Raw genomic sequence first — 72,089 nt, 5'->3', positions numbered from 1 at the left:
AGTTGGTAAATTGGCTCCACACGTGGTGGAGGGTTGGTTTTGTGACTGAAAGCTTTTGCCCAGCGGATGTACCACAGGGATCTGTGCAGGAGCCATTGCTGTTCATTATGGACATTAATCACTCGGATGTGAAAGCAGACGGTAACATTAGTAGGTTTGCCGATAACATGAAAGGTGAGGGTGTTGTCCACAGTGAGGGGGATGGACTCAGGCTGCAGTCTGATATCGATCAGATGATAAACTGAGCAGAGTAATGGCAGACAGAGTTTACTTCTGGTCACTGTGAGGTAATGCACTGTGGGAAGTCTAATAAATGAATGATATACATCATGAATGTTAGGTCCTCCTGGAGTACTGAGGAATACAGGGACATTGGTGGGCAACTCCCTGGATGTCTGAAGGTGTCAGCACAGGTAGACAGGGTGGGGAATACACCTGAACTGGGAACAGGAGGGGGACCCACATCCTGGTGGGGAATGTTGCTGGAGCTGCTCGAGAGGATTTAAACTTGTCTGGCAGGGCCGTGTGACCCCCAAAGAGTCATAAGGCCAGAAAGAAAGTTGAGGCTGGTAAATAGGTTCAACAGAGCAATATAAATAGACAAGGCAGGCAAGAACATAGCAGACAATTATGGAAAAGTGGTGGATTAAACTGCAGTTATTTCAATGCAAAAGGCCAAACAGATAAGTTAGATGAACCCAGAGCATGGATGGGAACATGGGATTGGGATCCCATAGATATTACAGAAACACAGCTGAGGGAGCAACAGGACCAGCAGCTCAATGTTCCAGAGACAGATGCTACAGGAAGGAGAGAACAGGAGGCAAAACAGGAGGAGAGCTGGTGGGTTTGATTGGGTGAAACATCCCAGCAGTAACTAGAGGGAGGATTCATGTAGGATCACCCAGTTAAATGATATTAGTGGAACTGAGGAATAAAAATTGGTCATTAGTTTTCTACGGTCAGACTACAGCGATAGGCAAAGGGAGATGAAGGAGCAAATATGTCAGGAGATTTCAGACATCTCTTAGAATAATAGGGTTGTAATGATAGGGGATCTTAACCGTTCCAAACCTGGACTGGGATTGTTACTAAGTTAAGCATTTGGTTAGAAGGAATTTGTTAAGTGTGTTCCGAAAACTCCCAGTCATTATCTAAGTGGCCCAACTGGAGAATGGGGCCAAACCTGACCTCCCCAAGGTAGGGAACGGGACTGAGGTGTTAGTGGGGGAGCACTTTGGAAAGTTACCACAATTGTATTAGTTTGAAAATAGCGATGGAAAAGGACAGGCCTGGTCCACAAGTTAAAGTTATTCAATGTAGCAAGATAGTATTCGACATGAATTTTTAAAGTAGATCAGGGGAGAGTATTTGCAGATAAAGGGAAATCTGGCAAGTAGGAATATTTTAAAATCGAGATAAAAGGAGCGTTCAGCGCCAGTGTGTTCTTGTTAGTGTGCAGCTCAATGCTGACTGAATTAGGAAACACTGGCTGAGTTTCGAGGCTGTGGTCAAGAAAAAGGGGGTCGCATGTCAGATATAACTGGCTGCCTCAAGGGAATCCCATCAGGAGCATTGGGGCTGTAGAAATACACTTAGGATAGAAATCAGGAATGTAAAAAGGGGACACGAGATAGCGTTGGCAGAGAAAGTTAAGGAGAATCCAAAGAGACTTTACAAGTGTATTAAGAGCAAAAGAAGAGCTCGGGACAAACCCGGTCTCCTTAATAATCAATGAAGGCAACAATGTGTGAAACTACAAGATCCAAAACAAATATTTCACTTTGGAACTTACTGTGGATAAAGACTGGGGCGCTCAAGGAACTAAACAGTGTTTGGCCTGACCACTATTGGAATAATGTGTGCAATTCTGGTCTCAATGCCATTGGAAGGATGTTGTGGAACATGAAAGGGTTCAGAAGAAATGACCAAAGATGTTGCCAGGGTTGGAGGGTTTGTGCTTCAGGGAAAGGCCTGAATAGGCTGGGGCTGTTTTCACTTGAACATGGGAGGCTGAGGAGTAAACCGATAAAAGGTGTTTAAAATCATGATGGGCATCGACAGGGTCAATAGACAAGGTCATTTCCCCAGACGAGGGAAACTTTTCAAAGGAACCTCAAGAATAACTGGCTCCCGCAGAGTGGATGGAATAAGCTGCCAGAGCAAATAGTGGAGGCTGATAGAAATACATTTAAAAGGCATGTGGATGGGTGTATGAATAGCAAGGGTTCAGAGGGATATTGGCAAAATTGTGGCAAATGTGACGAGAAACGTCATGCAGGAGTTGGTCCGAAGGACCTGTTTCCGTGCTGTACATCTCTCTGACTCAACGTCTTGAAATGAGTCCACATTATAGAAAAGGAGGTGCTGGAGGTTTTAAAACACAAAGGTAGATAAATCCCCAGGACCTGATCAAATGGATCTCAGGACATTGTGGGAAGCTGGTGAAGAAATTGTAGGGCCCCTAGCAGAGATATTTGTAACTTAGAGAGCTAGGTGTGATAGGCTGTTAGACTGGAGGGTGGCATTGTGGACAGTGAAGAAGGTTTTCTGGGATTACAAAGGGATCCTGATGAAAGGTGTGAATGGCTGAAAAACTGTCGATGGAGTTCAATCTGAATAAATGCGAAGTCATGCATTTTGTACAACAAACCCGGGTAGGGCTTATACAATTAATGGCAAGACCTTCAGTAGTGTTGTAGAACAGAGGGACCTCAGGGTTCAGCTACATAATTCTTTGAAGTTTGTAACATGGAGAGACAGGATAGTTTAAAAAAAGGTTCTTGCCTCACTTGCTTTCATTGCTCAGTCCTTTGGATATAGGAGTTGGGAAATCGCATTGAGATTATACAGGCCATTGGTGAGTCCTCTTCTGGAATACTGTGTCCAGTTCTGGTCGCCCAGTTATAGGAAGGATATTATTAAGTTGGAAAGGGTTGGGAGGAGATTTACTGGGATGTGGCTGGGTACGAAAGGCTTCAGTATAAAGAAAGGCTGAATAGGTTGGTATTTTTCACTGAAACCTGAATGTTGACAGATGACCTCATAGAAGTTTATAAAATCATGAGGGGGATAGATAGAGTTAATGGGAGTTGTATTTTCCCATGGACAGGGGAGTTTCAAGACAAGGCACTACATTTTTAAGTTTAGAGGAGAGACATTTAAAAAAAAAGACTTGAGAGGCACATTGTTACACAGAGGGTGGGTTGTGTGTGAAATGAACTTCCCAAGAACCTGGGGACAATTACAATGTTTAACAGACATTTAGATTAGTACAGGAATAGGAACAGTTGGAAGGGATATGATCCAGAAACAGGCAGGTGAGATGAGATCTGTTTTAGAGTATGGTTAGCGTTAACTGAACAGTGCGGAGTGCGGTATGCCTCCAACTATGATTATAATGTTGTGTCATTATTTAAGAAAGGCTGCAAGAGAAAGCCAGGGAACTACAGACTGATGAGCGAGACATCAGGGTGGGTCAGTTGTTGGAGGTCATTCTGAGAGGTAGGCCTTACATGCATTTGGAAAGATAAGGCCTGATTACGGACAGCCAGCATGGCTTTGTGCATGGGAAAACATGTCCCACAAACTTGACTGGAGTTTGCTCAAGATGTGACCAAAATGATAGACGAAGGGGCCAAGGAATGAAAGATGGAGTTTAATTCAGTTGTTGGATTTAGTTCAGACAAACCAAGGAGGACTAACACGGGTAATGGTTGGGCCCTGAACAGTGTTGTAGAAAAGAGAGAGACCAAGGGGTGCAGTTACATTGTTCCTTTGACTGGCATCACAGGGCGACAGGGTGTTGAAAGCGGCAATTGGCACACTTGTGAGAGCATTGGTGAGAGCATTGAGTACATGAGTTGGAGATATTGGTAACTCTGTCGTAAATATTTTTCCTGGGCAGAGGAGGCCACGGGGTGACCTTATACAAGTTTATGAAACCATGTATGGTCTAAGTAAGGTGAATTGCCAAGGGTAGGTGAGTCCAAAGATAGAGGCATAAACGTGACGTGAGACAGCAAGGATTTAAAGAGGGAGCGGAGGGGCAACATTATCCACAGAGGATGGTGCATAGACGGAATGGACTGCCAGAAGAAATGGTAAAAACAAGTACAATTACAACATGGAAAAGACACTCGGGCAGGTACATGGAGAGGAGAAGGTTTGAAGGGATATGAGCCAAACACAGGCAATTCCGACTCATTCCATTCAGGAAACCTCGGCCGAAGAGTCATGCAGCACAGAAACAGACCCGATGTCTCCAGTTATTGGAGGAGGAGACTATCGAGACAAGGCATGTTGTAGAGACTGAAGCAAGTTACAGCGATACAGATGGTCATCTGGACTGGAGGTTTCAAATATGTGAAATAATTGGTGAGAGGGGAGAAGATGACAGAGATAGGAACTGTTATAGGAGTTAGAATGATTGAAGACACTGGTCCTCAATACAAGCCATAGATACAATGTTGGAGAGGGAATAGGGAACAGAAAGATCCCAGGCTGCATTACCACCCTCTCGTGGGAGGCCTGCTTTCCCCTCAGTTGTTCTGATGCTCCCTAAGAAAGCACAAGCCTGGACTGATAACTGGGAACTCCCGATGCTGTCTCATTGCAACAAAACTTGCAGCAGGCGTGCTGATTATTACTTTCTGCTCTGTGCACTGGAATGATCTTACCTGGCAGCAGGATTTATTGAAGACTCCAGACCTCCCTGACTTTGTCTTTCTGGCTGACCAACCATCATCCCAACCAGCAGTTGGCAAGTCTATTGAGTCTGGAACTTCATGATTACCTGTAGAGGACACAGAAATAGGCAGAATGGGCAATTAGACGAATGCTTTGAGGGTTACACATATAGAATGGCACTGAGCCCACAGAGATCTGGAAAATCCTGACCTGTGTTGCCTCATCTCTCTGGAGTGGAGAATTCTGTTGGCTCATGGTCTGGAGTAGCTTCAAGAGTGAGAGACGCTGACAGAGGCAGCAATTAGACCCACACAGTGAGGGATACCACATGGAAAGTTACTGAGTCACATCATCAGAATGCCGGGTCAAACAATTGTGCTGGAAGAAAGAGTTTTAATTCATGTTGCACTGGGATATACAAACTGTGAGCAGGCGAAGTGATGGCCTAGAGGCATTATTGTGTGACAATTTATCCAGAAACTCAGCAAGTGTTCTCTGGACATAGGTTCAAATCCCACCATTGCAAATGATTGAATGTGAAGTAAATGCTTCAAAAACAATGTAATTAAAAACGTGTAAATGAGTATTAAACAATTGCTGATGTTAAGAAAAATCCATCGGGTACATTCCTGTCTTTAGTGAAGTAATCTAAGGTGGGACTGGGATATCCCAGGTATTACAGAAACAACAGCTGAGGGAGGGACAGGACAGGCAGCTCAATGTTCCAGGGGACAGATGCTGCAGGAAGGACAGAAGGGGAGCTGAGAGAGGAGGAGAGCTGCTGGTTCTGATTGGGTGAAACATCACAGCAGGACTGAGAGAGGATATTCCTGCAGGATCGCCCAGTGAAGCTGTGTTCGTGGAATTAATCAATAACAATGGGTCTGCCCTTTCCTCGGATTGTTCTACAGACCCCGAGAGCCCCGCCCTCCTGCACCTTGACCTTCTCAAGATGGCGGCCCTAAGGCCCGCGCTCCTTCTTCCCTCAAACAAATGGCGGCCGTGACCCTGGGCCGCTTCCCTGATCAGAGACCGCCGCCTCCTCACCCGGGCCTGGAGGGCCGTTTTAGAGTTATTTTTAACCTGTATCCAGGAATTGTGAAATCTCTTCGCTCCTTTTTCCTAGCGACGCTCCCACACACCGGCTCTGAGCGCGACTCTCTGAAGCCGATCGCAGCCGCTGCCGGAGAAAGCAGCTCCATGTCGCTCTCTCGGTGTCCTGATCAATGTGACACTGCGCATGCTCCACATAGAATCCAAACCGCGCGTGCGTCTGAGAGTATCGGTGAGTTTATAGAGAATATTCATATCTGCACAGGATCATGGGTGAAATTTTAGTCATTAACAGTTGCTCTGTCGAGTTACAGTCATTGAGATCATTACTATGCAAATAGATTGTTCGGTCCAACTTAACCATACTAGCCAGGTATGTAAATTACCAATCGTTCTGGGAGTTTGAAAATAAGTTTCTTACTCGCATTGTGTAAACCGACCTGTGAATTATTCACGCCGACCTGTGAATTATTCTCAGCTCGTCCCCCTAAACTTTTGCAAAATCACCCATGTGTTTATCCAAGGATTGTTTAAATCTCCCTAATGTACGTTATCAGATTTACATCTCAACTATTTTGTAAAAATCTCACATTGATTCATGAGAAAGGTTGAATGCTCCACTATGTAGTGAGAATGATCAATCCTGCAAAATAGTTTGCTTTCTGACCAATCCTGAAGCGTTCACTCCCGAGAATGCTTTGGCCGCGCTCCTCACTCACTCTGGTTAGACGACCGGCTGCTGCTCGGTCCTCCTGTTCCGCCCCTTCCTCCCAATTGCGGAGTTGATTCAGGCGCGACTCAGTAGGCTAAGGGACAGGGGAGGTTAGAGTCGATGCCTTGTGATGTGGTGAAAATATCCTGAATCTTGGATTGAGAGGGCTGAGTTCATTTCACAGCTTGTGCAGGTGTGTATAATAACAACTTGATTAAGAAAAAACAAGGGAAGGCAGGAACAGTGTATAAACAATAGAACATGCAAACAATGTGGTGGGGCTCTCAATGCTCTGGTGATTTCAGTCTTTACCATGTGTTTCAGGGCCCCAGTGCATCTCAGTACAGACTGTGCCACTCCTCCTTCTGTACAACCAGATACCACGATTGTGGGGCAAAGTGATGTGGTGGGGTACAGATTCTGGATTAGAGGTACTGGAAGAGCACCGCAGTTCAGGCAGCATCCGAGGAGCAGTAAAATCGACGTTTCGGGCAAAAGCCCTTCATCAGATATAAAGGCAGAGAGCCTGAAGCATGGAGAGATAAGCTAGAGGAATATTGAACACAATATTCCAAGTGTGACTGCACCAGTTTTTTGTAGAGTTGCAGTATGGTATATCAACTTCGGAACTCAATCCCTCCACGAATGAAACCTAACACACCGTTTGCCTTCTTAACAGCACTATCAACCTGGGTGGCAACTTTCAGGGATCTATGCACATGGACTCAAAGATCCCTCTGCACACCACACTACCAAGAATCTTTCCATTGACCCAGTATTCAGCCTTCCTGTTATTCTTCTCAAAGTGCATCACCTCACATTTAGTTGCATTGAACTCTATTTGCCACCTCTCAGCCCAATTCTGCAGTTTATCCAAGTCCCCTTGCAACCTGTAACATTCTTCCACACTGTCCACGACTACACTGACTTTAGTGTCATCTGCAAATTTCCTAATCCATTCACCTATACCTGCAGTGGTTCCAAAATAGATCCTGGTGACACGTGACTAGTAACTGGAATCCAGGCTGAATATTTTACATCAACCACCACTCGCTGCCTTCTTTCAGAAAGCAAGTTTCTAATCGAAACTGCTAAATCACCCTCAATTCTATGGCTCTGCATTTTTTCCAACAGCCTACCATGTGGAACCTTGTCAAAGGCTTTACTTTTGTCCATGTATACCATGTCAAATGCCCTACCCTCATCTACATGCTTGGTGACCTTCTCAAAAAACTCAATGAGGTTTGTGAGACATGACCTGCCCTTGACAAAGCCAAGTTGACTATCTGAAATCAAATTGATGTTTGCCAGATGATTATAAATCTTATCTCTTATAATCCTTTCCTAAACATTTCCTACAAAAGAAGTAAGGCTCTCTACTGCCCTTCTTGAACAAGGGCACAACATTTGCAATCTTCCAGTGCTCTGGTACCAAATCTGCAGACAATGGCAACTCAAATATCCAAGCCAAAGGCTATGCTACTTTCTCCCTAGCTTCCCAGAGAATCCTCGGATAATTCCCATCCAGCCCAGGGGACTTGTGTATGTTCACTCCTTCCAGCATTGATAACACGTGTTCGTAACTAACCTTGATAATTTCTAGTCTAATATCTCATACTTCATTCTCCTCCTCCACAATATTCTCCTTTTCCTGAGTGAAAACTGATGAGAAATGTTCATTTAGCATCTCTCCAATCTCCACAGGGTCAACACTCATCTTCCCATTCTGTCTGTGATTGGCCCTATTCCTACCCTAATCATCTTTTTATTCCTCACATACCTGTACAAAGCTTTAGGGTTGTCTTTTATTCTATTTGTTAAAGACTGCTCGTGTCCTCTCTTTGCTCTTTTTAACTCTCTCTTTAAATCCTTCCTAGCTGATCTGTAATTCTCCATCGCCTCATCTGAACCATCTTGCCTCATCAACACCTAAGCCTCCTTCTTCTTCGTAACAAGAGATGCAGTTTCCGCAGTAAACCAAGGTTCCTTTACCTTATCACTTCCGCCTGCCTGACAGGGACATACCTATCAAGGACACGCAATACCTTAAACCAGCTCCACATTTCCATTGTCTGCATACCCGACATTTTGCTACCCCATTCTGTGCATCTAATTCTTGCCTTATAGCATTATAATTGCCCTTGCCCCATCAATAACTCTTGACCTGTGGCATGTACTTATTCCTTTCCCTTGCTAAACTAAACTTAACTGAATTATGGTCACACTCCAAAGTGCTCACCTACAACTAAATCAAACACCTAGTCTGGTTCATTACCAAGGACCACATCCAATGTGGCTGCCCCTCTTGTCGGCCCTTCAACATACTGTGTCAGGAAACCCTCCTGTACACATTGGATAAAACTGATGCATCCAACGTATTAGTTATAGCATTTCCAGTCAATTTTGGGGAAGTTAAAGTCCCCCATAATGACCACTCTGTTACTTTCACTCCTATCCAGAATAATTTTGCTAATCCTCTCTTCCACCTCCCTGGAACTCTGTGGAGGCCTATAAAAAAACTCCAAGGAGTGTGACCTCTCCTCTTCTGTTTCTAACCTCAGCGCACTCTACCTCAGGCGACTAGTCCTCATCAAAAGTTCTCTCAGCCACCGTTATACTCTCCTCGACTAATGTGACATGCATGGACCCATTGCAGAGCTTCAAACTCCATGAGGCAGCCATACTATGTGACAGAGAGACTCAGTCTGGAACCTCCTCTGTCCTTAAGACCTTATGCACTGCCTGTGCTCCTCCATTTCCCCTTTGCACATTCCCTTTCCAACCCACCCCACCTGCATCACTCCACGAATGGTGCTGTCAAGGGCAGAAGTCTGTGGAATACCCTCCCGAACCTTCTCTATCCTCCTTTAAGATGTATTTTAAAATCATTCTCTTTAATCAATGTTTTGATCATCCAGGAAGCACCTTAGGAGATTTGCCATTGTAAAAGATTCCATACAATGCAAGTAGTTGTTGTTATTGCTGTACAGTAGGAGAAACAGGAATGATGCATTCAAAATTCCAACAAGAAAGTCACTGACAGGTGTAGTATGCAGGCCACCAAATAATAACATCACATTGGGATGGGCAATAAACAAAGAAATAACTATTGCCTGTAAAAATGGTCTGGCTATTATCATGGGTGATGTTAATCTACATGGAGGTTGATCAAACCAGCTCAGTCAGGGTAGCCTTGAGTTTATTAAGTGTATCCATGAATGTTTTCTTGAACAGTATGAAATGGAACTGACAAGGGAGCAATCTATCCAGCGTCAGGCCCTGTGCAATGAAACAGGAATAATTAATGACCTCAGAGTTAGGGATCCTCTTGAAAGAAGTGATCACTGTATGGTTGAATTTAGAATACATATGGAGAGTGTGAAGATAAAATCTAATACCTGGGTCCTGTGCTTCAACACAGGAAACTACAATAGAATGAGGGAGAACCTGGATAAAGTAGACTGGAAACAAAGATTTTATGGTGGGACAGTTGATGAGCAGTGGAAGATTTTCAGAGGCACTTTACAAAGTGCTCAACAATGATATATTTCAGTGAAAAGGAAGGACTGTAAGAAAAGGCATACTCTGTGATGGGTATCTACGGAAAGCAATCAAATTGAAAGAGAAGGCATGCAAAGTGGCCAATAACAGCCTGAAACTAGAACTGGGAAAACTATAAAGGTCAACAGAAAGCCACAGAAGAGTTATAAAGAAAAGTAAGATAGAACATGAGAAAAAAATCTAGCACAGACTATAAAGACAGAAAACAAAATTTTATATTGAATGAGAAAAGAGTGGCTAAAGTAAATGTTGGTCCTTTGGAAAATGAGAAGGAACATTTAATTATGGGATATCACAGTGGAGGAAACTGATAGCTTGCCAATAATTAGCAAAGAGACAAAGATAGGTGAGGATTTGGAAACCATCATTATTACAGAACAGCTAGTGTTGGACTGTTGGAGTTAATTGACCTAATGACAGAAAAGTCTTCTGAGCCTGATGGAATGCATTCCAGGGTACTAAAGGAGATGCCAGGAGAAATAGAAAATGCACTGGCAGTAATTTTCCAAAATTCACTGGACTCTGTGGCAGTCCCAGCAGATTGGAAAGCAGCAAAAGTGATGCCACGTTTTTAAAAAGGAGGTGGACAAAAGGTGGGGAATTATACACAAGTTAGCTTATTCTCTGTAGTGGGAAAGATGCTTGGGTCTATTGTCAAGGAAGAAATAGCAGGGAATCTTAATAGAAATTGTCCCATTGGACAACAGAGCATGGGTTCATGTAGGGCAGGTCATGCTTCACAAATCTTTTGGAATTCTATGAAGACATTTCGAGCAAGGTGGACAACAAGGACCCAGTGGATGTGGTGTACCCGGATTTCCACAAGGCCTTCAACAAGGTGCTGTGCAAGAGGCTGTTGCATAATATAAAGGTGCATGGCATTAGGAGTAGAGTATTAGCATGGATAGAAGATTGGTTGACTAACAGGAAGCAAAGTGTGGGGATAAATGAGTACTATTCCGGCTGGCAATCAGTGACTGACAGTGTGCCTCAGGGATCAGTGTTGGGACTGCGATTATTTAGAATTGATACATATGATTTGGAGTTGGCGACCACATGTAGGGTGTCAAAGTTTGCATATGACACTAAGATGAGTCGCAGAACAAAGTGTGCGGAGAACTGTGAAACTTTGCAGAGGAACATTAATACATTGAGTGAGTGGGCAATGGTCTGGCATTTGGAATATAATGTTCATAAATGTAAAGTCCTACTGTTTGGTTGGAGTAACATTAAAAAACAGATTATTACTTGAATTTTAAAAAGTTGCATCATTTGCTATGCAGGGGCACCTGAGTAACCTTCTGCATGAAGGTTGGTCACCAGGTACAACAATCAACTCAGAAAGCAAATGGAATTTTGGCCTTCATTGCTGAAGGGATTGTGTTTAAAAGCAGAGGTTATGTTCCAGCTGTATTGGGTGCTGGTGAGGCCACACCAGGAGTACTGCATGCAGTTTTTGTCTCCTTACTTGCTCAAGGATGTACTGGCACTAGAGGGGGTGCAGAGGAGGTTAACTAGGTTGATTCCGGAGTTGAGGGGGTTGGCTTAACAGAGACTGAGTAGATTGGGATTATATTGATTGGAATTCAGAAGAATGGGAAACATATAAAATAATAAATGGAATGGATAAAACAGAAGTAGAGAGAATGTTTCCACTGGCAGGTGAAGCTAGGACAAGAGGGCATCACCATAAGACGAGAGGCAGCAAATTTAGGACTGAATTGAGAAGAACTTCTTGACCTCTGTGGAATTCATTGCCAAGGAAATTGTTGATGCTAGTTCAGTAAACGTTTTTAAAGCTAAGGTAGCTTTTTTTAAAAAAAGAATTAATTAATTAATTAAGGGATATGGTGAGAACGTTGGTAAATGGTTCTGCGTCCACAAAATGATCAGCCATGATCTTAATGAATGGCAGAGCAAGCTCAAAGGGCAGGACGGCCTTCTCCTGTTCCTAGTTCTTTTGTTGTTACATTTTGCATTCCTCCCACACTCTTGACTTTCAGGTGCTGGTGTTAGATTAGGATGGACAAAATTAAAATTCACAGAACACCAGGTTATAGTCCAACAGGTTTATTTGGAAGGACTAGCTTTGCAGCTTCTTCATCAAGTGGTTGTGTGATTTTTAACTTTGTGTCTCACCCTTGTAACTGATAAACAGCAACAAAAGCCATGAAGCAGTGCGCATGCTCCAGGCAACAATGGGCCCCTGGTAGTTGACGTCAGTGGAAGACCAATGGAAAGGCAGGGGCAGAGCTGGAGGACCTGGCGGGGCATTTGGTCCTCCGACCAATCAGAGTAAATGAAGGACGGGACTAGACTATACCTCGTGATCATCCTTGCAGTGGGCGCGGATGTGCGGATGGAGAGCTGTTGGTAAGAAAAGAAATAAACAGCAGGAGGTTGGACGGAAATGGTGTTGGTATGGGCTGAGAGGTTTTACAAACATGTGGTGCATATCGGAAAATACAAATTTGAAACTAACAGTCCTGTTTTTGCAGTAAACTGGAAAATAACCTCATTGTGTGATCGCTGCCATCTTTATTCGGGGCAAAGATTCACTGGACACGTGCGCGGCTGCCAGCTTTGTTGGGGGCAAAGTTCAGAGGTATGTATGTGCAGCCCTCCCTGGTAGAGAGTCATAGGGCAGGATTTACCCAGAGCACATTCAAACCCATAGAAATTGATGTTGTTTTTTCTTGGATTTGTTTCTTCATCCATTTAAATGATTTGGATGTGAATAGAGCCGGTACTGTTCGTAAGTTTGCAGATGACACCAAAATTGGAGGTATTGTGGACAGTGATAAAAGTTGTCTCAGAATACAATGGGATATTGATCAGATGGGCCAATGGGCTGCGGAGTGGCAGATAGGGTTTAATTTAGATAAATGTGAGGTGCTGCATTTTAGAAAAGCAAATCAGAGCAGGACTCACACTGAATTGTAAGGTCTTGGAGAGTCTTGCTGAACAAAGAGACCTTGGAATGCAGGTTCATAGTTCCTTGAAAGTAGAGTCACAGGTAGATAAGATAGTGAAGAAATTGTTTGGGATTCTTCCCTTCGTTGGTCAGAGCATTGAGTAAAGGAGCTGTACAGGACATTGGTTAGGCCACTTTTGGAATATTGTGTGGAATTCTGGTCTCCCTCTTATCAGAAAGAGGCTCTGAAACATGGAAGGTTTGAGAATTGATTTTTTAAGGATGTTGCCAGGGTTGGAGGATTTGAGTTGCAGGGAGAGGCATAATAGGCTGGTGCCATTTTCCCTGGAGTGTCATAGGCTGAGGTGTGATGTTGAAGAGGTTTAAAAAATCGTGAGGTGCATGGATAGCGTAAATAGACAAGGTGTTTACCCTGGGGTGGTGGAGCCCAGAACTAGAGGATATAGGTTTAGGGTGACAGAGGAAAATTCAAAAGGAGCCTAAACGGCAACCAAAATTGTAACATTTAAAAGGCATTTGAATAGGAAGGGTTCAGAGGGATGTTGGTGAAGTGCTGGCAAATGGGAATAGTTTAGGTTAGAATATCTGGTTTGCATAGATGGGTTGGACTGAAGAGTCTGTTTTTGTGCTAGACATCTCTGACTGTGGGATCATAAAAGTGAACATTGCTCTGATTCACCTCTGGGCTCCTTGATGTCCACTTGTTCGTTATCTAGCTTCCTCAGTCTCACGTGAGAGTATTTTTGCTCTGTTTAATATTTTACTACTACGTTCACAGACCTTTTTGTAAATGGATTGTCCACTGCTGCCCGACTCCTGACCGTATGCTGCTCCATTATCAGGTTATTTTTTCCACAATATCTTTGACAGTCAAGAATTCTTGTTTTCCAATAGTGAGTGGATTTTTCTTCCATTTCTGACAGTCAAATTGTGCACCATTTTCAATCCATATAATTCATATTGCACTCCCTGGAACATCATGTGTATTTCACCTTCCACAGATACCAGTGATCATTGCCAAAGCCCTGTTGCCTGTGGAGAGGGTGATGTTTGACTTCCTTGTACAACTGCAGTTTGAATGGTGAAGGCACTCCCACAACGTGGTTGGGTAAGAGACATTACAGATTATTCACTCAGCGATAGTGAAAAGTAGAAGATATCTGTACAACTCAACATGTTTTTAATTTCACAAAAATATTGAGAACTTTTGACATAAGGCCACAGCTGGAGAATATTATGTCCAGTGACCAAAACCATTGCCAAATAAGCATTTTTTGAGGAATGCCTTAAAGGAAGAAAGCAGATCTTAGAGGGTGGGAGTTCCAGACCACATTGCCTTGGAATCTATAGAAAGAGTCACACAGCTGAACTCAAAAATAAACACATCATTGGGAGTCTAAACTAAGTTATTGAGATATGAAAGGGTGTGTGCTGCAGGAAGATAGGAATGATTACAGCCAGGAATTAAGTCAAGGGTGTGAAAGTAAATTGTTGTTGCTTATAAATGGGAGCCTTTTGATGGATCAGCAAGTTCTGGTACAAGTGAGTACTTGGGCGGTAGAGTTTTCCCTATTCTGGAGATTAGAGGGAGGGTGATTGTGGGATGCTGGCCAGGAGTGGGTTTAGATAATCAAATCTAGAGTTAACAAAATAAGTGAATGAGAGTTTCAGTAAATGAGCTGAGACTGTGGTGAGGTCAGGTGATATCACCGAAGTCGAAATAGTGGTCTTGGAGTGGGACTCGGCTATCACCCTCGCCTCACCTCTGGAATTCAGCTGTTTGTCAGTTTGTGAATCAAGTCTGTAACAAGATCAGGAATTGAGTGGCCCTGGCAGAACCCAAACTGGGTGTCACAGAAGGTTATTGCTGAGCAGCTGCATGACAGCACTGTTGATGACACCTTCCATCACTTCACTGCTGAGTGAATGTCGACTGATGGAGGGAAATTGGCTGGGTTGGCTCTGTCCTGCTTTTTTTGTGTTGAACATTCTTGAGAAATTTTCCACAATGTCAGTAGGTGCCAGTGCTGGACTTGTCTTGGTGGGTAGCAATTTCAGGAGCACAGCCATCAGTATTATTGCCACAATTTTGGTAGGGCTGACAGTCTTTACACTACTTCTCCATTTCTTGATCTGATTTGAAATAAGTTTTCAACCAAGTTGATTCACGTCTCTGATGTCAGGGACCAATGTAGAAGGCTCATCCACTTGGCACTGCTGGCTGAAGATTGCTGCAAATGCTGTTGTCTTGTCTGTTGCATGGATGTGTGAGACCCCTCCATCTGTAAGGGTGGGGATATCTGTGATGCTGCCTCCAGTGAGTTGTTTAATTATCCATCACCATTCCTGACTAGGTGTGGCAGAACTGCAGAGCTCAGAGCTGATCCATTGGTTGTTGGATCACATAGTTCTATTTGGTGTTGCTTGCACTGTTTGGCATGCAGGTTGGGTAGCTTCACCAGGTTGGCACCACATTTTTAGGTATGCCTGGTATTGCTCCTGGCACGCCCTGCGGAAATCTCCATTGAACTAGGGTTGATCCCCTGGCTTGATGTTAATGGTTGAGTGGGGAATATACCAGGCCATTAGATTTCAGATTGGGCTGGAGTACAGTTCTGCTGCTGTTTTGGCCCACAGTGAGACAGAAGGGTCAAGAGGGCTGATTGTGTTGTATTTTCCAGTGCATTGGTAGATGTAATGTGATCCATCCAGTTTCATTCCTTTGTTGAGACTGTGCAGTGATTAATACAATGAGTGATTTGATGGTCCACTGTCAGGAATGCAACTTTTAAAAAAAGGTTTTGTGATTTACACATGAAAAAAGTGAAACTATCATGGTATTCGAACAGATGAAAGACTCAACAGACAATCAAGGTATTTTTCAATGGAGAATTTCAGTTACATCACACTAAATTTTTGCTATAAATTCTGTGCCTTAGAATTGTGCCCTCCACAATCACCAGATGAAGGAGCGGTGCTCCGAAAGCTAGTGTGCTTCCAATTAAACCTGTTGGACTATAACCTGGTGTTGTGTGATTATTAACTGAGAATATTACAGCACTATTAATAGGGCTGCATATAAACAGGCTCAGTCCAGTTAATCAATACATTCGGAAGGATTTCCTCCAAGTTTGATGACGCAATATTCGTCAAAACCGTCAACTTCAACCTGCAATGTTGTTATTAACAAAAACTTCAGGCTGACACAAAGCTCCCCACCCCACTGCAATGTGGTAACTGGGCCCGGCCCAGGAATTGGAACTGGGACATTTGTGGACTGATCTCAAAGGAGTCGAGCAAACACAATTCTGACAGATGAGTCCTCAAAGATGAATAGCAAGTTTGAGACAAGGCCGGTGGTATGCCGCCTTGCACTTAGCATAATTGCATTTCTTATTTACAGTCGTGTTTTGCAAAGTGTAAAGAACTATGTGTTTGTTTTCCATGGTTGGAGAGTTTTATCCGAGTTGATCACAGTTGCTGCCTCTCGCTACCCAAGTCAAATCATAGGATCTATAACAAAACAATAAACTGCAGGTGCTGGAGATCTGAATCCCAGAAACAAAGTGCCGGAGAAACTCAGCAGTTCTGAGGGCATCGGTGAAGAGAAAAATAATGTTACATTTCAATTTCAGTGACTCTTCGTCTGAATGGACAAATGGTCATGAGACTTGGAGCTTCCAATGTTTTATTCCCCTCAGAGATGCTGCTGGACCTGCAGTTCTCCAGCACTGTGCTTTCTATAGTGAACTTTATTTACAAAACCGATCAGAAAAATACTAATCTCCAAAAGTGAAAGGTTCATTGCAAACATGAGCATAGTTTCCACACTTGAGTTACACAAGCACGTCTCGGTTTAAAAACAAGATTTAACTCTCAATAATATTCCATCTCGAAATTAGCCAAGTTACACCAGTAATAAAGCTCATCCACCCAATGAGGCACTTCAGCACAATATCCTGCAGTGTTTCACACAGCCACCTTCACCAAAGAATGATTATATGTCACAAAATTGAAGGCCAAGAGCATGTCTCTTTAAAGGAGCTCAAGACAAACTCAATTTTTGGAAGGGTTTTTACTAAACCTTATTGAACATTTAAATCTCAGAGCATAATCTTTGCTTTTTTAAACAAAGTGTGGGAAACATCCCACATCTTGCTCAAGGTTCAGTTCGGTCTGATACATAGAGCCAAAGGTCAAGCAAACATCACACTTTCCATTCACTTCTACAAAGGCCTGACATCACATTTCTTCAGAATTTAATAAATTTTATAAATTGTTTGTAAAATCATTTGTCACGTTAAAGAACTGGACAATAAATGTCATTGTATGCAATAAGAGTGAAGCCTGTGATAGCAGATTTAGCTTTGGAGGGTAGTGTATGTGCTTTCTAAATTCTGGGAGCACTTTGGGAGACTGCTCCCAGATGGTGATAGTGAGCATATCTGGAATGCACTGTTTAGATTTTGGAATCCTTGGGAGAGAATCTGTGGTTTCACTAATACTTGACTTGCGTTGTTGGTGTACAGTAAGCAATTCATAAAGTTACTTATGTATTGTTGTTGACTACCTGAATGGTATTCAAATCTGCCAGGTTGCCTTCAATAGTGTGAATGCATCTACTGTAAATGTTTGGAGTATTCCAGAATTGCCCAGTGCTTGGCAAATTCAGGGGGGACAAAATAATCACATTGAGTAATTTGAAATTAAGAATCCAAGAGGATGTAACCACTGAAGTATTCAATTCAAATAGTTAAATGGAGTGCTCACATTTAAAATACCTGTTATCCATAGGAATGGATGGACTGACAGAATTGGGATCAAATTCCTGGCTGGGGAGTGTGAAATGTGCTTTGATAAAGTCACCTGCATTTACCAACAATAATTTGGCAAGCTCGGAAATTTAAAAAACAATTCGAGCTTCATTGCTGCTCCAGTCGGGTCACAAGCTCTGTGAAAAAATAACAATGTTCAGGTTTATTGCATACACTCTGAAACACGTGTTCCTTCTGCAGATCCTGCAAGTTTCCCCAATGAGCATAGTCCATCCAAATGATGTTGCTAACTTTGACCAACTCATTTCTTTCTGAGCCTCTATAACCTGAAGACTGACCAGAAGCAATTACTCCACATATGTGGGAACATTACCGACGAGGATTTTTTTCTTTCAGAATTGACTTCCATATATTCAAAGTCCAGAAAAAATAAAAAGCTTGTTACCTTTTATAGAGGAATGATTCAGTGGGAATAAAACGCTAACCTTTTCTTGCTTAATAATCAAGCTACCTAAATTTTAAAAATGAACACTTCTTAATAGTTCGCAAGATCCTAATGAAATATTTTGTGCGAAACAAATCACATGATACATAGTTATTCAGCTAACAAAACAAGTTTGTTTAGTGAAGAACCCAGAGGAAAAGGTCATGAAATAATGTGAGTTTGATATACCTCAATCATCATTTCAAGTGCATTCTCTGCATAAATTCTCCTTTTCCTCCTTGAAGTTTTCAACCTCTTGAATAATTGAGAGAATGAAGTCGCAGTTGTACAACACAAAATCAGACCCTTCAGTCCAACTTGCCCATGCTGACCAGATATCCAAAATTAATCTAGTCCCATTTGCCAGCATTTGTTCCATATCCATCTTAAACCCTTTCTACTGATTCAGTTTATTTTACTTTATCAGCACTTGAAATACTGACATTTTTTTTTCTCCCAACATTGGTTAAAGAAATTATAAGTATATTCATCCAAGTTAATTTTGTAACCTTTCACAAAGAAAAAAGTGAAAACAACATATATCTCAGTGCAAAACAAAATTCTGCAGCTGTGCGATATCTGGGAACACTGTAAAGGTGAGGCACTGATACTGCACAAGTTTGTCAGCACAGTTTCAATTACTGACAATAATTTAGTCATGACTTAGCCTTCCCATAGTTAAGGTAAATGTGAGATATCTGAATTTCATGAATTGGTTCCTATTGCACTTTGATCAACAAAAATTATTCTTGGTTTAAACTTCTCAAAAGAGAAAGTGACGACCAAAGAAGCTGGACATCAGAGTCGAAAAGTGTCATGCTGGAAAAGCACAGCAAGTCAGGCAGCATGCGAGAAGCAGGAGAGTTGATGTTTCAGGCATAAGCCCTTCATCAGGAATCACAGGCTTCAGAAAAATAACTGGCATAGACTTATGCCAATACATATGTAGAAGGGTCAGATTAGAGACTAATTTCAGATTTGGTACCATTCAGTGCAACATTTCAGTATGATATTTACATATGTACCTAAAAGAGAAGTTGTCTAAAATTACAAGCTCTAGGATGATTATAGGATTAAACCTGGAAATAAAGCTGGTGAACAAGAATGGCAAAGTGAAGTTCCATCAGTATCGCCTTGGGCAGTGTCAAGTAAAAATTTGATAGCAGAGTTGCCACTTTGGTGTAACCTGCAGTCTGGCCAAATTGCAGCAAAAATCTGTTCAATTTTATCTGCAAACTATTGAATGCAAAATCCTCCTTGCACAATAATGAGGCAGCATTTTGGGATGTCATTTTTAAAATATATTATTTTCAAAGTTACTCACAATTAAGAGTGATCACTTGGTGCTATCTGCATAACACAGTACAAAAAGGAATTAATAGAAAAAACATTATAACCCAAATTCAGAGTCACTAATTCATTGATATTGCATGGGTCCAGCATTTATAAGAAATCAATTTTTAAATATAAATACAGATACACTTACGAAGTATATTGGAGTACAGTCAAGTTTCTTACTGAACAGTGACAGGATTGGACAGAGTCCACATGGATTTAAGAGAGGGGAATTAGCAAATCTACTGAAAGAATCTACAGAGTCTAATATTAAAGTAAGAAATTGCAGGATATTTAGAAAAGCTTACCATTAAACATGGTAGACTGGCATTTGTGAAAGAGAAACTATATTTGACAAATTTGTGACAGTTCATTGAGGAGATAACAAGCAGGGTGATAAAGGGCAATCCAATGATATTCTGTATTTGGATTTTAAAAATGCAAATGATAAGGTGCTACATAAAAGTTAATTGCACAATTTAGGAGCTCATGGTATCGGCGAAATGTATTAGCATGGACTGAGGATTGGTTAACCACACTGGCTGTTGCTGAGTCCTCACTTGGTGTACTGTATACAGTGTTAGCTCCCATATTTAATAAAGGATAAACTAACATCGGAGACCATTCAAAAAAGATTCACTTAGCTGCTTTGAGGACAAAAGGGTTGACCTATCAAGAATAGATACGCAGGGGTGATCTAATGGAAACAAGATTCTGAGGAGCTTGACAGGGTAGATGTTGACTGGATCTTCTAGCACCAGTGAAGTCTCAAACCAGGGGACATTACATAAGGGAACATTCATTTTAGAAAATGTAAAGAATTTGTTTCTCTCAGTGAATGGCTAGAATTTTCTCACCCAAACAATTGTGAAAGTTAAATGTGGGAGGGGAATAGTTGGGTTACTCTTTGGAGGGTTGTTCTGGATTGTTGGATTGAAGGGCCTGTTTCCACATAGTAGGGAATCTGTGATTCTGTCTCAAATTATTTTAAAAGAGGGCAGATAGATTTTTGAAATATTGAGCAGTTGAGGGCTATGCGGATCAAGCATAAAAGAGGTGTTGAGGTCTGGATTGGCCAAGCCATGATCTGATAGAATGGGGGAAGAAGCTGAAGGCAATGAATGCTCTACTCCTGCTCCAATTCCTTGAGGCTCCGTTTCGTGTTTTTTTGTTGTCTCCAAAGAAGAGTGTGAGACAATGTGCTAAAGATCTCAGATGTTGTGAAAATGGGGTGTTTATGTACTGATTCAGATGGCATTGATTCATAAATCACAGCTATACAGTCATGAGTGGGAAGGCAATTCCCTCCATGAATAAAGAAAATCTACTGCAGAGCTCACACAAAGGGAACCTTCCCCTCAGTAAACTCTCCCATCACATTACCCAACATATCAGCAAAAGCAGGCCGCACTGCGCATGCTCCATCTAACACAGTGACCCGCGGGTGATTGATGTCAGCACCGGACCAATGAAAGGACGGTGGCGGAGCTAGAGAACCGAGCGGGATGTTGGTCTTCCAGCCAATCAAAGTGAATGAAGGGCGGAGCTAAACTAAACCATGTGATCACCCTCGCGCGCGGCGCAGAGTCGCTGTAATGAATGGTTGGGAAGTTATGGAGAGAAAGGATACGGTAAGGAAAGAAATAAACAGGGAAACGGGAGAAAAACGGTGTTGCTATGAGCGGAGAGGTTTTACAAACAAATTGTGGACGTCGGAAAGCATAAATTTGAACGTCCCAGTCGCGTGTTTGCAGTAAATTAGGAATGGCCTCAGCGCGGCTGCGGGCCTGAGTGAGCGCCGCCATCTTTATTCGGGACAACGATTCACTGGACACGTGCGGAGCCGCCATCTTTGTAGGGGGCAAGGTGCAGCAAGGCGCATGTGCAGCCTTTCTCTCGTATAGAGTCACTGGGATCAGAGCAGCCAATACTGCTCTGATTCACCTCTGGGCTCCCTCATGACCACTTTGTCAATATCTAGTTTCCTCAGTCTCGAACCATGGGTGTATTTTTGGTCCGTTTACTACTGTATTATTACTTTTATAGACCCTTTGTAAATGAGTTTTTCACTGCGGCCCAGCCCCTGACCATGTGCTGCTCTATTATCAGGTTACTTTTTTCTTGAATATTTTTGACAGTCAAGAATTCTTTTTTCCAACAAGCAAGTGTATTTTCCTTTCATTTCTGACGATCAAATTCTGCACCATTTTCATTCCCTGTAATCCATTTTGCACTCCCTGAAACATCAACTGTGTTTCTCCTTCCACAGATACCAGTGATTAATGCCAAAGCCCTGTTGCTTGTGAAGAGGGTGATGTTTGACTTTCTTGTACAGCTGCAGTTTGTGTGGTGGAGGTGCTCCTACAATGTGGTTGGGTAAGTGGCATTATAGATTATTCATTCAGCAACGGTGATAATTTGAAAATAATGTCCAAATCAACAACAGTTTGTATTTTTATTATCATGCTTATAATTTCTCAAAAATACTATTGAGAGTTTTAGACATAAGGCCAGAGATGGAGATATTAGGTCAGGTGACCAAAAGCATTGCCAAAAAGCAGGTTTTGAGGGATGTCTTAAAGGTGGAAAGCAGACCTGTGAGGTTTCGGCTGCGAATTTCAGACCAAGCTGCTGCAGCAACTGTCGAAACAGCCACACAGGTGAAGTAATGAATTAACAAATGGTTGGGAGTCTCGAAGAAAATGGGTTGTCGAGGTCTCTGTGTGTGGTGCAGGGAGCCAGGGATTATCACAGCCAGGAATTAAATCAAGTGAGAGAATTTTAAATTGAGGGATATTGGCCAGGTGCTGGCAGGTGAGACTAGATTGGGTTGGGTTATCTGGTCAGCATGGACGGGTTGGACCGAAGGATCTGTTTCCTTGCTGTACATCTCTATGGCTGTATGTTGATTATAATTAGGAGCCTTTTGATGAAACAACAAGCAGAGATTTAGACTTTCTTGAGATTACAGGGAGGATGAATGTGGCAAGCTGGCCCTGAGTGTGTTTGGAAAATGAAGTCTGGAGATAACACAAGGTGGATGAAAGTGTATGAGCTGAGACAAGGGTGGAATCAGCGAGAAATAGTGGTCTTGGAGTGGGACTGAGTTATCGCACTCACCTCACCTCGCCTCTGGGATTCAGTTAGTTGCCAGATTGTGAATCAGGGCGGTAACACAATCAGGAGCTGACTGGCCCTGGTGGAGCCTAAAATGAGGGTCGCTGATCTGACTGTTGCTGAGCATCTGCTGCTTGGTAGCCCTGTTGATGAATACTTCCATCACTTTACTGCTAATCGAGTGTGGACTGATAGATGGAAATTGCCTGGGTTGGATTGCCCTGTGTTTTTGTGTTGAACATCCCTGGGCAATGTTCCACATTGTCGGTCGATGCCAGTGATGGAGCGGTACTTGGCTTGGTGGGTGGCAAGTTCTGGAGCACAAGATATCAGTATTATTGCCAGAATATTGGCAGGGCCCATAGCCTTTGCACGACTTAACCATTTCTTGATGTTATTCAAACTCAACCGAACTGGTTTAAAACTCACATCTGTGATGTTGGAAACCACTGGAGAAGGATGAGATGGATCATCCCACTTTGCACTTCTGGCTGCAGATTGCTGCAAATGCTGTCATCTTTTCTCGTGCATGGGTGTGTGAGGCCCCTTCATCAGTAAGGGTGGGGATATCTGTGATGCTTCCTGCAGTGAGTTGTTTAATTGTCCATCACCGTTCACAACTGGGTGTGGCAGAACTGAAGAGCTCCGATCTGCTCCATTGGATGTAGGATCACTTAGCTCTGTTGCTTGCTGCTGATGTTGTTTGATAGGCAGATAGTCCTCTTTGGTCGTTTCACCCAGTTAGCACTTCATTTTTACGTCTGCCTGGTGCTGCTCATGGCATGCCCTCCTTTACTGTCCATTGTGATGGGTGAGTGCGGGATGTACAAACCCATGAGATTACAGATTGTGCTGGAGAACAGTTCTGCTGCTGCTGATGTCCCACAGTGCCTCAGAGATACCCAGTTTGAGATCCTACATCTCTTCAAAGTCTGTCCCATTTAGAACGGTGATAGTGTCACTCAACACGATGGAGGTTTTTCTCAACTTTAAGGCAAGACTTTGTCTCCAAAAGGAATGTGTGATGGTTGGTCTTACTGATACTGTCATGGACAGATGGATCTGCAGCTGGTCAATTCATAACAATGAGATCAAGTATGTTTTTCCCTCTTGTTGGTTCCCTCACCACCCGCTGCAGACTCAGTTGAGCAGCTATACCCTTTAGGACCTGGCCAGCTCAGTCAGTAACTCTATTGTAGAGCTAGTCTCGATTGTGGACATTGAAATCCTGTACCCAGAGTGCATTTGACACCATTTTATTGCCTCGGTGCTTCCTCCAAATGTTATTCAACATGAAGGAGAAGTAATTCATCAGCCAAGGGAGGACGGGACGTGGTAATCAGCAGTAGCCATCAGACTTCCTGGTCTCCGGAGCCAATGCTGTGTACTCCCAGGGCAAATCCTCCCTGTCTGTACACCACTGTGCCACCACCTCTGCCTGGTCTGTCCTGCTGGTGGGACAGGACATATCCAGAGATTTCAGGAGAAGGTGAAGACTGCAGATGCTGGAGATCAGAGTCAAGAGTCTGGGACTGGAAAAACACAGCAGGTCAGGCTGATGAAGAGCTTAGTCTCGAAACATCGATTCTCCTTCTCCTCGGATGCTCCCTGACTGTTGTGCTTTTCCAGCACCACACTCTCGATATCTAGGGATGGTGATGGTGGTGTCTGGTCATTGTTTGTAAGGGATGAGTCCGTGGGTATGACTATGTCAGGCTGTTCCTTGACTAGGTGTGAGACAGCTCTGCACATTTTGGCACCAAAAACCATATGTTAGTGAGGAGGACGTTGCACCATCGAGAGAGCTGATTCTGTGGTTGTAATTTCTGGTGCCTTGTTCGTTGCCAACTGGTCCATCCAGTTTCATTCCTGTGTTGAGACTTTGCAGTGATCAGTACAGTGAGTAGCTGGCTGGGCCGCTGTCAGGTTGGCAGGATTTTTTTTGCCATTGACAGTGGTTTCATGGAGATCAGCAGATTCCAAATACGTTTTTTTTCTTGAATTCAGATTCTGGGTAAAAGCTAAATACATCAGGTTTGTTCATTCATTTTAAATATCACTAACCCTGGTTTTGTTTCTTTATAAAACACTGTCCATCATCCTGTCTCCTCCATCCTCCCCTCCAACAACGAGTGAGGAGCACATGGAGTTTCTCTGTCACTAAGACTGAGATGATCCGATCTGCTGTTTCTCTCCCTCCCACTAGCCAACTGAGCCAAACTGCCTCACGTGGTGTTTTTGTCCTAAACCTACATCTTTCTCCAGTGTCTTATCAAGCCTTATCAGAGCTCACCTTGACCCTTTACTCTAATCTCGCGAAACTCACTTTCCAACTCTCTTTCCTCCACTGCCGCCTCATCACTCCCCCTCGCCAATTCATGGACATTGTTCCTTGTTCTGTCTGTTGGTCTCTTTTTGGTTATGTCCTTCTCTCCCATTCTGTGAAAAACTACTATTTGACCTCACGGTTGTTGGAAAATCTTGCTCCATCTCCACTCTCCTTTTCCTTTCTGAATTCCTTGCATTTGGTGTCCCTCAATGATCTATCCTTGGTCTCTCCTGTATCTCACGTACATAGTGCCAGGAGGTGATATCATCCAAACACACTGTTAGGTTTGACATGTACACTGACGATGCCCAGCTCTCCCTCCCCATCATCCATCTCCATTACTCCACTGTTACTCAGTATTCAAACTGCTTAGCACATTCCCACTACTCGATTAGCTGCAATTTCAGCTAATGAAACATTGTCACGGTTAAACCCATTGCCTTATCTTTACCTTTCTGCTGAGCCCCTCCCTCCCACTGGGAACTCTCTGAAGAAGAACGACACTCTTCACAATATTGCTGTTATATCTGACCCCAAGGTGACCTTCTGATCAGACATCCACAAAATCACAACACCAGGAAATCCAATCTCTTAAACGTTGCTTTTCTCCACCTCACCCCAGCTCCATTGCTACTGAAACCCCTTACCCGCGTCTGTGTTCCCTTATACTTGAATCCAAAACAGAACCCTTAATTCCGTGACTCAGAATCTGGTTTTAGACTCCCTTCTCAGTATTTACCCTCAGACACATCCTCTCAGTATTTATCCTGTCAAACCCCTTAAGAATCCCATCTGTCTCAATGAGATCACCTCTCTTTCTCCAAAATCCAGTGAGTAGAGTTCCAAACTTTTCAGCCTTTATCTAAAAGGTAATCCCTCCAAACCAGGGATCATCTCATTGAATCTTCCCTGAAATGCCTCCAATAAAGTGACACATTTCCTTCTCTAAAGGGACCAAAACTGCTCTCATTACTGCAGATATGGTGGTCTCACCAGCACTTCCACACGTTAGTCTCAGGTATATACTCCAAACTCTAATAATGAAAAACTTTGAAACAAAACATTCGATTCCCCTTCCTGATTCCCTGTTGTAACTGTGTGGTAGCTTTCTGTGTTTCCTGAACAATTACCCCTGGTCCCTTTGTGATGCAGCTTTCTACAGTTTCCACCATTTAAATAGTAGTTTGTTCTTTTATTTTCTCCTCCAAAATGAGCAATTTCCCATTTTTCCCAAGTTACACCCCATCTGGCAACTTGTTGCCCCCTTCTCCTGTGCATCTCTCTTTTCATAATCCTCTTAGACCTTTACAGAGATATCACCCCCCCTCCCATTCTTCCAAGCATTTACTGGGAGCACTGGGCAGTGGGAAGCAGGCAGAGTTGCTATCTTTTTAGGGATACACTTTGGAGTGATTGAGAGGATCTTCCTACCCATTGGTCAGGATGGAGACAACTTGCCCATCGTTAGGCATTAGCCTTTCACACCCATGTCTTATTGATGAGGCAGAGCGGCAGCGCGGAATGAAAGAAAAGAAAGGAATTCTTGTTCCCCATATCTCACTGACGCTTGGATCATTTTCTCCAATGTGTCAAAGAACTGCTGTGTTCAGTCACATGAGATCTCAAGTTAGAATCTCCTAGAAACCCACAGATTTCCCTCTGTTTTGACTGCTGATGTCGTCAAGGGTAATATGTACAGTAATCCTGGGCCACAAGGAGGGGATGGTGTGAGTTTCTAACTTGAACTGACAGTGATAGATTTTATAAACTTGTATTACAGGATATTACAGGTGGACATTCAGATGGTAATCTCAGTAAATATTCTGCTAAACTCTAATTGAATTACTCAGTATATCAGGATCTGGATATTCGCATTGTGTGTGTGAGTATTGTGTTCCAGACCAATCCCATTTGCTGCCTAAAAATTCTCCTTTGAATCATCGCATTCTCTCAAAAGGTCTCCCCAAACCTTCAATGTGTCATGTAATCCTTTTATGATGACCTGATGAGTGTAAGGTGTATTATTCGAATGTGTAATTTTTGTATAAGGATTTCTCAGAGAGGGAGCAGAATATTCTTAAAGGGGAGAATAGCCATTTTGAGGGGAGGCTGTTGTTTATTGGTATCAATGACATAGGAATAGAAGAGTTCACATTATTGGATCATTGGAATCTCTTGTGGGGTAGAATTGCCCTCCATCAGAAGGATGGATTGTACTGGCACTGGAAGGGAACAGTTGCTAGTGCTATTCAGGAGGCATTAAACCAGTGAAGGAATGTGGGTAAACCCAGAGAGCGAGTGAGGCAAAAGCTCAGTCTGACGCTGGTACAGTTCAGATGTCAAACAGTCAAGGCAGACAAGGGCAAGGCACAGAATGAGCAGTTACACTGCATTTATTTCAATGCAGGAGGCCCGATAGGTCGGGCAGAGGAGCTCAGGGTATGGTTTTGAACATGGCACTGGGATATTATAGCAATTACAGAGGCATGACTTAATGATGGATAGGACCAGCAGCTTAATTTTCCAGTGTATAGATACTATAGCAAAGATAGAAAGGGGGCAACAGAACAGGGGGAGTGGTATTTTTGATTAGGGCTAACATTACAGCTGGGCTTCAAGAGGGTATTCCTGGGAGTACATCCAGGCAGGTTATACAGGTGGAACTGAGAAATAAGAAAGGGATGATCTCCTTATTGGGATGGTAATGTTGACCCCCTTCCCCAATAGTCAGCAGGGAGTTGAAAAGCAAATTTACTGAGAGATCACTTATCTGTAAGAACAGTATGGTTATGTACAAGACTTGACCTTCTTTGTTATTCATTCACAGGATGAGGGTGTCACTGGCTGGGCTCAAAGGGCAGTAAAGAGTCAACTACATTGCTGTGGGTCTGGAGTCACATGTAGGCCAGACCAGGTAAGGATGGCAGATTTCTTCCCTGAAGGATATTCGCGAATCTGATGAGGATTCTTTTCGCAATAATCAACAATGGATTCATGGTCTTCAATAGATTCTTAATTCCACATTTTTATTGAATTTACATTCCACTGTCTGCCATGACGGGACCCAAACCCTGGGCCCCAGAACGTTATCTGGGTGTCTGGATTATCCATCTAGTGATAATCTCACTAGGCCATTTGGCAGGGTGAGTGACTGAGGTATCCGTGGGGCAGCACATCAGCACCAAAGATCCCATGGTCTCTGTGGAAGATAGAAAGGGTTGGGGAGGGAGCTATATCCCTGGTGGTGGGGTCTGACTGTAGGTAGCGGACATAGCAGAGGTTAATGGAGATTAGTGGGTGGCAGGTGTGGACCGGGAGATTATATTCTTATTGTGGTTGGAGGGGTGGGGGGGAAGGTGAAGGTACAGGAAGTGGAGGATATGCGTTGAAGTGCATTGTTGAGCAGATATTGCAGAGGCGGAGGAATTGGGAGTACAGGTTCACGTTTTGACAGGAATATACTTGAGGGTAATCAGGAGAGCAAAAAGGGGACTTGAAATGTCTCTAGGAAATATTTTAAGGAGAATCCAAAGAGATTCTACAAATACATTAAGGATAAAATAATAACCAGACAGAGAATAGGACCCCTTAAAGATCAACAAGGCCATCTATGGAACAACAGGAGGTGGGAGAAATACTCTGCTATTCTATTCTAGAGAGTTTGGAGAAATAAACAGTGATAACTTGAAAAGTGTCTATATTACAGAGGAGGAACTACTGGATGTCTTAAACAGTAGCAAGGTGGATAAATCCCTGGGACCTGATCAGGTGTATCCCAGAAATTTGAGGAAAGCTAGGAAGGTGATGGCAGTGCCCCTCCCTGAGGTATTTATATTATTGTTTGTGACAGGTGAGGTGCTGGAAGATGGGTGCCATTATTTAAAAAAGGTGGTAAGGAAAGGCCAGGGAACAAGAGAACAGTCAACCTAACGTCAGTGGTAGGTAAGTTGTAGGAAGGGATTCTGAGGGACAGGATTTACAGGCATTTGGAAAGACGAGGATTGATTAGGGCTAGTTAACATGGCTTTGTGTGTGGGAAATTCTCTCTCTCTAACTTGATTGAGTTTTTTTTTGAAAATGTGACAAAGATGATTGATAACGCAGATTGTGGACGTTGTCTATGTGGACACTGAATGATGTTCCACAAAGCAGACTGGTTAGCAAAGTTAGATAACATGAAATGTTGGGAGAACTAGCCATTTGGATACAAAACTGGCTTGAAGGTAGGAGGCAGAGGGTGGTGATGGAGGGTTGCTTTGTGGACTGGAGGCCTGTGAGCAGCATTGTCCTGCTGGAATGGATATTGGGTCCTTAAATAAATGACTTGGATGTGAATGTATGAGATATGGTCAGTGGGTATACAGGAGACACCAAAATTGGAGGTGTAGTGGACAATGAAGAAGGTTAGTTCAGAATGCCAGATGAGTCACTGGAGTGAGGAATGGCAGACTGGCTTCAATTTAGACAAATGTAAGCTGTTGGATTTTTGGAAAGGCAAATCAGAGCAGGACTTATACACTTAATGGTAAAGTCCTTGGGAATGTTGCTGGACATAGAGACCATGGAGTGCAGGTTCATTGTTCCTTGAAAGTAGAGTCGAAGGTAGGCAGACTAGTGAAGGTGGTGTTTGGTATGCTTATATTTATTGGTCAATACATTGAGTACAGAAGCTGGGACATCAATTGTGGCTGGACAGGACATTGATTAAACCATTTCAGGAATTAAGTTTTCAGTTCGAAATTCCCTGTTCTGGAAAGGAAGTTGTGAATCTTGAAAGAGTTCAGACAAGATTTACAAAGACTTTGCTAGGGTTGGAGGATTTGGGCTACAGGGAGAGGCTGAATAGGCCAGGGTTAATTTCCCTGGAGAGTCAAAGACTGAGAGGTGACTTCATGGAGATTTATAAAATCATAAGGGGCATGGATAAGGTGAGCAGCCAGGGTCTTTTCCCCCCAGTTAGGTGGGTTCAAAATAAGATCACATGGGCTAAAGTTGAGAGGGCAAGGATTTAAAATGGATCTTAGGGGCAAAGGTTTCAAGCTGTGTGTGGTGTATGTGTGGAATGAGCTGCCAGATGGAGTGGAGGCTGATACAATTACAACATTTGAAAGGCATCCGATTGGGTACATGAATAGGAAGAGTTTCCAATGATACGGACCAATAGCTGGCAATTGGGGCTCCATTTGTTGAAGATTCCTAGTTGTCATGGACAAATTGGACCAAAGGTCTGTTTCTGTGCTGTACATCTCTATGACACTAATAAATGAAAATACGATGTGTTCCTCTTTTGTGGAGAGCTCGCAGAAGCACAGATAATTGTCCTTGGAGCTGAGAAGGTTAAGCAGTGATTTTGACCAGGTGCAAATTTGTTTCTAGGATATCTAATCTGCAGAGAGAGGGGAATTGTTAACAATGTCAAAATGTTAGTAACTATTTTCAGGTAATTGGCAAATAATGTGAATATGTGAACATTATTTTATTCAGTAAGTTCTGAGTATCTGGAACAGTCTGAATGGCAGCTTGACACAGACTCAGCAGTTATTCATAAAAAGTAAAATTCTAAATCTGTTTAAGGGAAGATGTGGGGGACTATGGGCAAATGGGAAGGGAATTGGGACAGATTTGCAGCATCTTCAGAGGGAGAGGGTACATCCCAAATGGGCTGAAAAGCCCCAGCCCCTGTGCTCTGTGATACTGCCCCATTGACTGTGAATGTTGAAGCTCATCCCAGGGCAGAGAGAGGGAGGATCCCACCACTCACCTCACAATGGGCCCCGATGATTGATGTCAGCGCAGGCCAATAGGGGGCAGAGGGCAGTACCAGAGGACCCGGTCGTACCAGTTTGTCCTCCAACCAATCGGAGTGAATGAGGGCATCCTCAAGGCTGGAACTAAAGAAAGGCACATACCGCAGAGATCTGAGAAACTGGAGGACATGAGATAGGGAGCGTTCTGTGGCTGGTGAGGAATTATATAAATAAGGAAGAATTGTGAGGCTGGATGAGGTGACAGTGATCGGGAGAGTTGAGGATGGAGGAATTTAGAGTTAGTGAGGATTAGAGTCCTAATGTTATACAGCAAGGAAACAGGCCCTGTGCTCCAACCAGTCCATGCCGACCATAATTCCAAACTGACCTAATTGTACCTGCCTCCGCTTGGTCCACATCCATCCCAATATTTCCTAGTTATGTACTTATCTGAATGTCTTTTAAATATTGTAATTGTATTCACAGCTACCACTTCCTCTGGAAGTTCATTTCACACATATAATTTTTTTTTTAAAAACCCTAATGTCTTTTCTCAAATCTTTTTAACTTCTTCTCAAAATGAATGCACCCGAGTTTTGAATCTCCCTCTCCCCCAGCTCTTCACCTTATCTACACTCTTTCTGATTTTGTAAACCTCTAATAAGGTCACCCCTCAACCTTGTGCATGCCAGTGAAAAAAATTCCCAGCATATCCAGCCTCTCCTTAGAACACAATCCCTCCATTCATGGCAACCTGCTGGTAAATCTCTTCTGAACCTGCTCCAATTTAATAATATCCTTCCTATAACAGCACAACCAGAACTGGACAGAGTAGTCCAGAAGAGGCCTCCCCAACGTCCTGTACATCCTCAACATAACGTCCCAACTCCTGTACTCAAAGGTCTGAGCAATGAAGGTAAGTGTGCTAAGCACCTTCTTAACCACCCTGTCTACATGTAACACACACTTCAAAGATCTGAAGCCCTCGGTCTCTTTGTTCCCATATCACTACTCAAGGCCCTACTTTTATTGAGTGTAAGTCCTACCCTCGTTTGTTTTGTCAGGATGTAATATTTTGCATTTATTCCAATCCAAAAAAATTTGAGTATAAAGGCAGTAGGAGTAAAATTAAGAGGGGAATCAGGAGGCAAAAAGGGGGCGTGAGATAGCTTTGGCAAATAAGGTTAAGGATAATCCAAAGGGCTTTTGTAAATACATGAGGAACAAAAGGCTAACTAGGGAGAAAATAGAGACCCTCAAAGATCAGCAAGACAGCCATTGTGTGGAGCTGCAGGTGATGGGCGAGATGGGAAACAAGTATTTTGCATCAGTGTTTACTGTGAAGAAGTACATGGGAGATATAGAATGTGGGGAAATAAATGGTGACATCTTGAAAAATGTCCATATTACAGAGGAGGAGGAGGAGGTGCTCAATGAGTGGCTAAGGAGCTGGTGCAGGGGAAAAGGATTCACGTTTTTTGGATCATTGTGACCTCCTCCGGAGTAGAGTTGACCTGCATAAGAAGGATGGATTGTACCTGAATTGGAAGGTGTCTAATATCTAGGCAGGGAGACTTGCTGGTGAAACTCGGGAGGCATTAAACCAGTGAGGGAGTGGGTGTAAACCCAAGAAGGTAGTGAGGAAAGAGATATGTCTGAGGCTGGTACAGTTCAGAAGTCAAATAGTCAAGGCTGGCAAGGGCAAGGCACAGAATGAAGTCGGACTGAGCAGTTGCACTGCATTTACTTCAATAGAAGAGGCCTGAAAGGGAAGGCAGATGAGCTCAGGGTATGGTTTTGAACATGGCACTGGGATATTTTAGCAATTACAGAGGCATCACTCAGGGATGGATAGGACTGGCAACTTAATGTTCCAGGGTATAGATACTATAGGAAGAATAGAAAGGGGGACAAGAGAGGAGGGGGAGTGGCATTTTTGATTCGGGATAGTATTATGTTTTTGCTTAGGGAAGATATTCCTGGGAGTACGCCCAGTGAAGTTATTTAGGTGGAACTGGGAAATAAGAAAGGGATGATCACCTTATTGGGATTTCCTGCAAGGATTTCGTCCGGGTGCTCTGGTTTTCTCCCACGGTCCAAAGATGTGCAGGTTGGGTTGATTATCCGGGCTGAATTGCCCACAGTGTTCAGGGATGTACAGGTTGGGTGGATTGTCCAGGTTGAATTGCCCACAGTGTTCAGGGATGTGTAGGTTGGCTGGCCCTGGGAAATGCAATGTTATAGGGGGAGGTTAGGAGGAGGCTCTCGAGGTCAGTATCAATGTGATGGGCTGAATGACCTGCTTCCACACTGTTGGGAGTCTCTGATAATTCTACTAGTTTTAAAATAGTTACAGAAAATAATATACCAGATCTAAAAGTTAAGGTTCTGAATTGGACAAAGGCCAATTTTGATGGCACAAGGCAAGAACTTTCATCTAGCCCCTCAAGCCTGCTCTACCATTCAATAAGATCAGGGCTGATCTTTTCATGGCCTCAGCTCCACATTCCTGCTCTCTCGCCATAACCCTTCATTCCTTTCCTGTTCACAAATCTACATTTTGCCTTAAAGGCATTCAAGTTGATAACGTCAAATGATGCACTCGGCAGGGAATTCCACAGATGCACAACCTTTTAGCTGAAGAAGCTCCTCCTGAACTCAGTCCTAAATCTGTTCTCCCTTATTTTGAGTTAATGCTCTGTAGTTTGACCCGCCCCCAGTGGAAATAGCCTCCCTGATTCTGTTTTATCTACTCCCTTCATAATTTTATTGTTTCCTCTCCAACCTCCCATTCTTCTAAATTACAATGATTATAGAACCAGTTTTCTCAATCTCTCCACATACACCAACCCTCAACTCCCAACTCAAACTAGTGAACCTCCTCTTTACTCCCTCCAGTGTCAGTACATCCTTCCTGAAGTAAGGAGACCAAACCTGTACACAGTACTCCAGGTGTGGCCTCCCCAGCACCCTGTACAGCTGCAGCATAACCATCCCTCTAGCAATGAAGGACAATATTCCCTTCACTGCCTTAATTACCTGCTGCACCTGCAAACCAACTTCCTGTGATTCAAGCACAAGGACACCCAGCTCCCTCTGTACAGCAGCATGGTGCACGTTTTCACCATTTCATCATCAGTTTGCTGTTAGTCTGACCAAAATGGATGACCTCACATATCCCAACATTGAACTCCATCTGCCAGATCCTTACCCACTCACTGAACTGATCTGTATTCCTGTGCAGACTGACAGTGGCCTCTGCAGACATTGCTCTACCTCATCTTTGTATCAAATATGAACTCTGACACCGTACACTTGGTCCTCAACTCCAAAACATTTGTGTAAATTGCAAACAGTTGTCGTGCCAACATTAATCCAAACACCCGTTTATTCCCATTCTTTATTTTTTGTTGGTTAACCGATCCAGTATCAATGATAATACATTACCCACAATGCCATGCATTTTTACCTTATTCAGCAGCCTTTTGTTGGCAACGTATCGGATACCTTCTGGAAATCCATGTACACCACATCCACAGAGTCCACCTTGTCCAACGTACTCGTCGTATCCTCAAATAATTCCATTAAATGCGTTAAACGTGACCTGCCTTTCATGAATCCATGCTGTGTCTGCTCAATGAGACAATTTCTACCCAGATATCTCACCACTACTTCCTTGAGAGATTCAAGCATTTTCCCCACTACAGAAGTTAAGCTAACGGGTCCTTTTTGAAAAATAGTAACACCACATTTGCAGCTTCCAGTCTGTCAAAACCATCCCAGAATCCAACAAATGGTAGTAAATTATCACGAGGTCTATTTGTTACTCCCCCCCCCCCCCCCCAATCTCCTTTAGTCCCTGGGATGCACTCCATCAGAGCCTAGATACCCATCTACCTTTAGGCTGTTATCTTTCCCATCATTTCCTCTTTACTGAGAATGATTGCTTCTGTATCCTCATCTGCCATTGCCTCCATAGGCCTGCGACAATGAGAGTACACAGACAGTATGTTCCTGTTAAGGTCAAGGCTGGTAGGTGTAAAGAATGCTGCCTGACGAAAGATATTGTGGGCCTGGTCAAGAAAATGAAGGAGGCATATGGCAGGTACAGAGAGCTGTGTTTGTGTGAATCCCTAGAGGAGTATAGGGGCAGTAGGAGTATACTCGAGGTAAACCAGGAGGGCAAAAAGGGGACATGAGATAGCTTTAGGAAATAGGCTTAAGGAGAATCCAGAGTGATTGTACAAATACACTAAGGACAAACGAGTAACCAGGCAGAGAATAGGTACCCGCAAAAATCATCAAGGCTGTCTGTGGAACCGCAGGAGGTGAGAGAGATTCTGTATGAGCGGAGAGGTTTTACAAACAAAATGTGCACGTCGGAAAACACAAATTTGAACGTCCCAGTCTCGTGTTTTCAGTAAACGGGGAATTGCCTCAGTGTGGCTGCAGGCATGAGTGCGCGCCGCCATCTTTATTCGGGGCAAGAATTCTCTGGACACATGTGGAGCCACCAGCTTTGTAGGGGGCAAGGTGCAGCCAGGCGCATGTGCAGCCTTTCTCTGGTACAGAGTCATTGGGCAGGATTTACACAGAGCACGTTCAAACTCAGAGAAATGGATGTTTATTTCTGGATTTTTTTCGTCATTCATTTAAATAATTTGGTATCGTAAATGAGTTTACAGGTCATACAAAATTGGAGGGGTGTGGATAATGAAGAAGGTTACCTCAGATTACAATAAGATATTGATCAGATGGGGTTTAATTTAGGTAAATGTGATGTGCTGCATTTTGGAAAAGCAAATCAGGGCAGGACTTGTACACTGAATGACAAGGCCCTGGAGATGTTTATGGAACAAAGAGACCTTGGACTGCAGGTTCATAGTCCTTGCAAGTCAAGTTGCAGGCAGATAGGATGATGAAGAAGGTGTTCAGTATATTTTCCTTTATACGTTTGAGCATTGAATATAGGATGTGGGAGGTCATGTTGCTGTACAGGACATTCGTGAGGCCACTTTTGGAGTATTGTGTGCAATTCTGGCCTGCCTCCTATCAGAAGGGTGCTGTGAAACTTGAAAGGTTTCAAAAAAGACTTACAAGGATGTTGTTCGGGTTGGAGGATTTGAGTTGTAGGGTGAGGCATAAAAGGCAAAGGTGCTCCGGTGTTAGAATCATGAAAGTGTTGGCCCCTTAACAGCGCATCAATGAATATTCATGGGCTATGCATATACCTACATGAACACAGGCCACTCACAATATGAACACCTATCTCCCACTCTTTGCCTACGTTCCTTGTCTATGTGCCCTTTCCTGCTTCCCTTGTAACATTGTGGGTCTGATTACCCTCCCTGTACTGCAGCTATTCCCCTGTGTTTCTCCGTTTGCCTCAGCTCTCATGGCCCAATTCAGAATGTGGTTAGAATTATCTCCCACTGAGAGTCCCATGTTTATAATTACAGTTAAATAGGGTCCCATGTCATCTTTTAAATACATCAAACCGATTTCATCATCGCAGGTTGGGGTTTGGTAATCCCCCGTGGTCCTTACATACATCAGGCTTCCTTTCTGTATGATCCTCGATATCACCCTTTTGTCTCTGAGTCACCAAAGTTATTTTAGCCCATTCAGCCTGTCCCCTCCCCAGTGTGTCCCTGTAATATCTGTAAATGCCTGGAGCCACTGATCGGCTGTGCATTGGGGGAACCGACTCTCACCCTCACCCTCTTATTGCAGGGACAGATTCTGCTGTACACGTCAGGGCATCTTGGGCCGAGGGAGGGTCCGTACATCATTTTCGGTGAGACTGTGTATCTCTACTAATTCATCCATATTGTCCCAATAAGGCCCATTATTACCAATTCTCTATCAGGCTGGGTGTTCATTCACCAACATCTGTCGTTCAGCTGGATAAACGGTTCAGGTTTCGTTTCTGTCAGTTCCCCTTGTTACTCCCTACTGTCTGTCCAAGTTTGAGCTTTGATGCACATTGGAGCCATAGACAGGGCCTTCTGGGTCTTATAGGGCGGTGGGTCATCCCACCCATTGCCGTCCCTCTGTCCATACGTGGCTGCTTCACCATCTAACCCGTTCCAGTCAGTGTCACCATCCTCTCTGCCTTCTGAGGAGAGCGGGGCACTAGGTACCTCCCCCACTGTAACTACCACCTGGCCCTTTGGCTTTAAGGCCTCACGTCTGAGAGCCACCACCTTCACTTGTTCCTGTTTCCCATAATAATGTAACACATCCTGTCATTCCTGGAATAAAACAGAGCAAAATGTAAATTTGGTTTGACTTGGAATATTAATAATTTGACATTCACTTTGACATATCTATAGAGGTGAGAATTGTACTGTGATTATTTAAGTGAATTTAACATGATCATACAATGAATATAACTCTGATAATCAACGACAATGAATGAACTGAATAATATGTGATTATTTGTACCAGTTCTTGCATTGAAAATTCAATTTTATTTTAATGCTTGTCACCCATTACACCGTGGGCATTGTTATTAGGGAATAAAGTAATGGAAGGATATCAGAGAAAATAAATAGACTTTAATTTTAGCTTCACTGCAATAATGAACCAAAACAATATTTGGAAATATGGTTAAACTACATAACAAAGTTTCCAGTGTCATTATTGACATGAAAACTATTTTAGTTTGCAAGTTGTTTTGCTCTAAGAATAATTGGAAATGAATTGTGATTATGAATTGACCATTTAAAATATATTTTGAAGAGAATAGTCAGATATATTTTTTGGAGGAAACTTAGGAAAGGAAATAAATATGTATGCATTGGTATTAATAGTTTTAAAATGTTTGGAAGTTGACTAGAATTATTTGATCGAGAGAGGCTGCATGATTATTAAGACTAATTCACCTTTTTCATTTCATTGTTGGTTTCCCTAGAATCTGTTGTGGTCTAAACTCCTGTTGTGTGCAATGGACTGTCACTAATAGCTTAATTAACCTGCGAGTCTCAGATCAGGTTTCCTTTGTCTGTAAGTCAATCTGTAAGTGCGGGACACACCTGCTTTTCTGAAGGGAAACAGAGACTCTTTTCAAAGGAAATAAGTGGCAGTTCTCACTGAGAATGATTTCTACCACACACCATAAGCAGGGAAGTGTTTTTCTGAAGAATTTCATTATCTATCTACAAACTGATGGTGTGTTTGTCATATACCTGTGTTTGTCAGTTTGTGGAGGATTCAGCACCTTTGTTTTGAGCTAGTTTTATACAAGTAGTTGGTTCATTCTGTCTTTGCCAAGAAAGTTGTTTACTTTCCCCTTTTACTGTGATTCTGCAGGTTAGAATATTCTGAGAGTCAGTAATATTCAATAACTGAACATTGAATGATTTTGACTCTAACAGAGCAGTCGCCTTGTTTTCAGCTAATTATTCACTTTCCATTTCCTGGTTGTGTTGAATGTTACAGAAACAGGCTCTGAGCAATGTTTCCATTCACTTGTGTTGGAGTCACTGACAGCCACGTGGTCAGTCAGTTTCAGGCTGATGGATCAGTTTCTCTGTCCTATTAGATGGTGGTCACTTGCTCAGTTTCTGATGGCTCACCTCAGTGTCAGTCCATCAGCTGCTGAAACCCTGCATCCAGCATTTGTTCCCTCTCACAGTGACTACTCCAATACAGTCCCAGCTTGTCTCCCACATTCACCTCCATATACTCATGATCACCTCAGATTCTACTGTCTGTATCCTTATAGCAAGTCACGTAAGACATCTACCTCCATTTTAACCTCATCGACATTATGTTCAGAAATATGATTTCAAAATTTGGTTCACTGCTTTTAAACCTACCCATGCCTTCACCCTGTCCTCCCAGTGTAGTTCCACACCTCCCTGAGGTAGCTGCACTTATCCAATTCCAGCTGCATGAGAGTTTTTTGTTTTCATCTCCTCCCTGTTGGTGGCTTTAGTTTCAGCTGCTTTGAACCTAAACTTGGTAATTCTCTTCCCCCAATCCCTTCAACTCTCCTCCATTCTACCAGCACTCCTTTATTTAATCCAGTTTGATCAAGGTTTTGGTTTCCACCCGTAAAACTGTCCCTTTGTAGCTCGGTAACAGCCTCGTGTTATCATTGCTGAACTGTTAATCCAGAGACCCAGCGAATACCCTGATTCAAATCGCATTATAGCAAATGTGGACCTTGAATTTAATAATCATCTAAAATTATGGGTCTGTTGATGACCATGAAACTATTATTGATTGTCAGGAGAAACCCATCTGTGTCACTGATGTCCTTCAGGGAAGGAATCTGCCATCCTTACCTGGACTGGCCTACATGTGACTCCTGATCCACAGCAATATTGTTGACTCTTAACTGCTCTCTGGGTAATAAATGTTGCCCTAGCCAGTGGCGCCTATACCTAGTGAATGAACTTTAAACAAAGCTCTCAGTCCTGGGATCATGTGAGAAAGAAGCAGAAGGTGACCATTATGCCCCTCGAGCCAGCTCCACCATTCAAGAAGACCAAGCCTGATCTGTTCGTGATTTTTATTCCATCTTGCCCCAATGCACCTTAACACAAATCTATCAACCGGTGTCTTAAAAATACTCAGTGAATCCATCTTCTGGGGCAGAGAGTTCCAAAGTTGCACAGCCTTCTGAGAGGAACCAAATTTCATTATCTATGTCCTGAAAGGGTGAAGCCAATTTTAAAGCAGTTCCCTCTAGTTCAGGAATGACCCACAAGAGGAAATATCCTTTCCACATCCACCTTATCAAACCATTCAGGATCTTATATACTTCAGTCATGTCACCCCTCACTCCAACTGAAACAAAACCAGCCTGTCCAACTGACCCACATTTTATTTCTGTCATGCCGGTATGAGTGGGGTTGAAATATTGTCTTATGTTTATTATGCAGTGAATGTGTTGCTTCACTGTGTGGGTTTCAAGAATCAACATGAGCCATACTAGCTTTCCTGTCTCACTGTATTACGTATAGCTTACCTCACTGTAGTGTTTCCATGCCTCCCTACGTTGTCGAATGAAAAGGAAGGAGAGATAGATTGAGAGAAGTTGTTTGAAAATTTGTTGTCGCCAAAAAAAATTTGGTCTTTTTGTAGAGATTGCATTATAATTGAAATAGCCAGTTCGTTAAATATTACTGACAAAATAGTACCAACAATTTACCAATGACTGAGGCCAGGATTAATAGCCAGTTATTTCCCTTCTTTTTCCTTACTCCCTTCTTGTGGTTGGGGGATATATTAACAATGTTCCTGTCCTCTGGGACAGTCCCTGACTCCAGTGATACCAGAAAGCTCACAATTAAAGCCTCCACTATCCCTTCAGCTATCACCTTCTGGGGCGTGGTCCATCTCTCCAGGTAATAGATCTATTTTCAAATTTTTCAATTTTTTTAGCATTTTCTCCTTGGTGAATCTTAAATGCTCTCTGGGTAATACATTTTGCCCTAGCCAGTGGCACCTACATCTAGTGAATGAATTTTAAACAAAGCTCTCAGTCCTGGGATCATGTGAGAAAGAAGAAGAAGGTGACCATTAGACCCCTCGAGCCTGCTCCACCATTCAATAAGACCAAGCCTGATCTGTTCGTGATTTATATTCCACACTCATCTCTGTTCCACCGCCACACGCCCCACCCCCACCCCCGCCCCCCCGACTGTCCCTGAAGTTTTGGGATAGTATTTGTGTCTTCCATCATGAAGACTGATGCAAAGTACTTATTTAGTTCCTTATCCATTTCTTTGTTCCCCAATTCTATTCTTCCAGCCTCAATTTCCAGCAGCACAATGTCCATTTTCGCCTCTCTTTTGAACTTTATGTAACTAAAGAAACTCCGGCAATCATGTTTTTAATATTACACACTCGCTTTCTCTCATGCTTAATCTTCTTTCTCCTTATGTTTTTTCTTCATTGTTCTCCATTGTTCTTTTTTGGCTTCCCATTTCACTGACATCCCACTGCCCTTTGCCATGTGATATGTTGCTTGTATGCTTTCCCTGACTTCCCGAGTCAGCCATGGTTGCCTCACCCTCCCTGATCCATGCTGCTTTTTCCTCGGGATGAATTTTTACTGTGTCACCCGGACACTCCCAAGTCATTGCCTTGACAATAATTGCATAATAATTTAAATTAGTTTTGCTAACAGGTATATTGTGGTTCATATATCAATTTAATTTATTGACTCTTAGGACAAATAGTATAACCTTTTCTTTTTTCAGAATTCTAACAACAATTATTAAGTCATCAGCATTACAATAATTACACAAAGCTTTAACTTATTCTGGCTAACAATTACAGTGAATTTCAGATTTGAAAATAATCTAGTGTTCCCTTGTACTAATACAGGAATATAAAAATCCATTTTCTTTCAGATCATAACACATACAATAGAATCAATGATTTCTGATACAACACTCGTTGTAAAAATCTGACTTTTTTCTCATTAAGAGTCATCGAGTCATAGAGGCATACAACATGGAAACAGACCCTTCACTCCAACCCATCCATGCCGACCACATTTCCCAACACAATCTAATCCCACCATATCCCTCCAAACTCTTCCTATTCATATACCAATCCAAATTCCTCTTAAATGTTGCAATTGTACCAGCCTTCACCACTTCCTCTGGCAGCTCATTCTATACACTTACGACCCTCTGTGTGAAAAAGTTGCCCTGTAGGTCTCTTTTATATCTTCCCATCTCAACCTAAACCTACCATCTTTAGTTCTAGACTCCCCGACCCCAGAGAAAAGACTTTGCCTATTTACCCTATCCATGCCCCTCAAAATTTTGTAAATCTCTATATGCTCACGCCTCAGCCTCCAATGCTCCAGGGAAAACAGCCCCAGACTGTTCATCCTCTCCCTGTAGTTCAAATCCTCCAACCCCGGCAACATCCTTGTAAATCTTTTCTGAACCCTTTCAAGTTTCACAACTTCTTACCGGTAGGTAGGAGGCCAGAATTGCACGAAATATTCCAACAGTGGCCTAACCACTGTCCTGTACAGCCCAAAACATGACCTTCTGACTTCTGTACTCAATACTCTGACCAATAAAGGAAAGCATACCAAACGCCGCCTTCACTATCCTATCTACCTGCGACTTCACTTTCAAGGAGCTATGAACCTGCACTCCAAGGTCTCTTTGTTCAGCAACACTCCCAAGGACCTTACCACTAAGTGTATAAGTCCTGCTAAGATTTGTTTTCCCAAAATGCAGCACCTCGCATTTAACTGAATTAAACTCCATCTGCTACTTCTCAGCCCATTGGTCCATCTGGTCCAGATCCTGTTGTAATGTGAGGTAGCCCTCTTGGCTCTCCAGTGCACCTCCAATTTTGGTGTCATCTGCAAACTTACTAACTATACCTCTTATGCTCGCATCCAAGTCATTTATATAAATGTCAAAATGTAGAGGAACCATCACCGATCCTTGTGGCACTCCACTGGTCACAGACATCCAGTCTGAAAAACAACCCTCCACCACCACCCTCTGTCTTCTACCTTTGAGCCAGTTCTGTATCCAAATGGCTAGTTCTCCCCATATTCCGTGAGATCTAACCTTACTAATTAGTTTCCTATGGGAAGAACGCCTTACTGAAGTCCATATAAATCGCATCTACTGCTCTGCCAAAATCAAACCTCTTTGTTACTTCCTCAAAAAACTCAAGCAAGTTTGTGAGATATGATTTCCCACGCACAAAGCCATGATGACTATCCATAATCAGTGCTTGGCTTTCCAAACACATGTACGTCTGGTCTCTCAGGATTTGCTCCAACAACTTGCCCACCACCAAGGTCAGGCTCACTGGTTTATTGTTCCCTGGCTTGTCCTTACTGCCCTTCTTGCCCTAACGTTGGCACCACATTAGCCAAAGTCCAGTCTTCCGGCGCCTCACCTGTGACTATCGATGATACAAATATCTCAGCAAGAGGCCCAACAATCACTTCTCTAGTTTCCCGCAGAGTTCTGGTATACCTGATCAGGTCCTGGGGATTTATCCACCTTTACCCATTTCAAGACATCCAGGGTTTCCTTCTCTGTTATCTGGACATTGTGCAAGATATCACCATCTATTTCCCGACAGTCTATATCCCTTCCATATCCTTTTCCACGTTAAATACTGATGCAAAATACTCATTTAGTATCTCCCCCATTTTCTGCGGCTCCCCACAAAGGCCGCCATTTGAATGACCTCGGTAACTTCAAATTTATTATTTTTGAAAACCTTAATTACTTTTCCCTGCAATAATTCCTGTTTATGTCCACACATAGCTCAGTGAAATAGCAAGGTGAGATTTATCATTATTCTAATGTTCGCTAATAGAGCTTTGAAAATCTATTTGTTGCTAATATGTAATAACTGTTCAGTTCAGTACATAGAACATCGAACAGTACAACACAGTACAGGACATTTGGTCCATGTGCTAACCTTTTATCCTCTTCTAAGATCAAACTAACCTATATTCTCTTCATTTTGCTATCATTCATTTACGTAGCCATGAGTTACTTAGATACACTTACTGTATCTGACTCTACTACCACTGCTGGGAGTACATTCCGCACACTCATCACTCTGTAATAGGAACCTACCTCTGACATTTCCACTAAGCATGCCTCCATTCACCTTGAAATTATGCCCTCTTATGATAGTCATTTCCACCTGGTAAAAAGAGTCTCTGGTTGTTCACTCGATCTAAGCCTCTCATCACTCTATCTAAGCCTGTCTGTCAAGTTGCCTCTCATCGTTCTTTGCTCCAATGAGAAAAGCCCTCGCTCCTTCAACCTTTCATCATAAGACGTGCCCTCTACTTCAGGCAGGATCCTGGTAAACCTCCTCTATGAGGGATCTATGGACATGGACTCCAAGATCCCTCTGTTCCTCCACACTGCCAAAAATCCTACATTTCATTCAATAGTCTGCATTCAAATTCAAAATTCTAAAATGAATCTCTTCACACTTTTCCAGGTTGAACTCAATCTCCTACTTCTCAGCTCAGATCAATGTCAATGTCCCGTTGAAATCTTGAAACACAGTTTAAAAGACAAATCAAATGAGTCCTAGATGAGTGTTCGCTACAAATAAAGGTACGTAGAATTCAGGAAGAGCTGACCTATTTGAATGATTAAACAATTCCTTCTAGAAAACACAGTAACTAAATCTTTCTTACAATTCAGTAATCCTGCAACTAGATTATACTTCTCAGTTTACATATCTTAATGAATATCTAATTAATGTCTGTGTAAACTGCTGGAAAATGTTTAATCATTTCATTTGTTAAAACGCCACCGTTAATTATCACATCGCTGTCACAATAAGTGAACTCTATTTTAATTATTGACTGAGGTCAAGTGACCTGTGGCCCGAAATTGAATGTTTGAAATTCACCGACAGCCACAGAAATCTGATCGAAAAGAAACCTGCTCAAATGAAATCAAACAGAGCCAGCATCATTCAGCTCCAGAAAAGAGGTCACAAAAGTTCCGGGGATCCAGTGACAACCAGCCTGAGAGTTGTGTATTCGAGAGGTTGAACCAGATTTTCTGGCATCTTGGCTTCCAGCCAGTTCCTGAGCATAGCACGCCTCTCATGGGAAGGAAAACAGTGAAGGATGTTTGTACCAACCCACTGGATGGATCGAATACAGCTCATGATCATCCTCAAAATTTTGTCACAAGATTATTAATCATTTGCCAAATCATGCAAAATAGCCCAATGCTACTGAAATCAAATTACTCTTAATCACTGCACATAAAACCAAACGATGGTCTTCAAGGTCACCTAATCACTGTTCACTGAATATCTCTTTGTAATAATCTTATTTTTCCCAGGATGAATAACCACAACAAACATCACCATAACACCCCATCCAAAGATATGCAATAGGCACCTTCTTATAATTTACACACATCTTTCTCTGACCAATAATCACCCTTCATCATTAATAGATGAGCAAGCTAATACTGACATTTATTGAGATGAAGAAATTCCTGAATATTACTAATGTTTGTGATAGGTTTCTCGACTATTCATCACAGCAAAAGTGTAATTATGGCTCACTGTATTTGTAGCTGCAAGCATTTGCGCATAACCGATTATACATTTTTTCAGAGAAATTTTGAAAATAATTGTGCGACAAATACTGTTGCCTATTTTTTGCTGTGATACCCACATTCCTTATCTATTTATTCTCTTCCCAACTCTGACTCAAATTTGTAAATATTGATGATATGAAAAATTCCATGAAATTATTCTTTTTGGGAAGAAATGTAAAGCAAGAAATTCTTGAATAACTGAGAATTATGAATGACAAAACAATGATAATTAATAATCACTGAATGTCTAATATGTTTTTTGTCAATCTACCAAAAAAGCAATTTAATCTTCATGTCTCTGATCTCAATAAAAAGTCTAATCAACATTAGAGCAAAATAATTTTAAAATATCGAATCATTTAATTTGCCAGAGTACTAAAATTAATTGTAAATTCATTGTCACTCCATTAACCAGACGGTAATTCAGTTAAATCTTTGTGACAAGCATCGTGAGATTCCCATTTTAGTTTAATATGTTATTTCTTACAATGAAAAATGTAGTCATTCTATCCAGGTTAAAACATCCACAAACCAACCAATGAAACAACCAAGCATTCATAGTAAATATGTTATCTCTTCTTGATGTGAAAACACAAAGTAATCATGGAATTAATATGAAACCTTAAGTCATGTCAGATTGCTATTCTACTCTAATAATTACTGTTCATGTCTACACTTTACACAGTTGCACAGTAAAATCAGATTTCTCACCAATTTAATGTTTGACATTAACTGTTTTTCAGACTAATTGTTGCTTATATCCAATATTTAATAATAGTTCAATCCAGTACATTCATCCCAAAGTGTAGTATCATGTTTCCATACAATGACTTGTGTAAACACATTGCACTGTACAGTTTTGCAATCATAGCAAATGCTGATTTTTATTGTAATAGTGCAATGCTAGTTGATTTTTAGTTCAATAATGGAATTCGTGTTGATGTTTATTTTAATCCTGTTTCATTTGCTTTGATTATATTTCAATTCCATACGAACATGCATTTTAATTTAAATGATTACACTAAAAGCTACATTGTGTTTCTTGCTAAAAAAAATTTTAAAGTTCCCATTCCACTTTCTTTTGTGAGAAATGAAGTTACCTACATCTCTTCTTCGGGTCAACAAACACAATAACTTTTGAATTCTTGAAAGTTGTACCCTTTTTTTTTTAAAAAAAGGAAAGTATCTTTTAGCTGAAATATCACGTCAAGAGATTTTTTGCTTTTTCAGATCATGTGCCCTGCAGAAGTGTTTTTATGTTCAATTTGTTACAACAAACAGCTGCTTTGGAACTGTTGATTTTGTTTTAATGTTTATTACAACATTACTTATTAATGTTTAATAATCACAATCATGCAAATTGATTTTCTATCAAATGTCATTGACTGTATCTTGTGGTCACTCAGATATTCACTTTCTTTACCAATAATTTTCTTCCAAATTCAGGTACTAATGTTTCAACATTGATCAGGATAAAATCACATAAATTAAAAATACATGTTTCTACAATTAATTGAATTGAATGAAATGCATTACTGTATTTTTTGCGAGAAATGAAGTTACCTACATCACTTGTTTAGTTCAACAAACACAATAACTTTTGAATTGTATTGTCTGCATTTTTCATCAAAAATAAATTATTTTCAATAATAACTGAATGGCTCATTTATTGTTCCCAGTCCATCAATCTCGCGACTATATTTCAGTTTTCAGTTTACTGAGCATAATGAACGTCTAATCAACATCAGAGCAAAGTGTTTTTAAAATATTGAATTGATTTATTTGTTCAGATTACAGCATTTATTTTGAATTCATTAGCCTTATAATAATTGCAGAATAATTTGTTTGTGTTTCTAACGTGATCTACATTTTAATTTAATGTATTGTTTAATTTAATCCACTGTAACAATATTGTTGTTTTCAGGTCAACTATCCCACAATGGAACCAGTGATTTTGCATCCAACATATTTTGAAAGTATCTGACTTTTACTGATTTGAATGATCGCATTAATCTCAGCCGTAGAAATTCAGGGAACTGCAATTACATTTCACTGCAATAATTCTTGTTCATGTCTACACATTGCACAGTCACATTGCAAAATTAAATTGCTCCTTCTTCTAAGTGCGTAGATAGATTTTCAAAATTCTAATTTCTAATAATTGTTCAGTTCAGTCAGGGGTATAAATGTGCAATAATGGCTCAGTGCAAGAACTGTTGTGAAGATATTGCAGTGTACAATCTCACAATCATTGTAAAGATCAATTTCTGCTTTAACCATGGAAACATAGTTGAATTGATTTAATTATATTTCACTTCAATGTTCATATTCATTGTGTTTTTAATCACAATAAGAGTGAACTATTTTACATGACAAAATTAAAATTCATTCCACTTTATTTCTGGACACAAAACAGAATTAACACACGCTCGTTCTCTCCTTTACCAATCACAGTCAACTTTGAATTGTAGAATGGTAGATTGGCACAGCACAGAAACAGCCCATTCAGCCCAACTTGGCATGCTGGCCAGGTTTCCTAAACTAAACTCGTCCCATTTTCCTGTGTTTGTTCCATACCCCTCTGGATGTTTTCTATCCATGTAACTGTCCAAAAGTCGTTTACATGTTGTAATTGTACCAGCCGCTGCCCCTTCCTCTCACAGCTCATCCCATATGTGCCAAACATATTGTACGAATAAAATTGCCCGTCAGATCCCTCTTCGATCTTTCCCCTCTCAATTTAAATATTATTTACACTGTAGAATCTTTAATACTGCAAAGTTGATAGGTATTTAGAAGCAGCATAATCCCCTTTATATTTTAATCAGTGACCTAAAGCCAATAAAGTGCAGACATTGTGGTCATAGCAATGAACAACAGATACAAGTTGAGGAAATGTTGGATTGAAAAGCAATTCAATAGACACCTAGATATGTTCTAACCAACTCACAGAGGTGCTTTGACACATCTCTGTTGAAGGTGGGAATTCAACCCATGCCTCCTGGTGTATTAGTACAGACATTACCAGAGCGCTCAATAATGTTCCCATGCAGGATGGGCAGGACTATAATCATATACTTACTATGGTTACTCAATGGAAAACTGCTCAGATATTTATTGTGATAATTGGACTAGGATTGTATTAGACAGTTCAGTGTGTAATGGACCAATTAAAATAATTAGTAATTTCTAATACTGATGGACCGAAGCGACATTGATCTCAATGAAATAAAAATGTCACGATAGTCAAATAATTCGATATGTTTGAAACAATTATTCATATACAGAAATTAAAATTAAACTGCTTTGTAATGCATATGAATTGGAAATAAAGAATTAGTCATTCAATGTGACTACTCAGCGAAAGACAACTTCCCTCATTTTCACAAAATTGTGATTTCTAAGAATTCAAGTTTTACTGTAATAGAACAAACATTTCGGGTGTAGGTTTGCTCGCTGATTTTTAGGTTTGATATCCAGACGTTTCATTACCTGGCTAGGTAACATCATCAGTGGCGACCTCCAAGTGAAGCGAAGCTGTTGTCTCCTGCTTTCTATTTATATCTTTCTCCTGGATGGGGTTCCTGGGGTTTGTGGTGATTTCATTTCCTGTTCGTTTTCTGCGTGGTTGATCGATGGCATCTAGATCCATGTGTGTGCTTATGGCGTTGTGGTTGGAGTGCCAGGCCTCTAGGAAATCTCTGGCATGTCTTTGCTTAGCCTATCCCAGGATAGATGTGTTGATCCAGTCGAAATGGTGTTTTTTTTCATCCGTGTAAAAAAAACACATTTCAACTGGGACAACACATCTATCCTGGGATAGGCTAAGCAAAGACATGCCAGAGAATTCCTAGAGGCCTGACACACCAACCACAACGCCATAAACAAGCACAGAGATCTAGATGCCATCTGTCAACCCCGCAGAAAACGAACACGAAATGACATCACCACAAAACCCAGCAATCCCACCAAGGAGAAAGATATAAATAGAAAGCAGGAGACAACAGCTTCGCTTCACTTGGAGGTTGCCACTGATGATGTTACCTAGGCAGGTAATGAAACGTCTGGATATCAAACCTACAGCTCAGCGAGCAAACCTACACCCTAAACCTCAACCTGAGGTATAAACCGTCACAAACCTTGCGAGAACAAACATTTGTTAATTCTGTTTTGCGTACGGAAGAAATACATGAAATTGAAATGATATTTAGCATGAAAACAGTTAGTTCTTATTGTAATAATCAGAAAACAGAAATGTTGGCATTGAAATGAAAAACAATCAGGACAAGAATGCAAAAAACGGTGGCTACTGGAAATCAGAAACAAAATCAGAAATTGCTGGAAAATAGTTCAGCAGATCTGGCAGCATTTGTGAAGAGAAATCAGAGTTAATGCTTTGGGTCCAGTGACCCATCTTCAGAATGCATTTTTGCTCACAGTCAGTTCAATCCAACTAAGCTTCCACACTTCAAACTATTTTTGGTAAGATTAAGAGATTGTAGAGTGCAATACGTTTTGCATCAGTTGATGTACTGAGCCGTAATTCCTCATCTAAAATTGGAGATATTAGATTTCAACAATGATTACCGGTTTGTTAATTGCAATAATTAGTTTTAAAATGGCTGATAGCAAATTTAAGAATGATGAGAAAACCCTTATTGCAATGTAATTGTGCAATATGTTGGAAAGAACTGAAATATTTATGTGAAAAATAGTTAGCCATTTCTTAATTGATAAGGCTGATTAATATTCCTTCCATTAATATGAGAATTCAAATGAAAGAAAACGAGATAGTTATTATGAATTTTGGATGAGAAACCATTGGTGGATTGCAGGTCTGTTGACCTGAAAAGAAAGTTAATATTTCATTATGATACTTGCAATCAGAAATAATGGATTAAACTGAAATGTGAATCGCCTGATGCTCATTACTAAGATTAAAATACATTATGGTGTGGTAATTGAAATGACAATAAACTAACAATTAATGTTAGAACTCAACACTTAAAATGATTCAATATTTTCAAAGCTTTTTTTTTACTCGGTATTCATTAAGATCAGAAAACTGAGAATTAAAATATTGGGTTAATTTAAAAACAAAAATAGACCTTCAGAGATTATTCATCAGCATTGTTCTGTCATTGAAAAACCGCATTTATTCAAGAATTCTGCATTTCTTTCATTTTCTGTCTTTTTTTCCAAAGGGATCTGAACTGAAACTTTTCTGTTTGTGATAAAAATGCATATAAGTGACATGGATTAAAATCGAATTGAGTGAGTTAATAGGTTTGCAGGCATTACAAAGTTCAGTGGAGTTGTGGATAATGTAGAAGGTTGTCAAGGAATACTGCAGGATAAAAGATAAATTGCAGATATGGGCAGAGAAATTAAAGGTGAAGTTTAATCCATATAAGTGTGAGGTGTTTCACTTTGGTAGATCTAATACTAAGGAAAAGTACATAATGGCAGGACCCTGAACAGCTTTGTTGTTCAAAGTGATCTTGGCGTTCAAGACCATGGCTCCCTGAAAATGACCATGCAAGTAGATAGGGTGGTAAGGAAGGCAAATGGCATGCTTGTCTTTATTGGTCACGGAACTGGTTACAAGAGTCAGGAAGTCATGTTGTAACCAAAGTCATGTTATAAGACTTTGGTTAAGGCATACTTAAACGATTGTATTCATATCTGTTTGCCACATTACAAGACGGGTATGGAGGCTTTGGAGAAGGTACAGAGAGCAGTTACCCGGATGCTGTCTGGATTTGGAGAGGCGAGAAAAACTCATTCTACCTTTTTGTGGAGTGGCAGAGGCTGGGGGAAGACTTTATGTAAGTCTATGCAATCATGAGATACATAGATAGGTTTGACACTCTGAATGTTTTTCCCAGAGTTGAAACGTCAAAACTATGTGACTTGCGTTTAAGGTTAGGGGAGACAGTTCAAGGGGCAATTTGTTTTTTTACACGGGAGTGGGGGTAGGTGTCTGGAATGAACTTCCAGCGATGGTGGGAGAGGCAGATGCGTTAAGGCTCTTTACTGTTCATTTAGATAATTTGGAAGGATATGGACCAAGGGTAGGCCGAAGCGCTGAGTGTCTTTTGCATTATGTTCAGCACAACGTTATGGGCCAAATGACCTATTCCTGTGCTGCACAGATCATTGAGAGAAAACTAATGTCTCACTCATATGACATTTAATCTAATCAATATTAATCACTGGTGTCAGAAATACGAATAAAGTAAGTAGAGAATGAACTTAACTATAATCAAAAGATATAGTCAATGACATTTACAGAGGTATTTTTTTTATATTTGTTCTGAATTGTCAGATTAATAACTTTGGTGATGTATTGAAATGTTTACAGTTACAGATGTGCTGAGCCAAAATTACCCTTTTTATACTGAAGATTGAACTAGAAACATGTTAGAAAGCTTGGAAATATTCAGTAAGGTGAGATTCGCACATCAGTTTAATCCATTATTTCTTAGTGCCGATACTGCAATTAAAAAAAACCGTTCAGGTCTACACCAAAAAGCATTGCTTTTCCACCCAATGCTCATTGGAAATATTTGAATGCTACTCATTTCTACAAGAAACGTAATCACAACCTGATCAATTATGAGATATCTAATGGCATTTCACCAATAATTACTGTTTATTTCGACACATTGCTCATTCAAATAGCAATGTGAGATTTCTCATTAATATTCAGTTCACTGACAGTATAATAATAATTTTGTTATTGCTAATATCTAACCATTGCCTATCCAAATGGAGTATGAAGTTGGAATTATGGCTCAGTACATCAACTGGTGGAAATAAATTGCAGTGTTCACTCCCCCAATTATTGTGAATATCAATGTGTATTTTAATTTGGTTTGATTATATTGTTCTTCAACGCCAAGATTTATTGTATTTCTGTTCACAGTAAGATTTAAATATTTTAAAGCTAAAATAAATTTCAAATTTGTGACATTTTGTGTAAACAAGAAAAAAGGATTTTACAGCTGTTTGCTCTTTCCTTTATCAATCAGAGTGAATATGGAATTGTTGGAAGTTATATGTTTGTGGAAGGAGGGGAAGTTCTCTGCAGCTGAATAGTCACTGTGAATAACATTTTCTTCAGATTGCGTCCTACTGCTAAATGTTCTAATGATCTTTCTATTATAAGAAAAAAAACACTTTAAACATATACAGCAGTTGTATTTTTTTATGAATTTACAATAAGTGCATGATGTGTCTATTTATCTTTCTCTCAATTATCATAATCTTAATTTTTAAGTAAGAGCATATGTGATTAGTTCCATCATTATTGTGAATTGCCATTTCATTCTCAGTCGATTACACAGAAACAGTCTCATTAATTACCAGCCCAGTTATCGGAATGAACACTGGTTCGTTTGCATTTGAGTAATCCCAATCGATTATAATCCCACCCTTCCTTGGTGGGAAGATAACGAAAGGAACTTGTGGAGCTCTACTAGTGTCTCTCTCCTAGGAGAATCAAAGTAATCACAACCTGATAAATTATGAGATATCTAATGCCATTTCACCAATAATTACTGTTGGAGGTGTGAGTTCATCTTGAACAGAGATGCATCAGAGCAGCTTAGAATGGTGATTAGAATATAACTAAGCGGAGTTTGCATTGTTTTTAAATCCAGTTTTGGATCTGCTTCTGTCTGTGATTCATTCTAATAATCTCACAATCTGCAATCTTTTATCTGCAGGTTATTAATAAAAGGATGTATCACATTGCATTGTCTCTAAATTTTAAGTTTGAGGACTTAGTAGTTTTCAAAATTTAATATATCTAAGAAATGAAATTCATTTGATTTTAAAATCAAAATACCTTGCTACATCAAATTATTATGCATATGGTGGACAACAGGATTTTAATGCCAATCAGATCATGAATGCCCAAACATTGTTTATTCTGTGAACTTAATTCTGCAGAAGAGATTCAATAAGCATTTAGCACATCAGTATTGTATATTTGAACACCTCACATGTACTTATCCTTATTTTCTAGTCCAAGCAAGATGAAAAAAAAGTTCGATTTTTCTTCAGTAAAATGAAGCAAATGCCACTTGCTATTACCCTTCAGTTCTTCAGATTACCTTTATTATACAATACAATGTTGTAATTCATCTCATTATTGCTATGTCTTTTATTAAGTTTAATTTCTACTTAATGTTCAATTGATGAACTGCCTGAGAGTTTGGTTTATTTTTCCTCCGAGCAGAGCGCTTTAGGGAACATCTCCGAGACACCCGCACCAATCAACCAAACCGCCCCGTGGCCCAACATTTCAACTCCCCCACCCACTCTGCCGAGGACATGGAGGTCCTGGGCCTCCTTCACCGCCGCTCCCTCACCACCAGACGCCTGGAGGAGGAACGCCTCATCTTCCGCCTCGGAACACTTCAGCCCCAGGGCATCAATGTGGACTTCAACAGCTTCCTCATTTCCCCTTCCCCCACCTCATTCTAGTTTCAAACTTCCAGCTCACTTACTGTCTCCTTGACTTGTCCGACCTGCCTATCTTCTTTTCCACCTATCCACTCCACCCTCTTCTCTTTGACCTATCACCTTCATCTCCTCCCCCACTCACCCATTGTACTCTATGCTACTTTCTCCCCACCCCCACCCTCCTCTAGCTTATCTCTCCATGCTTCAGGCTCACTGCCTTTATTCCCGAAACGTCGATTTCGCTGCTCGTTGGATGCTGCCTGAACTGCTGTGCTCTTCCAGCACCACTAATCCAGTATTTGATTTTCAGCATCTGCAGTCATTGTTTTTACCTTATTTTTCCAATGGCCGAGTCAAATTGATTGTAAAGATGAAATGCTTTGAAAATCGATTTTGCATATATCTCACTTATCACATGTGGTTTTTCAGTTTGTTTCACGAAGTTAAAAAAATCACACAACACCTGGTTATAGTCCAGCAGGTTTATTTGGAAGCATTGGTTTACCTGGCGCTGTCTGTGCATCAGATCACCCGATACAGAGGCAGCACCTTGAAAACTAGTGATTCCAAACAAACCTGTTGGACTATAACCTGGTGTCGTGTGATTTTGAACTTTGTCCACCCCGGTCCAACTCCGGCATCTCCAAATCATTGTTGCACAAAGGAATCCTCGTAATTTTATAAAGAAAATATGACATTAGTTAAGACTTTTAACACACGATTATTAATCCCTTCCGTTATTAGTAAAATATCTCAATGTAATTTTTAAAAAATGCTCACAGACACGGCGCATACAGTCACACAAAGTCTTCCTGGTCATCTAATTACTGCTCAGGAGAAAAACCTGAGGAAGTATCTTATTGTTCCTGAGAACAAGAACCACAGTAAATATTTGGTGAACAATTCCACCCAATACATGCACTTGATTTCTTACATCTGACTTCAGTAATTGCACAGGAAATATTTCACTAAAACCAATAACCATGCTTTATTACAAATGACCGAGGATTCGAACATCAACATACGGAGCCGCTTTCCAATCAGGGTTCCAGTTGGAGTGTCGCACAATAAAGTAACTTAATTTTGACTTAGTACAACTGTAGGTGAAAACATTTTGAGCTCGCACTTTAAACATCTTTATCTGCTTAGTCAGAGAAAATACTGAATGGTGACACTGTAAAATTAATTTATTTTGACTTTCACTCCTGCAAATACTCGTGAATTGCTTCTCGTTTTCTTCCTAGTTCTGATACAAATGTCGAAATAAATTAGGATAATAAAAGTTTAGGAATAATAAGAGTGTTCTTTGCAAGGACGATATGAAGATGTTCACAGTCGTCGAATTACTGTTGAGTAGAACATTTTTCATAAGGGTCTTATTGTAACGAGCCAATGCTTTTTGTGACTGTTTTTAGTTGTGACTGGTATTTTTGTGACTCGTGTTTTTTGTGTTCAAGTGAGTAAATATTTAAATGTCAAACCTTCCAAACCTTTGAGGGACAAAGAAATGATGAGAGCAGAATCGCTGACACTCCAAGAATCTGTTATTCAAAATATTTGGAAAGGCCCATTTGGTGACATACAAGGAATAAATTTCACAAGTATAGAAATAGCCTGTGGCGAGGTAAAGTTGTAGGGGTGGGGTGTAGTCGGTTGGAAGCCGCGGGGAAACAATGTCTCAGTTGGTTGACTTTAAAAGTCTAGAAATTACGTGAACATGCACAGCTGAATAAGATTTTGTTTCAAATACCCTGGATTTGGAAAGATTTGGCATACTATGCCATCTGAAGCATTGCAAATGGAACTCAGTGGTTTTTTTTATTGTAAAGGAAAGATATTACATAATGAGCGGTAAGTGAACCGTTACTTGGAGATCGACTTCCTGCTTTAATCACGTGGCTAAAAGATGTGATCACCATGATGTTTGATCCATTTAGTGATCATTGAACTCTGCTAAAGCACGAGCAACAAAACTGTTGGTTTTTCTTTTGGACTTTAATCGTCTCTTTTTCTAAGCAGTATTTTCTTTCAGCTGAAATAAATCAGAACAAATTTGCATATATCATTAATCGTTCCAATGAGATAAATCTTATTCACTTCCAATTATTACAATGAACAGTGTGACTTTCAGTTTAATTAATAAAATGAAACGATCAAACCAGCGTTTCTTGCGATTTAACCCAATTCAGTTAATCCATATGAGAATGGCTATTGAACCGCAACCTCGTCTTTATATCCCTCTCCATGGCTACTTCTTCACGTGAGAGAGAACGTCACTGAAGAAATTATGAGTCAAGGCAAAATGTGGGTGTGAATATGACGGGAAATTCTTGTTTGCTGTTTCATTCTGACACAGTTCTGATTCAGAATGAATCAATGACAGATGTTCATTCCGACGAGCATGGCTATTTCTTGAATTTTGCTGTTATTGTAATTCTGGTGAAAGCAGAAACAGTATGATGTGGAATCAATTTAGCTCTAGACATTTCTCATCCACGGATTTCACCACATGTAACCTTGATGAGGTCACATGTCACCCCTTTCCAAAACGTGCTGAGGAGACCGGGAGATTATGGGTTATTATACTACGGTGCTCCACATTCACGGGTTGAGTCACATTTTGGTTGCTCTTTCCACATAACACTACTGCATTTTTATTTTGCATCTCACACCTCTGGTTTACACTGGATCGAGAATTTTGTTCTTGCCCTTCACTGCACGGGAAATTCACGAATGATAATCACCACATTAAAATTGAAATAAAGAATGAGAGCAGATGTTCTAATCAGTTGTAAATTAAATTGGTGTAATGAGAAGGTACACATTTTTTTCTTTATGTCCCTCATTCCATCTTGTCCTTCCATTAATTTAAATGACTGATAGAGAAATAACTAACAAGTGATCGGGAGCACAAGTTTATCCAATGGGATTATTCATGATTATTTTAAACTAACAGTCCACACAATGATTTGATCAGTATTTCAAACAGACACTCGGAATTGGAACCGCAGCAAACTGCTCCAATGAAACGAACCTTTCATTCTTTTACATGCAGCGTGATGACTGACTCGCTAACTGTACAAGGCCGACCAATTTTCTTCAGCAATCATAGCGTCTGTAAACCGCCACCTGTGCTGTGCAGAGTGTCATTTGTTGTCCCCAGGTCACTGCACATTTCTTCTTCATGACCTTATGAGCTTCGTTCCTGATCTGTTTGATAAACCTTTTCTATCATTTCATCGCATCCACTCACAATTCTCAATTTATGAATAAAATTTGGCGTTAGACCAAATGTTAAACAAAGTGGACGTATGCCATTCATCCCATCGAGTCTGTCCCACCATACAACGAACTCATGGTTGATCTGATAATCTTCAACTCCATTCTGCTCACTTACCTCGACAAACTTCATCATCTTTCTGATTAAGTACCTGACACAATTTGAAAATAACCAACAACTTAACCTCTACTTCGGTTGCCAAAAAAAAGCCACATATTCTCTGAGCATGGAAATTACTCTTCATTTCTCAATTAACTGAGCGCTATCTCATTCTGAGATTATGTCCTCTGGTGCACGGCACCTGCCTGTATCTACCCAAAATCCCACGACTTTGTTTCAAGGAGAATAATCCCAGCCTGACCAATCATTCCCCGAAGCTCCATTTTATCCAAAGTTGACAACATTCTCGTAAATCTCTGCTGTCCCTTACAGCACGGGAACTGGAATTTGAAATGAAATTGCGATTGGAATCGGATTAGTCCACACAAATACAATAATAATAACTTTGACAAATGTGAATCTAATTATATTCTAATGACATTCAATGGTTTCGTTGTAACTGACGTCCTCCGTGCAATCGCCCTCAGAGCTAATATTTAGGAGAAATGGAACCTGACCGCCCATATAAAGAAGTTGACGACAAAAAAATGTCCGTCAGTCGACTTCGTTTGATTATTAACACAACTCATGTCTCCGTGAAGCCTGCATCATCTTTAAGGCACACATTAGATGTGTAACAGACCTCACTCCATTTGCCTGGATGTGTGCAGCTTCAATACTACTGAAGGAACTGGACATCCTCCACGACAACGCAGTCACTTAACTGTACCACGTTCAATACCTGAATGTTTATTACCCTCACCGCTAAGGCAAAATTGCAGGAGAGTGCACCACCTACAAGATGCGGTAGAGTAAGTCATCTAGGCTGTGTTTCCAGAACATTCAAAGCTCAAAAACTGTACCGACGAGAAGGACAAGGCTGAAGATGCACTGAAGCGCTACTATTTGCAAGTTACCCTCCAAGGCACATAAAGGAATGACTTGGAGATGTATCAGTGGTAAATTCACTGAGTGATGAAGCGGTCTTGATGGCCAAAGTTGTATACTTCAGCCCTCCATCATTTATCTTACATCTTTTAAAATGTTGATGATTGCATTGACCAGACTTGTGCTCATTCTTTTAGTTGTTTCCTAAACTGGTGGTTGCTAAAGATCGAATATCATCCACCGTCTGAGATCAACAACAGAAAATATCCAAAGATACTCTCGACCAACTGAGCTCCCTGTCCAAAAATCTTCAGTGATCTGTAAATATCCACTCCAAGATCTCTTTGTTCCTGTTTGTTCCGTTCACCATTCAGAATCCTCACTCTTATTGTTACAACTCCCCAAATTCATTACACTTACTGGTCTGGATTCAATTCCATTCGCCGCTTTTATTTTCCACCTGATTGATACATCTCTGCAGGCCCTGACATTATTCATCATAGTCAAATACACGACCAATTGTTGCATCCTTTGCAAACTTCTAAATCATGACTCCTACAACTAAGTCTGAATCGTTGATCTACATCAGGAAACAATGGAACTCCCCTGGAAACAGGCGTTCAAGCATGGTTCATTACTGGTTGTGATGAACACCTGCAATAACAGCACAATCGGACCCCTGATGTCATTTGTAAACCTGATGGTGACTCTGCCAGTTGGCCTCCTGAGTGATCCCTTCTCACATATGGGAGTGGTGAATGACCTATCCACATTGTGCCTGGGCACGTAGGTTTACACTTCAGCGGGTAATTGAATCCTTTCCGGATGTCGCCCTATGGAGCTGACTTCTTGGCGGTGTGGGTATCCATGTGTCTATTTAGCTTGGATAATCAGTTGAATTTGAGTCCAAACAGAGATGACTCCCAATTTTCCACGTCATCCATTTTTCTATTCTTCTTTATTCTCCCACGGAGTGTGGCCATCATGATCTGAACATTATTTGTTGTTCATTCTTAATTCACCTTGAACTGAGTCAGAGTGATTCTATGGGTGAACCGCACTTTTGTCAGTCTGGAGTCATATGTTGGCACGTCTCGTTAAGGACGGCAAATTCCCCTTTCAAAGGGACAAGAATGAATGAGTATTCGGAAATCAAAATTTTTTGCCTCTGTTCCTCTGATCGGGGTTAATACTCCAGATTTTATTCATCGATGTAAATACCAGCAGCTGCCATGTTCCAGTCTCCAAGGGTTGCTCGCCCACGATATCGCCACTACATTTGCATTTGACTCGAGGATTGGTGAGTAGCAGAAAGCATAGGGATCAGTCAAAGAATGAAGAATATAGATAGACAGGAGAGTTGAGCGGAGAAGTGGCAGATGGAGTTCAATCGAGGCAAATGTGAAGTGATGCATTTTGGGAAGCCTAATTCTAGAACCAACTACACTGTAAACGGGACAGCCTTGGAGAAATTTGATGATCTGGGAGTTCAGGTCCTTTGTACCATGACGATGGCGGCACAGGTGGATAGAGCGGTCAAGAAAGCATATGGCATGCTTGTCGTCATAGGGCCGGGCTTTGAGTCTAAGAGCTGGCAGGTAATGCTAAAATTGTACAAGATTTTGGTTCGGCCACGTTTAGAATACTGCGCACAGTTCTGGTAAAGTTACCAAAAGGAAGTGGACGTTTCAGAGAGGGTGCAGAGAAGGTTAACGAGGATGTTGCTGGTATGGAAGATGCTTGCTGTGAAGAGAAATTAAGAAGTTTATGATTGTTTTCAGTAGAAAAAAACGAGATTGAGGGGTCCTGATTGAGGTCTACAAAATCTTGCAGGGTACAGACCGGGTGAATAGAGATATGCTTTTTTCCCCAGGTGAGTTATTCAATAATGAGAGGTCACGCCTTCAAGTTGAGAGGTGAAACGTTTAAGGAGGATAGGTGTAGAAAATATTTTGCACAGAGGGTGGTAGGTGCCTGCCAGCAGAGGTAGTAGAGGCAGGCACGGTCGTTTCATTCATGGTGCGCCTTGAGAGATGCGTGAGTAAGTGGGGAGCAGACGGAAACAGATGCTGAGGAATTGGGTGATAGGTTTAGACAGTTGATTTGGTTCAGCTCAGGCTTGGAGGTCCAAAGGGCCTGTTCCTGGGCTACAAATGTTATGTGTTCTTTATTCTTCTTTGTTCACTACACTACCATCTCAATGCTACGTTGCTCCATCTCAGAGAATGACATTGGAAATTCCAATCATCTCAGAGGGAGTGAGAATATGACATGTGGCTGTGTCGGAATGAAACTGATGTACGCTGTACTGGAGTGTTTGCTGGGAGCAAGAGGATGATGTGATCAAAAAAACTGTTCTTAAGGTCAAAATAACACAACATTGTTAAGGAAAATTGCACTGAATGCTTGCAATACATCGACCTCTCGCTTAAGGCTGCAGCACGCTTCCGCTGAGCCAATCTGCAATGCGGGTTAATGCTGTTGTTGTATCATAATAATCTAATAACCGGAGACAAATATGCCCTTCCTCCCCGACTTTGACCAGGAGAACTCCCAGTCTCGGAATTTCATGCCATTCTGTACCATCATAGAAGGACAATGTGCTCACCGATCGCATTACTGGTGTGACAGAGTAGCTTCACGTGTTCATTTCCATGCCAATTTCCAGTTTGATCTTTGCAGCCCATTGATTCTGGGTGGAGGAACTGCGATTATGTGATCCACTGCAGAAATGGGTACTTCCTTCTGTGGGGAAGCTCGTGAGGCAACAAATGTGAAACCACATTGCTGATGAAACATACATTTCAACAATATCCTGCAGTATCCCTTGAGAATTTGATGTTTTGTAAAAATCTATCAACCTCAGTCTTCAATATGCAGTACTCGATGGATCTTCCTCAGCCTCTTGAAACATCCAATTTGAATATACAGCCAATTCTGAGTTCCCACATGTCTATTATTGCTCGCCATATAGTCCTGTTGTGTCTCTCCATTCTTCCTAACATGTCCTATGTTTCTGTCGTTACTGCTCTTTTCAAACACGCATCTCTGCATGGCCCAGTGATCGTATAATGTTCAGTGTTGTGCGTTGTGGCCGCAGTAACCTCGTTAGAATCCGAGTTACGGCATGTAACCTTCTCCCCTTTTTAACTCCTTGTGGTACATGCCAACGAAACACAGAAATGAATTAATTGATTTTACATGAAAACTTTCTCTAACATTAATGATTTTTCATCAATCCCTTCTCTCATACATCTCTGTGAGGTAAATATCAGAATTCAGACTCACCCATTCTTGGAGACTTCTCTCCCTCCCACAATCACTGACCTCCTTTACGCTCCCCCTCCTATTTCCCTTACAATCATTTTCACATTGAACCCTGTTCAGTCTGTGCTGCTGCGCTCGCTGTTGCTGGATGAACGTGCCACAATCATACCATTGCGACCTTCAGACCAGTCAATCCATTTCGATACTGTGGTTTTGAGATCAATGGTCAAGTAACAGTTTTTAATGACATGGATCAGATATTATTGGAACTTCAGGCTCAGGAAAAGAACACAGGGCAGCTCTGAGGAAAAGAAACTTTTTTCCAAAAAGACCTTTTTCTGCAGACTTCCACATCATTTATTTCACTTGCTCAATCGGCTCTATGTAGAGTATTCCGTGCAGTTCTGCAATCACATTAGCACTGGAAATGATGCAGGGATGATTTGCCAGAACGTTGTCTGGGTAGAAGAGCTCCTGTTATGAAGAGAGATTGGATAGACTGAGAGCAGAAGAGATCGAGAGAAGACATGATTGAGATATAAAAAATAATCAGGGATACGGATGGCGTGGACTGAAATAAAAGTTTCCTTATAATGGAGAGATCACTCACGGGGTAATAGATTTAAGAACAGAGGAGGGAAGATTTGAGTGAATGCGCAGACAAACGTTTTGAAACGGCGAGTGGTTGAAAGGAACTCAGTGCATGCAAAGGTTGGAGAGGCAGAAATCCTCATAACTTTCAGAAGTATTTAGATGTGAATTTTTGATGACAAGACCTACAAGGCTGTCGGTCAAGTGATTTAAAAACAGAGTTCGGATAGTTAATCGATTATTGATTTCCAGTACTGATACATAGGCTTCTTTTTGCATAGAACTCAAGGGTAATACCACTGCCTGTCACTGCGTGAGATTGGGTTCAATTCGCATCCGGGACGGGCGCTTACAGATTGGGAGGGCTAAGAGGCCAGAAACCCGCATTCGATTCCAGACTGATGTGACTGACTGTGTGGAATTTACACGCTCCTTTTCTCTCTCTTCCGTGTGGGTTTCCTCTGATTGGTCCGATTCCTTCTCACTGTCCAAATGAGTGCACTTCAGGTAGATGGCAAACAAAACCTGAATGGACTGTATCATCAAAGACAAAGGCAAAGTCAAAAGTAGGAATTGCAGCTCAGGGAAAACAGAATGACCATTTGGGGTCAACATTCCTTGGAACAGTTTTTGATTTGCAATGTTAACTCTGATTTCTCTCCATCGACGCTGCCTGACCCGCTGAGCTTTTGAAAATATTTCTATCTTTGTAGCTGGATCAATGATGCGGGTTTAGAAAAATCGGCAGGGGAGTGTGAATCTCTTCGGCGGCACAGAGCAGACTCAATTGGCCAAATGGTTTCTGTCTGCGTTGTGTCTAATTCCATCAACTCTGATTCTATAAGTTTTGTCCTTTTTTTAGGCTTTGGTATTTCACATCTCCCCTGAAATGTGGTTTGCAGAACAGGACAATCGCCAAACCGTTACCACCCGCTGCCTGGAAGAGGAACGCCTCATATTCTGCCTTGGGACCCTGTAACAATACGGGATAAATCATCTTCAATTCCCCTTCCCCCACATTATCACAGTCCGAAGCATCCAACTCAGCACCACCCTCCGAAACTATTCATCTTTTCCCGCTCTGACTTATCACTTTCTCCCCCGCCTCCATCCAATTATCGCTTTCCCAGCTACCTTCCACCCAACCCCAACTGCTGCCCATTTATCTCTCAGCCCCCACCAACACGTCTCATTCCTGATGAAAGGCTTATGCCAGAAGCGTCGGTTCTCCTGCTCCTCGGATGCTGCCTGACCTGCTGTACTTTTGTAGCACGACAATCTCGTCATGGCGAAGATAAATTAGCTTAGCTCAGGCTCTTTATCTGAGAGCGGAGAAGAGTGAGTGAGGGAGGGTGTACAGTAAGGGGATAGATACGTGTTATAGGAATAGATTTGTTATGGGAAGTGTTTACAAACATAGATCTATGTTAAACGCAAGGGGGAGGATAATCAGAGGAGATATAAGACGAACATTTTCATTCTGAGAGTGTTGTATCATTGGAACTCACTATTTGAACGAGTGGTAAAGCTATGAGTCATCAAAACACTTCAGGAGTACTTAGCCGAATACTTCAGAAGCTAGAGCACACATGGATAAGGACCAGATACTGGAAAGTTGGACGAAGACGAACAGCTATCTGATCAAATGTCCGAACACCGTAAGGAAAGTACGGAGCATGAAAGCATGGGAAGGGTAAAAGCATGGATACTACTGTCGATCTGTTACAAGGGGTCTGTGGAATGCTTCACGAGTAAAAAGGTCACTGTGGTAGGATGGGGCCACTGTGGCTGGATGGGATAAGCAGAGTGGAATGCTCCTCCACGAATTAGCAGTGTCAGACTGGGGCTGAACGGTTACTGTGACAGGCTGTGATCATAGCAATTATTAACGTCAACCTTGCCAGCTAAATATCATCATTGCAGTTTGGGACAAGTCGTGACAATAAATATTTAGGACTTGACTTTAAATATTTAATTGATAGTTGCGTCAGCCTGCTTGAAACCTTTGTAGCAGAAAAAAAGACATTAAATATCTAATCAGCTTGGGACAGGAAAACATTGTGGCAGATGGGGTAGCTAAAAATCTAATCATGACAGGTTAGTCTGGGCTGGAAGATCACTGCAGCAGATGTGGCAGTAAAATACATAATCGTGACAATAGAAAAACCCTATTGGCAGAAGTAGAGCGATAATGGTTTATTGTATACCTGGAGTGAAATAATTCTGACTAACACAGTTGGGCATCCTGGTAAGCTAATAGAAATATAATTAAAGAAAGGGTATAAAGAGCCACGGATCCTGAGTTTCGGGGTCGTTCAAGAATTTGCTTTCTGTGTGGCACGGCTTTTTGTCTGCTAATAAAAGATCTACTCCTTGAAGAACTCTCCGCATCTCCTGGAGATTTATTACATTTTCTCCCCGACAACCACAACTTTGGGTACAGTAAAATTATGGCTAGCGCGGCTCGGTGGTGCAATGAAAAGCGCGTTAGATTTCGACAGCATTGTTAACATTGCTATACAAAGTTTGTTGTTTTGGGTTTCACCAGAATCGGCGTTCAGATATCAGCTGAATCAATTATTATTCTGCTGATTCATCGTTAATTCCCGTCGTCTGGGGTTCTTGAAATTGCTGTTTACCACAGAAATTTCCTGACCTCCTTGTTGGTGAGTTTCGACGGAATCATATCAATTGAAGCATGATCAGACCAGAATCAACTGCTAACCCACGAAACCTACAAAATTCGTGCAGAAACCCACTGTCTCTAAACGCATATTCCAGTCCAATAGTTTCACAGGCATTATCGATTGCTTAAATGTCTTTCTCCCTTTGGGCGACAGGCTGTTCTGGATGGACCGGGGAAAGATATTGATGTATTTGGTTAGTCATGACAATGTCAAATGGTGGGGTAGGACCGGTGTTTGGAATAGCGTCCTCCTGTTCCTCTCTGTCAGTGCTGTTTCTGACAGAGGGTTTTCAACAATAACATATTGAAATGTGAATCTACACCACGGAGTATCAAGGTCCTCCCATTTACCCCACCGCTCTCACAGCCAGAATGGAGAGCTCCTATTGCCGCTTTAGATCAGACAATCGAGGATTCTCCCAGGCGCTCTGTCAGACTGCATGCTTCTTCACACAGGTTTTTCACTGAACACATAGAGCAAGCAAACGTGGGGATTCAGGGACAGATTACCCCTCTGATTTGCTGCACTTCTGGACACGGAGACGTACATGAATTTCTGACATTCTGAGTCTTACTGTGCATTCGTCCGACTTTACAATTTAAACTGGAATTGAATGTATTCTTGCGTCACACTCCTACATCCTCGGTATTCATGGAAACCGTGAAACGTGTTCATGGATGTAGGAATGGTGGAGATTATTGCTAAATGCAGTGTGTTTCATGTGACCAGTATGAACTTTCAGAAGGAAGTTGCGAAGTTTTATCGATTCGAATTGAAGCCGATCGAAGGAAAGGTCTGGCGACAGCGGCAATGTAACATTGTCTGTAAACAACGCAGGAACCAACGGAAACCCATTTTTCAATGAAGTCTATTTTGCATATTTTTATGTGTCCACTTCCTGAGCCTGATGCTTCAATAATCACAGGTCTATGTCAGTTTCACCTTGTCTGCGTTAGCTTTAATTTCAGAACCACAGCAAAAGTAGGGCAGTTGAGTTAAAGTTCCTAAGGATTTGAGTAGGACATGTGACCAGCTGGCTTGTCTGCGGCTACAGTCACGCAATTGTTTAGCGCCTGCTACTTAAAGGTGCGTAAAATGCAACGGTTGTGAGTTGAATGCTTATCTAAAGATGCTGTTACTGACATTGACAAGGGATTATTAGGGCATCATACGCAGTTGAAATCAATATTGAGTAAAGTAGCATTTATTTGAAAACTCCAGTTTCACATTTCTGTCAATTATTATCTGCAAAGCCACAAATATTCCCCAGTTGAATATCCATCTGTGGATAGGGAAACAGAGGTGAAAGTTTAGCTTAATGACTTTTCTCAAATCGCTCACCCTGCACTGAATTACATTCTGGGAAAGTCTATTTAACTCATTTCATATCATTCCATTTCCTGCAAACACGCACAGTTCATTATCCAATCGAAAGTATTAGATTTATCTCTTTGGGGAGTTTGAATGTTGTCAGTAACTCTGACAAAGGCATAACAAGTAGTTTTGCTGTTGGGAGAAGCTGAGGGTGCAAACTTGAATAAGGTCGAGTCTTGTCACCGGGGTCTTTAAGCGGAGATAAGTGAGTATTAAATGGACTCACTCTCCTTTTGAGTGATTGTGACCAAATGTTCAAGGCAACAAATGGCAATGATAATGATGTTTTCCATCTACAGGCCAAATCTTACTCACTAGAGGCACCATAGTATTACAGATCAGGAGAGCAGAGTAGATGATGATCCTTATGCAAACCTGAGACAGTGAGAGAATTACTCCCAAGCTGTTGGTCTCACTTTTCACATAACTAGTTAGTCAGTGGACTGAGCTAACAGACTTCCATTCAATGCAGAGATAAACCAAACAGCTCAGTGTATTTACAATATATAATATTTCATGTAGAATAAACTGCAACACCTATCAACGCCACCAGCTCTTCTTATACGTAGCATTTTCAAGTGCAGGTATTATGCAATTTCTTTCCGATGAATGTTATCCACTTCGAGAGTATGTCCCTTTTGCCTCGCCATCCAGGCAGCCCAGAATCCCTATCGTTGTTAAATTCACTCCTTGTGTGTCTGCACACGACCTTTGAACTATAATGAAATCAGCTCCTAAAATGTTTTTATTTCTGAAAATTCATCTCCGATTTCAATAATTCTCAGAATAAAAAAGAAAAATCTGCTCCAACCATCTTCATCATTCCCCGTTGGTTTTGAAACTCCACCCTTTAGTTTCCACTCACTTAAACGAAGGAAGTTCCCTCAGATTTACTCTTACCAACGTCACATTAGCTGGATCACCTCCCTTCAGACACAACGAAGTCTTTCCTGATTTCTCCCGCATGGTTCTTTATCTGTCCCACCTTCCCATTAAATCTGCTCTTCCCTTTTCTAGTGGTGTTATCTCAAAGAAACCGTCATGTCTGTCTTTTTTATCGACTTTGTATCAAGTGAACACTGACCGTGTCATTCCTAACGTCTTTATATTCCAGTAAACTCTACCGTGTCTTTCACCATGCCTTTATATCCCAGTAAATTTCATCCTGAGAAAGGATGCTGGGTCCAATTCAAAGCATGAAAACTCACCACTAAGCTGTGCAATCTTATTACCGACACAGGAAAGGTGGAAGTAATTTCAGTTACAGCTGAATCGATTGGCTGCAGCAGCATCGGGTCAAATCCCAGTCAGATACATGACTGTTGTTCTTATATTTATTTCTTCTCTACGTGTGCTGAGTAACACAGTGAGGGATCATTACTGTTGTCAGACATACATGTAGGGGCCTATTAAATACTGAAGCTGTGAGATGCGAACAGTTTTTATTAACATAGACCATTCGAATCTCAGGCTCAGGAATTTGACAGAGAGCGAATTTGAGCAAAAGTTGAGCCGGGTGTTTACCCCATGACGTAACACGAGTTTCTGCGGTTGCTTTGTTGTTCACCTCATTTGTGTGTTTTGCATCATTGAGGATTTTGAAGTTGTCCCCTCTATACAAAAGGCCCGTACTTTTGCAACATTGTACAAAAGATGCAGTACAAGAATAGCCGATGCTGATTCAACGAGGTAAAAACAATGACTGCAGATGCTGGAAACCAGATTCTGGATTAGTGGTGCTGGAATAACACAGCAGTTCAGGCAACATCCAAGTAGCTTCGAAATCGACATTTCGGGCAAAAGTCCTTCATCAGGAATAAAGGAATGAAGGGCTTTTGCCCGAAACGTCGATTTCGAAGCTACTTGGATGCTGCCTGAACTGCTGTGCTCTTCCAGCACCACTAATTCCGATGCTGATTCAGTCTACTTATCCAAATATTGACCCCTGGAAACAGGACTGTGCACTCTCCTCGAGTCTGGAAAACAACTTCCTCACAGATAATGTTACATTCCCGCTCTCATGGCTCTTTTCATTCCATCGGCTTCTGTTTTGCTTGGAATCGGATTCAATACATCTTGTCACTGTGTCATTTCTTTCCATGTGGTCAGATCTTGTGAACAGTGGGATTGTATATGCTGGAATCAGTCGAGGCTGTCCGCTCTCCCACATCCAATTTATCCCCAGGTTGTGTTAAGATGATGATCTAAATCGCGTCCTTCTCTTTCCTGTCACTCTGGGATGATGTGAGCTGTGAAATCTATGATCTGAACTGGAGGCAACGTGGAAATCACATCAGCTGCGTGAGCGACAGGATTTGGTGCATTAATATCCCATGCTAATTCAGACAGCAGAAGCCTCCCCGTGACTTCGAGAAGCACAGACACTGTTCCTGAATAATGGGGAGAGATTCACTCTTTTCTCACAGTTCTGCATTTTCTATCTGTCTCAGATCGCATTATTTGGACAAGGGTTCCCAAAAGAAGATGATTTCTTGTGCATGCACGATCTCACTTTTCTACACCTTTCCAGAATTTCCATACTTCCCACTCCCAGCTGACCCCTACTCCGCTGGACAAACCCGTGTTTAATGAGGGAGGTGAAGACCGCGTTCAAGCTGCTCTCCACCAACACTACATGACAATGGCAGATGAGTTCGTCCAGTTCTCAATGAAGACCGCCGTGTTCCGGGAAAGCAGCTAGCACAGCCTCCTGGGAGAAGCGAGTCAGAATGGAAAGGAGCTGTGATGAAAACTCGGTGCTTCTTTCACTCCGAAACAGCAGAAATAGCAAAAAACTCACCTCGTTTATGATTACCACGTCTGGCGCCGTTCTCGCTTGTTTGTCTCGGGTGTGATATTGCCTCAGTCAGGTGACATAGGTGTGAGAGGTCTTGGGTTCACCTTGCAGATGAGCCTTGGAATTTTGCACACTACTTCATTTTTGACTGAGAAGATATGATTTCGATGAGATCGAGTTCAGATAAAGATTCCAAAGCTTGAAACCATACACAAGCAAGTTCAAAAACCATTTCTTCTCGGCCGGTGCTGCTCTGAGAAATGAATTGTCTAACTTGAAGTAATGCTGATCTTGCCAATTTGGATTTTGCTGAGCGCACGTATTATACATAGTAACCTGAATTCCCGAGTCTGGTCAAATTTTGCTTTTCTCACGCTGTGATCTGCATGTCCTTGATTACTCTGATCCGCCTTTACCTTTCGCAAACAACGCTTTCCACTGTACTTAGGTACATGTGACAATCAATCAATCAAAACACAGTCATTTCCTCATTGCGTGGAGCCAGCAGAGCGAAGGTGGGCTGCATGGACTCTGTCTGCAGTGTGGCACATTTTATGATCCTGATTGAAATTACAATTAAAACAGCAGCATTGGCGAAGTTACACAGTAGTTATATTGACGCAGCCGGGACACATCTGTGAAACAACGTATCAGACAATAACAGTGAAGATCTTTTGACGTCATCCTCGAAGGGACATGCTACAAAAACCTGAAGACTGCGTGAAACTGCTGGGGTCAGCGATAACAGAGCGGCCCAGAGGGATCGTGGTGGGCGCATAATCCAGAAATTAATGAATGAAAAGCATCCTCTGCTCGATTACAATTCCAGCTTTCAGTGTGTGTACTGCCACTGCCAGTATTTTGCTATAACAGTGCTCCGTTCTTCGTATTACATATTGATGTGCCTTTTGCGTCCTTATACTGAATGGTATCTGAAATAGATAGACCCGCCACATTTATACATTTAAGGAAACACACGTTTGAAGTTATGAAAGATTTTTTTGCTGTTCTCCGTCGGTCTGTTATGACCTGATTTGCAAAGTCACTTGCCTGAGCTGGGAATACACTGGCGAAGTTGAGGGAAATCAGTTGTGGTGTGGACCGTGCCCCTGACGCCTTGCAGTTCTTCCCCACGCTGTGTCACACAGCAGGGTTCTCCGGTGAAATGAACAGCCGTGAATGACATGTGGTTCAGTATGTTGGAGACAGCATTTCCAGACAGACACAGTTCCCTATTATTAGAACAAGCATCACTGATGATGAATAACCTCAGAGAGAAGCAAGCGATAGAGATTTGCCGTGGACTCGATGGGCTGAACGGCTTCTGTCGGCACGTGAATGGCGTCACACGTCTCTGCCGTCCCTCTGTCTGGCTCTGACAGAGTGGCTGAGGGTGAAATAATGGCTCGCTTTTAATCCTCCCTTCTGCTTTGGACTGTCTGCAGCCCCGCAGCTCCTGGTTGTGGGGATGGTTCTCAGTGAGTGAGGGTTTCATTCGGAGTCACTTCATCTGGGACAGTTGGGACTCATACGTTAACTGATGCCCGATTGCAGCAAAGAAACCGACGCCTCTGAAACAAAAGCCTTTCCGCTGGATTGTTCTGTGAAGATTGATTCTGAACATCAAATGGGCAGCACAAAAATGCACTGATTTGAATTTTACTGAGGGAAGAGAGTCCACAGCCCATTTCTCTCTTTCCCTCCAGCTCAGCACCTTTCTCTCTCTCTCAAATAAATGACATTTGGAAAAAGATCGCAATCAAAGTTGCTAGGTTCCAGCGGCCCTCTTGCACCTGGCTGTGCCCGTAAGAGGAAGCTTCAGAGCATATCCGTTTTACATCCCCTCATAAAGCCTGCAAGTGGAGGGGAATGGCTGAATACTCTGCCAATAGAGACAGCTCAGTCCCCGAGGATGGCATACACAGCACCGTCTCGGTGGGGACATTCTGCCGATCAGACACAGTCCACTTTATCATTCAGATCATACCAGAGTGAGAACGCTCGAGAAGGCCAATCGGTCACTCGTACCTGTGCCATCTCGGGAGTTGCAAAAGATTGGTGAAAGTGGAAAGTGGATTTGTTCACGTTTCAAGTGTTTCCGTGAAGATGGAAGCAGAAGAAGATACACAGTGAAGCGATTGAGATCTGACTAAAGGAGCAGCAAATAAGTTGGATAGCGCAGTGGAGAGCTTTGAAGTATTGAGTTCTGGTTAATGGGACGATCATGCTTTTACTCGGCCATGCTGCTCCAGAAGAAATATGTCAGTGTCTCTCAACATTGTGATGTCACAGGCAAAAGACGCCGTTACACTGCAGGAAATTCCTTTTTCCAATGTGAGGGCTGTCCATATGTAAAGGTGGAGCTTATATATCGAATCCTTTCACATAAATAATTCCACTGCACCTCAGTGTGTTGTATTGTCTCCTTTCAACTTTACCTGTCATTGTGCCTACACTGAAGTTGATTTTCTCCTTGTGCGAGTCTTTTACAATCTGGGTGATGTGATGCAGTTGTACTGACCCATTTTCTGGCAGAATTTTCCACTTCATTTCAGCCCGCCCTAACTTCGCTATCTGATACTATTCCAGTTGTTTAGGTGTTAAGTGCTCATCCCAGATCCAGCCTGCCCTCACCCAAAATAAATGGAAAAATCAGTTACAGTGTGATCACTGATATCGAAGGATATCCTCATTCCAAGGTCATTGATAATTCCAAGGATAAAGTTAGGGCTGCAGATGCTGGAGATCAGAGTTGATGCTGGAGATCAGTGTGATGCTGGAAAAGCACAGCAGATCAGGTAGCATCCGAGGAGCAGGAGAATTCAAGTTTCAGGCTTAAGCCCTTCATCAGGAATAAGGCTTGTGAGTCGGGGCTGAGAGATAAATGGAAGTGGTGTGTGGTTGAGGGGAAATAGCTGGAAAGCAATAGATGGATGAATAGAAGGGAGAATATAAGAGGTCAGAAGTGGCAGTGATGGAATGGGTCGAGAGGGCGGTGGCGAGTTGAAGGCTTATGCTTGGGGGAAATGAGGAAACTGTTCGAATTCACATTTATCCCGCGTGGTGTAAGGGTCCCAAGCCGGAATGTGTGGCATTCCTCCTCCAGGCGTTGGGTGGGTAACGGTTTATCCGTGGCGGAGGTCCAGTACCTGCGAGCCTTTGACTGGGGAGGAGGGGGAGTTGAAGTGTTCAGCCACGGGACGCTGAAGTTGGTGGGTGCGGGTGTCCCAGAGATGTTCTCTGAAATGATCTGCAAGAAGGTATCCTGTCTCCCTGATGTAGAGGAGAACACACTGGGTGCAACGGATGCAGTAGATGACATTGGTATTTGTACAGGTGAATTTCCAACGGATGTGGAACGGTCCCTTCGGGAGTTGGTTGGAGATGAGAGTTGTGTGGGTGCTAGTTTCACCCTCACTTTGGTGGCAGTCAAAGGTGCCAGGAGAAGGTTATGTGCTGGTGGGGGGAAGTGTCTTCCTCAAGAGGGGGTCGTGGAGGAAGTGGTCTTTCTGGAGTGCTGGCAGAGCTGGGTAGCGAAATATATCTCCGGTGGTGGCGTCTGTTTGGAGGTGGCATCAGTGGCAGAATATGATGCGTTTTATGCGGAGGTTGGTGGTGTGGAAGGTGAGCACCAGGAAGTTCTTTTCTTGTTGCGTTGACAGGCATGGGGCTCAAGGGTGGTGGTGCGTGAAGTGGAGGTGATGCACTGGAGGGCATTGTCAACTAACGTGGAAAGGCAATTTGTGACCGTGGAGGAAGGAGACCAACTGGGTCTTTCTGAGGTGCAATTGGTCATCCGGG

General features: G+C 41.8%; 2 long non-coding RNA genes across 4 annotated transcripts in view; one reads left to right on the top strand and one right to left on the bottom strand.

Moving 5' to 3' along the window:
- Positions 1-5,870, bottom strand: part of LOC140456804 (uncharacterized) — an 84,691-nt gene extending 78,821 nt beyond the window's left edge. The window contains exons 1-2 of the long non-coding RNA XR_011953140.1: positions 5,773-5,870; positions 4,680-4,795 (exon numbers count right to left, since the gene is read on the bottom strand). This is a non-coding gene — a long non-coding RNA (uncharacterized lncRNA). The remainder of the gene's footprint in view (positions 1-4,679; positions 4,796-5,772) is intronic.
- Positions 5,871-21,101: 15,231 nt separating this feature from the next.
- On the top strand, positions 21,102-45,650 carry LOC140456918 (uncharacterized). 3 transcript variants are annotated; one of them, XR_011953206.1, is made up of 5 exons: positions 21,102-21,175; positions 21,814-21,920; positions 27,818-27,904; positions 43,707-43,825; positions 44,133-45,650. It is a non-coding gene; the product is annotated as an uncharacterized lncRNA (long non-coding RNA). The 3 variants fall into 3 exon arrangements; XR_011953208.1 differs by lacking the exons at positions 21,102-21,175; positions 21,814-21,920; positions 27,818-27,904 and adding an exon at positions 24,664-24,695; XR_011953207.1 differs by lacking the exons at positions 21,102-21,175; positions 21,814-21,920; positions 27,818-27,904 and adding an exon at positions 36,080-36,534.
- Positions 45,651-72,089: the final 26,439 nt, after the last annotated feature.

The sequence above is a fragment of the Chiloscyllium punctatum genome, chromosome 31 (assembly GCF_047496795.1).
Source record: "Chiloscyllium punctatum isolate Juve2018m chromosome 31, sChiPun1.3, whole genome shotgun sequence".
In the NCBI taxonomy this organism is placed as follows: domain Eukaryota; kingdom Metazoa; phylum Chordata; class Chondrichthyes; order Orectolobiformes; family Hemiscylliidae; genus Chiloscyllium; species Chiloscyllium punctatum.
Note: the sequence above shows the minus strand (reverse complement) of the source record. Positions and strands in the feature narration are given on the sequence as shown.